Raw genomic sequence first — 72,089 nt, 5'->3', positions numbered from 1 at the left:
GGCGTGTGGTTTATATAATTGGCTAAAGTGCTCTTGGAAGATCTGGGCTATTTTCTCACTACTATTATGTGTGATGCCTCCTTCTTCTGTGATTGCTGAAATTACTCTATTCCCACCCCCACCCCCCACCCCCACCCCCACCCCCACGTTTTTAACCACTCAGGCAAGGCTCCTGTTCTGTTACCAAACCTCTGCAATTTAAATTACGATATATAAGCCCGCGAGCTGCTCTTTCATGTAGTAAAGAGTTTAGCGCTAACTGGGCCACCTGTAGCTGTTCCCGGGTCTCTCTATTCGGAGTGCAAACATATTTACGTTTGGCCCTTCTAGCTTGCACTTCCAAATTAACAATCACTGTCATCATTTTTTTATTTCTCGCGTACATGTACGCAATCGCCTCCCCTCTCAACACTGGCCTTGGCAGTGGACCAGAACAGCAGTGAGTTGTGTTCATGTACTGTGTTAAATTGCATAAATTCTTCCCATTTCGTTCACATGTATTCTCGGAATACCTTATCTGAGTGGAGATAAGACGGAAAGCGCCACCCCATTCGCCTTTGATAAACATTTGGGTGCTTCTAAGTCCAGCCACACCATGGCACGGTCTGACACTTCTTCCAGTCCTATCTCCACCGCCCTCATTCTCAAAAATAATCTCTTATCTACTAATACATAATCAATGCGAGGCAGGGTTCCATGCGCTCGAGATACATGGGTAAAATCCCGCTCTCCCGAATGTAAGATATGCCATGCTCTACTGTGTTGTTGCTGTCATGAATAATGGAAGTGCCCTTGATCTTGGCCCTCCTCTGTGTGCTTTCCTAGGTTCACAGCAATCCAGCATGGGGTCCGCTACCATATTAAAATCCCCATTATCAAGAGCTGGGGAGTGGGGTATGGGTTACAGTACTGTAAAATTTGATTGTAAAATTTTTGGTCATATGTATTAGGCCCTAGATTGCCACCAGCAAAAATTCTGAGTTCTGCAGCCACAAATGCACCAATACATATCGACCTAAGGGGTCCTTTGTATCAACTTAGATTTTACTGCTAGGCCCTTTCGCACTAAGATAGCCACTCCTCTATGTCACCCTTCTGTTGATGCAGCATGTACCTCCCCCACCCACTCTCATTTTGTGTTGTTATGTTCTGCCTCTGTTAACCGAGTTTCTTGTAAACATGCTATGTCTACCTCGTGTCCGCTTAAGTGCTGCTAATATTTTGTTCGTTTGATCGGTGTTGAGATTCCACCCACGTTCCAAGTTATAAATCGGGTTGTCTTAACTTGCACCATATCTCCTCCCTCTATCTATCCTTCCCTTTAATGATAGTGTTAGTGGGAACCCTGGCGCCCAGCTCCACCTAAATCCCCATCCTCCCTTAGGGTGTCTCCCCCCCCCTTCTCCTGGTTCTTAGCACTTCCTTTTTGCTCACTCCTGGCTCCTCCCCTCCCTATGGTACCTACCCTTCCTTCCCTCCCTTTGGCCCTCCCCCCTCCACTGGCCCTCCCCCCCCCCCTCCAAGTACCCTACTCTTCTCACCCATCTCCTCTGGATGCGAAGATGAGATCGTAATGATGTTCCCCCTCCTCCCAGCCACTCATCTCTCCCGATCAACCTCGTGCCTTACCTAGCTAGATCTTTACCAAATAAGTTACCGCTCCCCATAACCACCTTCATTCCCTCTACTAAGCCTTCTTTACTGCCTTTATCTTTGTGTTGCGCTCCTGTTGATTATTAAATGATTATGCACCATCACCATGTTCCACATCTCATGTGTCCATGGCCTCACATGGAGGTAGGTCTTTCACAAGTTCTTGCGCCTCTTTGACGATTGAAAGATCTTCCAAGTACCGTTCATCATCACCTTTAGTTGAGCTGGATAATTTAGCATGAATCTCTATCTGCCAGATTCTTACAGATTAGTCCAAAGGATCTCCGTCTCTCTTGCACTGCTGCCGAATAATCTTGAAAGATTTTCACACTGCTTCATAGTTTAATATGTCCCATTTGTGCCTCGCTCCTCTCAATATTTCTGTCTTATGAATAAAGTTATGCACTCGCGGGCGGTTTCGGTCCTCTGTTTTCCGTCCCACTCTATGTACGCGTTCCAGGCACAGCGGGTCAACACTGTCCAACAATGCGAACTCAGCTTTCAGCCACTGTTCCAGTAAGGTAGGTAGCGCATTGTCTGGAACTGATTCCGGAATTCCCACCAGTCGCAGGTTTGATCTTCGTGATCTATTTTCCAAATCGTCTATTTGCTGCGCCTGTGCTTTTATGGAGTTCTTCAGGTCTTATATTGTTGCCTGCGTAGTGGCTTCTGCATCCTCCATTGTTAAGACACGGCTCTCAAGTTCTCCTGTTTGCCGCGTCATGTCCTCCAATAGCATCTCCACATTAGCTAGTTGTTCAGAGATCTGGGCAAATTGGGGCGCCATCGTTAGCTTTACTGCCTCCATGAGTTGTGTCAGTTGGGACAGCCTAAAAAGTGGTGGGGTCACTTTCGTTGGGGTCGCTTTCGTTGGACTGGACGCCATCTTGGCCTCTCCAGCTCCACGCTGTTTTTCCATCTCTTTCTTGGCCGCTCTTCCGAGCATCACCTTCTCCCCTCTTGTCACATAGAAGTCCATACACTCAGTTGGTTCTGCTTGAATTTTCACCAAAGCTTCACGGGATTAGGTTGTGATTTTGCTGGCTGGGGGGAAGGTTCAGGAGGATAGAGAAAACACGTCCTTTCTCCTCAATCCATCACGTGATCTCCCTTCCTTGCATTTTTAGTAAGTCACCATTAATTTTATGCTTTACATTTCAGTACTCCCCCCCCCCCCCCCAATTTCTTGACAGTAAATGTAATTTGAAAAAGGAACATATGTGGCACATCTTTCATACACGCAAAGAAGCTGCGTGTAAGCTGTTATACTATTTTTTTTTGTGCTCCATCTTCTCTGCCTTGTTTCTCCCCTTCTCCTACTTGCAATAATGAAGAACCGGCTGGTCCACACCTCACGTTAAAATTTCCACAGTAAAGGTAGGGACTGCTTTTGTGCATGGGGTCGGAAATGGTAGTGCATCGCATCGCATTCACATTATAATAAAAATTAGCTCATTTGCATTCCGTTTTCGTTAGCTGCTACTGTGACAGGAAAATGGCTTGGAGAACCCTTTTGTGCATGTCCTGGTTTACTACTTGCGCGCTAAACTGGCTAGAACCAGTTTAAAAAACCATGCTGCTGGCTCGTTAAGTTTAGTGCATCTGGCCCTTAGTTCTACTTCTAGTTGCACTGGCCACTGATCTGAAACAATCTGTGTTGTCTGCTCAAAAGCCTGTTTAAAAAAAAAAAAAAAAAAAAGAACTGTTGCTCTTTTCCCTTCATGGAAAAAACTATATGACCTTGAGTGAAGGGAAAAGAGCAACAGTTTTCTTTTTCGGAGATGCGAAGGTGGTAGAACGAGAGGACATGAAATGAGATTGAAGGGGGGCAGACTCAAGAAAAATGTCAGGAAGTATTTTTTCACGGAGAGAGTAGTGGATGCTTGGAATGCCCTCCCGCGGGAGGTGGTGGAAATGAAAACGGTAACGGAATTCAAACATGCATAAAGGAATCCTGTGCAGAAGAAATGGATCCTCAGGAACTTAGTCGAGATCAGGTGGCAGAGCCGGTGGTGGGAGGTGGGGCTCGTGGTTGGGAGGCAGGTATAGTGCTGGGCAGACTTATACGGTCTGTGCCAAAGCCGGTGGCGGGAGGCGGGGCTGGTGGTTGGGAGGCAGGTATAGTGCTGGGCAGACTTATATGGTCTGTGCCAGAGCCGGTGGTTGGGAGGCGGGGCTGGTGGTTGGGAGGCGGGGATAGTGCTGGGCAGACTTATACGGTCTGTGCCCTGAAGAGCACAGGTACAAATCAAAGTAGGGTATACACAAAAAGTAGCACATATGAGTTATCTTGTTGGGCAGACTGGATGGACCGTGCAGGTCTTTTTCTGCCATCATCTACTATGTTACTATGTTACTATATGTGTCATTACTTCTACGAACCATTCCATCCGAGTCGCCAAAAAATGCACTGCTATGGATTTACAGCCTGCTTCACTGACACAGACTACTCAATAATTACTGTGGATTCTTTTGGATTCGTATTAGGTAAATGAGACCTTTATTAGAGGTTCTAAAATCTACAATGATTAAGCTATATACACACAATGATTAGCTATATAACTAAAAAGAAACAGTACCTATCTATAAACAATCATTACATCACTGGTCTCTACATCTAAGCTAAGAGCTCCTAGACCAAGAAAAGAAGCAATAAAACAATCATCACTGGTCCTTACATCATCCAGGCTCTTATCATCAGCTGGGGGGGGTCCTGTTCACAGCGAAAGCCAGGAGTTTCTTTGACCAGGAAACATGGTTCTCTGCGCAGTTTGTACGTTACTCACATATAAGCTCCCAATTTCACTGAAAGAAACTCCCCTTTTTATTAGGCTTAGAACGCATGTTCAGAGCTAAGGAAAATTACAGGATGCTCCTCGGTTTAGGTAAACAAGCCATACTGTGGGAATGTGGTCACCTGTTTCCTAGTCCAAGTGGCCAGTCTGAACTCGAAAACAGGCCCCATCTTTCCCTTCACATAACAAATTAATTAGAGCTGTGTCTTATCTTCTACATTCCACCTTATTTTTGTATTTACAAGAAAAGTTACTTTTGGTCCAAGACAGAAGATTTCAGAGTGTATTATTGATCAAAGCAGGGTTGAAAAGCAATCCTTTACATCTTCCATTACAATTGTCTATCTATTAGATTACAAGGACGGTGTCTTGTGGATAATTCCCTCTTTTCACCAAATCCGCCTACAGGAAGACCATTCTTGCATATTCTTTATTGCTGGGCCTACCATGTGGAACAGTCTTTCCCTGGACAGGGCCACTGAGAGACAAAGCTAGGCCAGGGCAAAAAATCTTTAGGGGCCCCCGCGCCTCTCCCACTACTGCTGCTGCACCCCACCCCCACCACCATTGCTGTCCCCCCATCAGCCCTGTTGCTGTTACCCTCCGGGCCCCACCACCACTGCTCTCCCCCTGACCACTGCCACCCTTCTCCCATCCCTTCCTCCTCCCTGCTGGTCTCACCTACAGTTTTCTGCAGCCATCAGCGATTTACAGTGAGAGGCCATCTCCCTGGTCTTCCTTCTGCCACATCCTGCGCTGCCCTCTGCTGCAACTTCCTGTTTTGATGCTAAACAAGAAGTTGCAAATGAGAGGGTGGGACGTGGCAGAAGGAAGGCCATAGAGAGGACTTCTCACTGTGCATCGCTGCCGGCTGCAGAATCCTATGGGTGAGACCTGCAGGGAGGAAGAGGTTTTTTACTGCGGGAACAAAACTTTTTACTATTCCTGTAGGTGGAAAAAGTTTTGTTCCTGCATCTGTGGTGATTGTCGGTGATCCTAGCGCTGGGCCCTCGTTGGAGGCCGGGCCTGAGGAATTTGGCAGTCTTGCACCTGGAACTAAGACAAATTGCTTTGTTTATTTTCCAAGCCTTTTTTAATTTTATAATGAGGTTGCAAGAGATGGACTGATTTGAGTACGATGTAAATGTACAATATATATATTTTTTAAGTTTAACAATTATGTAATTATGTTGTAATTTTATCTCTCTTGAAATTTTAGGTTTGTACCTTTGTAACCTACTTAGATTGCAGAGATAATGTGGGATAAAAGTGTGATAAATTAAATAAAATGCCATCTAGTGCAAAAGTATGGTAGAGTATGGGCAGAGCACACAAGTAGGTGTGGTGTTTATCAAATACTATAATTTTACACATGTACGTGATAAATATTGGTGCAGACACTTAGGGGTCTTTTACTAAGCTGTGGTAGCATTTTTAGTGCACGCAAATGATTAGCACATGCCAAATGCTAGAGACGATATTGTTATGGGCATCTCTAGCATTTAGTGTGTGCTAATCATTAGTGCATGCTAAAAATGATACTGCAGCTTAGTAAAAGACCCCCTTAACTAACTCTAGCAGTGGTGTAAATGTCTGTGTCTGCCACAACGCTAGTATTGTAAAAAGACAATTAGATGCCTATTTTGTCTTTATAAAATAGACCATGTACATGCCTTAAATGGTAGTTTAACGGGGTGCCTCCTTATGGCCAGACTCAGGATGTATATCAGTTTCTGGAGGGGAAAACTGCCAAGCCAAAACAGTCTCCAGCAAACCAGCAGCTCTATGTCTTTAAAAGCTTTTGCTCTGATTTGCTAGGTCTATACGGTTCATGCATTACTAAACAGATGGTTAAACCAGCACAAATTCCAAAAAGGAGACTCACTTTTCTTAACTTCTAGCTGTTTATTACAAATAAGAAAATGAATAACTTCCTGCAGCTGAGCTGACAAAGATTCAGCACTACAAAATGAGTGAAACTACTAGATTTTAGTGCGTTGTAATATCTTATCCGATATGCATTTATCAAGTGTTTTTTTTGTGGGCGGGTCCTCTTAAAGATTTGTTTAATAAATCCTTAGAGACGGGAGAGGTTCCGAGAGATTGGAGAACGGCGGAGGTGGTCCCTCTTCACAAAAGTGGTAATAGGGAAGAAGCTGGAAACTACAGGCCGGTAAGCCTCACCTCGGTTATTGGAAAAGTAATGGAAGCGATGCTGAAGGAAAGGATAGTGAATTTCCTGGAAGCCAATAAGTTGCAAGATCCGAGACAACATGGTTTTACCAGAGGGAAATTGTGCCAAACGAATCTCATTGAATTCTTTGATTGGGTAACTGGAGAATTGAATCATTGACGTGCTATAGACGTAATCTACTTAGATTTTAGCAAAGCTTTTGACACAGTTCCCCACAGGAGGCTCTTAAATAAACTAGATGGGCTGAAGATAGGTCCCGAAGTGGTGAACTGGATTAGGAACTGGTTGATGGACAGACGACAGAGGGTGGTGGTAAATGGAGTTCGCTCAGAGGAGGGAAAGGTGAGTAGTGGAGTGCCTCAGGGATCGGTGCTGGGGCCGATTCTGTTCAATATATTTGTGAGTGACATTGCCGAAGGGTTAGAAGGTAAAGTTTGCCTATTTGCGGATGATACTAAGATTTGCAACAGAGTGGACACCCGGGAGGGAGTGGAAAGCATGAAAAAGGATCTGAGGGAGCTAGAAGAATGGTCTAAGGTTTGGCAATTAAAATTCAATGCGAAGAAATGCAAAGTGATGCATTTAGGGAGTAGAAACCCACGAGAGACTTATGTGTTAGGCGGTGAGAGTCTGATAGGTACTGAGGGGGAGAGGGATCTTGGGGTGATAGTATCCGAGGATCTGAAGGCGACGAAACAGTGTGACAAGGCGGTGGCCGTAGCGAGAAGGCTGCTAGGCTGTATAGAGAGAGGTGTGATCAGCAGAAGAAAGGAAGTGTTGATGCCCCTGTACAAGTCGTTGGTGAGGCCCCACCTGGAGTATTGTGTTCAGTTTTGGAGGCCGTACCTTGCGAAGGATGTTAAAAAAATGGAAGCTGTGCAAAGAAAAGCTATGAGAATGGTATGGGATTTGCGTTCCAAGACGTATGAGCAGAAACTTGCTGACCTGAACATGTATACCCTGGAGGAAAGGAGGAACAGGGGTGATATGATACAGAAGTTCAAATACTTGAAAGTTATTAATCCGCAAACAAATCTTTTCCGGAGATGGGAAGGCGGTAGAACAAGAGGACATGAAATGAGATTGAAGGGGGGCAGACTCAGGAAATATGTCAGGAAGTATTTTTTCACAGAGAGGGTGGTGGATGCTTGGAATGCCCTCCCGCGGGAGGTGGTGGAGATGAAAACGGTAACGGAATTCAAACATGCGTGGGATATGCATAAAGGAATCCTGTGCAGTAGGAATGGATCCTCAGAAGCTTAGCCGAAATTGGGTGGCAGAGCAGGTGGGGGAAGAGGGGTTGGTGGTTGGGAGGCGAGGATAGTGGAGGGCAGACTTATATGGTCTGTGCCAGAGCCAGTGATGGGAGGCGGGACCAGTGGTAGGGAGGCGGGAAATACTGCTGGGCAGACTTGTACGGTCTGTGCCCTGAAAAAGGCAGGTACAAATCAAGGTAAGTTATACACATATGAGTTTATCTTGTTGGGAGACTGGATGGACCATGCAGGTCTTTTTCTGCCGTCATCTACTATGTTACTATCATGTTTTGTGTGTGCATTTTCTTTTTTTGCTTTTAAAGTATATTTTAATAATTTTTTTAAACCACCTAGATAGCTAATGGGCAGTGTACCAAATTAGTTTTAACTTGAACTTATGTTTTCCAGGGGGTGGAAAGGAAAGGAGATTGCAGACTGCTTGTTCATGAACTCAAGATGTAGAATTCTGCTCTGCAGGGAGCAGTGTGGAGAATACTCATAAAGCTAGACTGAGGAAAAACACAGGATTAGCGCATGGGCTGAAGTCTCAACCAGGCAGATCCTCCCAGTAACTGGAGGAAATGTGTTACATACAAGGTTTGACCTATGAGAACAGAGATTACAAGCTCTAGCAGGAAGTTACTGTTAGCTTGACTTACTTGCTACAACGTACTGATGCATAGAAATGTAAACATGTAAATAGCAAATATGATAAGTGAGGGCAGAACAGCTCATGTATTTGCTACACAGGAGACCTGGATTGAATTTCTGAGCCTAGTACACACATTCTTCTTTTAGGAGGGGGAGTGTATTCTGATGGCTAGTCTACAAAGGAATAGGATTTAAAAAAAAACAACTATGTAATTGCAAATGAAGGTCTATGGCACTGTCACCCCAACAGAGACCAATTTAGATTGAACTGGAAATCTGAACAGGCAGTAGGAAAAAAAGTAGTAAACCCTGGCATGCACTAAAGGCTTCTCCGAGCTTTTTTCCGATGATGGTAGCAGCTAACGAAAACAGAATGCAGAGGAGCAAATTATGTAGAAACCCTATTGTAATGAGATGCACTAACCTTTTCCGATTGCCTTAACGCTGGAAAATCTAACGAGAGGTCTGTATCTGTCGTTGGGGCTTCACTATATATAAAAAAAAAGACGAGCTGTGCCTATGGACATCCTTTATGGACGTCCGTCACCCCCCCCCCCCCCCACTGAGATCACCGCCGCTCCTCCCTCCCCCCTGCATTGAACTGACAGTTTCCCGCAGCCCCGGCCTCCCTGCCATCCTCTGCAATGAGTCATGCAATTCACTGTTTAGGATCAGTGTGTTCAAAGAGGCTAATTGGAGACTTTTAGGCTGCAGAACTAATCACCATAGCCCTCATGATCAAAAGCCCCGCGCTGTTCCAAACAGCGCTCTAAAATACCGCTGGGAATAGCACGGGGCTTTACCGCACCAGGTGTCCGGGAGGGGGCTGTCCTACGCTGGACCACCAGGGATCGTTCAGACAATGCTGGGGGGGACCTCCAGCCCCCCCCCCCCCGTCGCTCGCTGGGTGGAAGGGTGGGAGGGGGTTTTGCCGGCGGCCACTAGACCACCAGGGACCAATTTCGGGGGAGGGTTGGGGGGGGGGCTGGAGACCCACCGAATTTCCAGCCCTCCCTGAACCTGGGGGGGGTGGGATCGTCGGGGGGACCAGAGGTCCACCGGACCTCCAGCCCCCTGTTGGCAGCCTGGCAGGTTTGCTTTGGGGGATAGTGTTTTGGGGGGGAACGGGGGCCTGCCAGCATGCAACTGCATGCTGGACAAGGCTCACCATTCCTCCCCAATGATCGGCAAACCCTAATGCCAGCTCGGAGCTGGCGTGGGGTTTTGCCGCAGCAGCAACCCAATCTTTTGGTGCGCTGGTCGCTGATCATTGGGGATGAATGTGATGAGCCCTGTTAAGCATGCATTTGCATGTCTACTTGTGCAAAGGCCCTCGAGCGCATTGTTCACGATTCTGAGGGCTCTAATCATGGGGCTGGTTCGGGGGTAGCAAACGCCGTCGCTAGTATGGCGCTAACGCCTCTAGTGCCGGCGTTTGCTTTTGATCATGAGGGTGCATGTGAAAGGAAATGGGACTTGATATACCGCCCTTTCTGAGGTTTTTGCAACTACATTCAAAGCAGTTTACATGGTTAGTGCAGTGGACTTTGATCTGGAGAACTGAGTTTCGATTCCCACTGCAGCCTCCTGTGACTCTGCCAAGTTACTAAACCCTCCATTGCACCTGTTACCAGTGGCATAGCCAGACCTGACATTTTGGCTGGGCCCAGAGCTAATATGGTGGGCACACTTTTTTTTTTTAATTTTACCTAGGCTCTGCAGATATCATCCCCACCCAAAAACCCACCAAAATGAGAGACAATTTTTTAAAAAATTAAGCTAGCTGGACATATTAAAATGTATGTTGGAGAATTCTGGGTGGGATGGGCTCCTCATTGCCTAGGCAGTGAAACGTCTACCCCCCATCCAGAAGCCCACCAACCAGACCAGAGCCATCATTTGATTACACGAGTAATCAAACGCTGGCTGGAATGGTGGTGGGCTTCTGGGTGGGGGTGGGCTCTTCACTGCCTAGGGCAAAAAAAGGTATATTTTAATCATAAATAAATACATTTTGCCCTAGGCAGTGCAGTTCTTAGTACCCCACCCAGAAATCCCCCAACAATAAATTGTAATAGTGCCCACCAGCTAGCCTCATTAAAAAAAATAACACAATGTTAAATTATGTTTAAAAAAAATAAGTTTTTAAAATTTTATTACCTGCAGTGAACTGCTGGGGGCTCAGCTGGCAGCTGCCTGCACCTGCAGTAATTGTTACTGATTGAATTGAAGAAGAACCTTTTCTCGTTGCACTAGTTCAATGCAGTTCAACCCCTGAGGCCTGGCAGTAAGCGTGCCTGCGGGATGAGCAGAGCCGGAGCGAGAACAAGGCTGAGGCTGATAACGCTGCGCGTAGGATGGAACATCATCGCAGACGTCAGCAGCAGCACGCAGCGGCCTCCCACTCCCAGCACAGAAGGACGTCACAGGTGACAGGTCAAGAGAACTGTGACCGGCTGCTGCATTGAAATTCAGTCACAGTGACTGTGACTGCATGCCACCGAGTCAGTCCTGCTGTGCCTAGGCTCAAGCCCGAAAGCCAGTAGGTGGTGGGACGAGAGGAGTAGATCAGCTGAGCGGGCGCCGGGCGGTACGCGATACTATAGAAACGCATGCTGCAGGCAGTCAGTGTGCGCTTTTCAACCGAACCGCACTTGGGTGGGTGGGCTTGGGCCCATCCAGGCCCACCCGTAGCTACGCCCCTGCCTGGTACAAAATAAGTACCTGAATATATGTAAACCGTTTTGAATGTATTTGCAAAAACCTCAGAAAGGTGGTATATCAAGTCCCATTTCCCTTCCCTTATCTTGTACCAGGGGCAATGGAGGGTCAAGTGACTTGCCCAGAAGGGAGAGAAAGGCAAGATACTGTGACACAGGAAAGGAGAATAACATTGCAAGGGTGGGAACTCTGTGAGAACAGAACCATGACTCCTCCGGAAATAAGATAAAGATTGTTTTACTGAGGATGTGTTTATTTAACAAAAGGACTGAGGATGTATCTTTTAAGGAAATGCAATATTTTTTATGTACCTTTTGGCAATTGTAACCAACAAATGACATATCCTGAATGATGTATTCCTGAAAAATACAGTTCTTTGTACTTTGGGCTGAGAAGGGGGGGGGGGGGGGGGGGGGTTTCGCTGAAAATCTTCCTCAGTTGGCCTCAAAGCACTAAGGGATATGCGACTCTTTCCATGGCAACTACCTTTTGTCTATGTACCCTCTCTACCCTGTTTTCCTTTATTTGCTAATAATTTCCTATTTTTATGTTCTTGGGTAAGAATAAACTTTGGTAATGTGAGAAGCTTCTTTTCTTTATAGGCTGGTGGTCCTAAGAAATCAATTGGGGAATTGGTATGGGTGAGGTGTTGGGTTTTGGTTCTGAGGCCCAGAACCGACAGACCCAAAGTGGTGTTTCTGCTGCCTGGTTCTATTGGATCACAACCACACCATCAGGTGCACATGTCTAATTGGCAAAATCCAGAGATCTGCTCCCACCTAGCAACTGACCAAGGGTACGGTTCTTAGGACATATGGTCAGAAAAAAAGAAGACGGCTGTGGTAAGTACTTAGGGTTTATATTTATATTTTCTTCTGTGTTCTTTCCTCTTCTGCTTTAAGGTTTAGATAGAATTTGTTAGTTCTAATCATGCAAACTCCTCTAGAGCTGGTCTCAGAGGCAGTTCCCTCTTGCAAAGGGGAAATTTTGACTTGCCATAAGAAATGGGTTAGTGGTACTAAACATTTGAGTATTAAATAGCCTCAGTCAGGTAGTTTTGACAAAGAAACTTTAACAGCTTTAAAACTGTGAATAGAATGCACTAAAACTACGAAATGCCGTAAGGAGAGACATTTAAATATGTTGGGGATTATGGGACACTATAGCAAACAATGGTTATGATCAGGTGGTGCAGACCCCTCCACCCTACGTGGCAGTCTTCAAACAATGTATGCTAGGGGAATGGTCTGCACCACTGCCCCTGGATGATAAACACACAAATCAGGTGCAGCTACCCACGTGGCCTACTGCTGCCGGTTACACAGCACCAATCCCCTCTGCCCCAGCTGCAGACAGGTCTGAGAAGGAACTGCCAGTACAGCCTAGAGACGTGCTGGAGATGCAGCCATCTGTAGGGCAAGCAGCCCCGGCTTCCATAGTAATGAAAATAGTTCCCATCCCTATCCCTCCCCACAATATTTTCCCCATCCTCATGCATTTTGTCCCTGCCCCATCCCCACTAATTTAAACATAGAAATAAATCACATGTAGCTTGAAGAAAAATCTATTTAATCATCCAAAAAATACTGATAATATAGCTCACCTTTTCCTGAAAGAAAAAAGGAGTCCACCAACCGTTTCAGGCTTCAGCTGTGTTCTTTGGTTGTCCAGGAAATGCACTGATGTTAGGGACGTATTACTGCTGCTTCTCATTCTCATGGTAAGAAATGTGATCTTTATTGCCATTACCATGGTAATACTGTACAGATCATTCCTATCCCCGCGGTAACTTACAACCTGTCCTTTACCACGATATTACCACTTCTCCATTATTGAGTCAGTCTAATATGAATTAATTTCCTATCAGTTCAGGAACCCTCAAGAACGATCTCCCAGAATTACCATGAGCTCACTTTTCGGCTCCTTCTAGCGGTAAGGATAAAGGATCATATTTGACATACCACCTTTCCATGGTACAACCAAAGCATCAATCTATATTGAAAATCTATTTGGTCTGTCACATTACATATGAAATAGTTTTAATTATTAAAATGTCTAATTATGCATGTTCACAAAATTGCTATGAAATTATAAAATGTCAGAGGGGGCCTAGGGAACTGAAAGTTGAGTGAGAGGGGATGCAACGCTAAAGGTTCATCTAAGAACCCTGATATGTGTAGGAGTTAGGGACCTACTTCTTATGAATCAAACTAATAAGGTGGGATATGCCATCAGCTTGCTTAACCAGTTGTCAGCACCTCCAAGAAAAACTCTACTGCTCTTGACTGAGAAGGGGCAAATACCTCTCATCTTAAGGGACTGAACTTTTAAGGTTTGAAAATTATCCTTATTGACCTTGTATAGACAAAATCAAAAAAGCTGTGCACATTTTGGTTAGTCTGACTTATTGGTACAACTCTGCTGTTTGCAGGGAGGGGGGCAGTTTATTTTGTCTACTAATGTCTGTGTTTTTATTATTTTTTTATGAATTTGTTATGGTATGAGAGACTCTCTCAGATCAACAGATATGAGTGCTAAATAAAATAAACTCAGCTCTGCTTGTTAAACTGTGTTTTTTGAAGAACTAATAAGCATCATGTTTAATTGAGAAAATAAACTTCCTAGACAAATAGTTGAGTTCCTGTTCTCATGCAAAATCTACTCTTTAAATTTATTTAAATACTAGTAAAAAAAGGCCCGTTTCTGGGAGAGATGAAACGGGCGCTAGCAAGGTTTTGGGGCAGGGGGAGATGGGGTTTGTAGGCTGTGGAGGCATGAGCAGCGACGCAGCTGTCCCCGAAGCACCCTGCAAGCACGGGGAGCTAGCGTTTGTAGCCTCGCAACCCGTGTCCCCCGACCCCCCTTGAGGTACCTGCAAGGTCCGTGATGGTGTTAGATCGCATTTGTTTACTTTGCTGCAGTGTGGTCCGCCCTCATCGTCATGACATTGTGACTTGAGGGCAGGGCATACAGTTTCCAGCAGTGTGGTCTGCAGATCGCGTGGAGGTCCTTGATGGTGTTAGATGGGGTTTGTTTAGTTTCCAGCAGTGTGCTCCGCAGATCGCGTGGAGGTCCGTGATGGTGTTAGATCGCGTTTATTTAGTTTGCTGCAGTGTGGTCCTCCCTCCGCCCTCGTCGTCATGATGTTGTAACGCGAGGGTGGGGCATACGGCGCTTCAGAGTTCTGACTTCCGTTTTCGAGGCATGGGCAAACCGGATATCTCTGGCGTCTCACAGTTCCGGTTTTGAGGGGCTTTTGAGGCTTCATTTAGAACGTTGGGGTTGCGAATTATGTCCGGAAGGGGCGTGGCTGATGGCGGGTCCTGAGTGACAGTGAGTGGTGCAGAGTGAGTGTTGCTGGCAGCCAGCCTAGTCTTCAGTGCTTCAGTGTTTCCCTCCCACAGAGTGAGCCAGGTGAGAATTATTATATAGGATAAATACTTCTAATAATCCTTACAACCCTTGCCCCAGCAATAAGTGTGACATGAGGGTGTGACAGAGAATGTGGTAACAGCGGTTAGCACATCAAGGTTTAAAAAGGTTTGGACAAGTTCCTGGAGAGAAAGTCCACTGCTTGCCCTGAGATTGGTAGCATGGAATTTTGCAACTATTTGGGTTTCTGCCAGGTTCTTGTGACCTGGATTGGGCCACTGTTAAGAAACAGGATACTGGTTTAGATGAATCATTGGTTTGACCCAGTATGGCTATTTTTATGTTCTTAAACATGGCACATTCCCCAAGCACTCATTTGGTGCAATAAGAGAAAATGGAGGGGAGACCCACCTGCACTCTGCAGCGTGAGAAGGCAGTTTGCATTAGGATCTCCAGATATCGGAGTCTTTTGGGCAGGAGTCACTTTTGAGAGAATCTTTGGAGGTTGTGTTCAATGTGAGGAACAGCTGGTTAGGGATAGCAAGAGATACTAGAGATTCCACCACATTTTTGAGGCGCATCTAAAGGAACATATCATTGAAAGTTGCCTTTCTATTTCAAAAAAATGTAATCAGTAGCATCCAATACTACCACTGCACTGCCCTTGTTAGCTGTCTTAATTCTTACAGCATAGTATAGGGCTAATAAGATGATTATCTAAAAAGCTAATTAGCTAATAATTACTCTGGTTAGAGCTTGTTTCATCTGTTTGGGGTCCAAAACAACAAAGGGGTTGGGGTCCTAAAGTGGTCCAAAAACAAAGAAAAGAGTTCTTAGCAAACTTTTGCTGGCAATATGAGAGAAGAAATCACATTTGGAAATATATTACAGTTTACTGGTTATATATATATATATATATATATATATATATATCCTATATAATAAAACGCACCTCCAACATTCTGAAGCTGACTGCATGGCTGAGGCTGCTCTCTGTATCCATCTCCTGAATTGACATCACGTACTTCCGGGTTCGTCACAAGCAGAAGTGACCAACCACACGAGGTTTCTCGGCTTCAGAATGTTGGAGGTGCATTCTACTAAATAGGATTGGTCAGTTCCTTGAAGCACAGCCAGAGCTCAGCGTCCTGCACAGTAACGCTCAGACACCAGAGAGAGAGAGAGAGGGGGGCCTGACACCAGAGAGAGGGAGGGGGGGCTGACACCAGAGAGGGGGAGAAGTATCTCTGTCACACACACACTCTCTGCGTCACTCTCTCTCTCTCTCTCTCTCTCTCTCACAGTCAATGTCTTTCTCTCACTCTCACACACTATCTCTCACACACTGTATCACATTCACTCTCTATGTGTCACACAGTCACTCACACACTCTCTTGGTCTCATACACTCAGTCTCACAGAGAGTCTGTGTCTCACACACACTCTCTCTCTCACACACTGTATCTGTGTGAAACACACTCTCACACTGTGTCTCACATACGCACTTGCACACACTCTCATTCTCACACACACACTCTCTCTCTCTCACAGACACACTTGCACCCAGACTCACTCTCTCTCTCTCTCTCACACACACACACACACACTTGCACATTCACTCTCTCTCTCACACACAGTCACTCTCACATACACTCAAACATACACACTCCGAGGAAAACCTTGCTAGCGCCCGTTTCATTTGTGTCAGAAATGGGCCTTTTTTACTAGTACTATAATAAAACTCACCCTCAACATTCTGAAGACAACGTTCTGAAGTCACTCAGTCACTCACTGAAGGGTTCATGGATTCATGGTGGTGAAGCCACAACACTGACCGTGTCTCTCTGCCCTGCCCTCGCATGACGGACCAATCAGAAAAAACACCCTCAACATTCTGAAAAACAAAGGACCATCACAACACCGTTCCCAGGCAACACTAGGCAACATAAGACAGACCAATCAGAGGAAACTACGTGACAATAAGGGAGGAGCATTCCCCAGCATAATGACTCATTATCTGTGCCGCATGGAGAGCACAGAACCACCACTGGAACGAGAGAAGAATATTCCTGCTGTGGGTATGTGCAAAAATAGACCGGGGGGGGGGGGGGGAGAAATTTTTAAATGCCTAATGCCAGTACTGAAGAGTGCCAGAGGGCCTATAGCACAGACTATATTTGGGATCGCTTGACATGGAGTCAGAGGAGCCGGAAAACAATGTGCCCGTCACCATCTGGGACGTGGGCGAACAGGACAAGCTGCGGCCCAGCTGGAAGGATTACCCGCGACCCAGCCAGCAGCAAACAGCGACCAAGGAAGGGGGAGGAGTACTCCTTCCTGCCTAGGAATCGCTGGAGACTGACTGCCAAACTAACAAAACAACCGCACACCGACGCACCACCTCCATCATTCGAAAGGCATCCACTCTTTCTTCAACAGAAATGCAAACTAATAATACAAAACAAACAAAGAATACATGGTTTCTCAGGCGGCTGCAGGTAACTCCCCACCCCCTTCCTCTTCCCCTTTTGCCGAAGTGGCCAAGGATGTGCCCAACCATCCCCAGCCTCAGGCAAGCAGTCTCCCACCTCGGGGATTCCCCGAGCACCCGGAAAAAGACGGCGCTGATTCCTGCAGCACATAAATGTTCCAGCATTCCCCTGCAGCCGGCCTGAAATGGACCAAACATACCGGATCACCCCCCGACGGCCCGAGACCGTGCTCTTCTCCCTTCTGCCAACTTAAAACAACCATCCCCGTCCTCAGGCAAGCCGTCACCCACATCCCCCAACCCCCAACCCCCAAGCAAAAAACAAAACAAAACAAAAAAAGACACACATCAACAACCTGCACACACACCGCACCCTCACACACTCACACACACACACACACACACACACACACACACAAAACAACTCTGTGACACATACACACACACACACAAAAAACCACATGCTAGCGCCCGTTTCATTGGTTTCGGAAACGGGCCTTTTTTACTAGTATATATATAATGATTATTTTTAAGACATAACTATCGGTGCTAACTTAAGACCACATGCCAAAAGGTTCTGACTTACTTGGGACTTGACAATACTTTCTATCTCGCCCTGACTATAGGAAAGATAGATCACCTCACCCTGTTGGCTGCCTGGAAAAGTCCTTTGGCACCTTCTGTGTGGCAGATCTCTCCTTTCCCTTGCGGATTCCAAGCTGAAGTTTCCCAGCTGGCTCCTGAACAAGGCTATGTAGATAAGCTGCCTGATTTACTGTGTCTTCAGTCTGTTTGTTGTGGGAGGCTATCAGCAATGAAGTTGGCATGCAGACAGCTCTTCTCTGGAACTATCTTAGTTGAAGCTAAGATGATACCCAGTACTGGCTCTTACTCAGTACAGCACATATTCATAGTTCAGTTCCTCTATGAGCACTGAGGGCTTTAGCCCCTCAGTAATATTCAGACGGACTACATGTTGGCCAGTGAAATAACACCCATCAGAGAAAGGTGTCTGTCTCTTAGTCTAACATGTTAACTGCCTGTGTAGCTCTTGTGTCCAACTCCTTGAGCAGATTCCTCTCCTCTCGGTGTCCCTCATATAGTACACATTGAATCATCCATGTAACAGTTCTCTGATTAGATAAGCTGGGCAAAGACTGCTGGCATGAAGAGTATGTAATTGTCAATAGGTGGACACAGGAATGCCTGTGCAGATGATATAATGAGGCCCCTGGACTTGGTGTTGCTCCTCCTTATCAGAGATGGTACTGCTGGCACCTGAAGAGATGGTCAGCCAAGATTACCACATACCAGTGTCAGTGTAAATCACATTCCTGCAGTTTCACACCAGAAAAAGAAAATACAGATGTTCCTTGCTGCAAGAAGTCTGTAAAAGCCATGACAGTACTGTCCTAAAAAAACGGTTCCTGGTCTAGGCAGAGTTTGGTTCATAGACCTCAGTTCAGCAATGCAGACCTTATGCATACAAACAGGTATGGGCAGTATATGCCACTACAAATAGCAAGAAGATGATTCTATAGAATCCGTTGTTCTGCTAGTGATAAATTGGAAGACATATGCCTATGTTGATATTCATGTTGAGAAACTTCCTATACTACCACATTTTCAAACATTAACCACAGTGTTCCCTCTAAAGACTGAGTTGAATGTTTTTTTGGGAGCAGAAATTTTCAGTTACATTACCCTGTGAGTGCTACTCTGTTATGCAATATAGAGACCTTTTTACTAAAGGGCGTTAAGCCTTAGCGCAGTGGATACCAAACCTGGTCCTGGAGGAACCCCAGCAGTCAGGTTTTCAGAATATCCACAATGAATATTCATGAGAGATTTGCATGCACTACCTCCACCTCATGCATATCTATCTCATGAATATTCATTGTGGATATCCTGAAAACCTGACTGGCTGGTGTGCCTCCAGGATCAGGTTTGGGAATCACTGCCCTAATGCACGCTTAACGTGTGAGAAAACGCTTACCACAAAATGTGTAAAATTTTGGGGGGTAGGTTTCCCTTTTCTACCATGTGTTACTTTTTAAAAATGTTTTTGGAGGGGATGTGTCATGGGCAGGGAATAGGAGCACATCTGAAAATATATTTATTGAAATAGTCTTAATACTCATCCTATCGGCCTTCTGCCCAGTAAAGAGGCCTGGAGCAATTCTGGACCCACAATGTTATGTTTTTCTCCATCATCAAAACAGCTTTCCAAATAATCTGTAGTGTAATAGCAGGAGTCTTAAATGCTTTCCATCCACCTAAGCCACTATATAGAAGTCCATTTGTAACTATTCCTGGGGTCCAGGGCCGCCGAAAGACTGGGCCGGGCCCCCCCCCCCCGAGGTCACCGCCACCGCTCCCCACCCACCCCCTCCATCCGCCACCGGGCTGGGCCCCCTGCATTGAAATCACAGCGCCTCTCACCTCACGTTCGGTATGCTCCTTTTAGTGAAACTGACCATGCTCAATTTCACTAAAAGGAGTGTGCCCAATGTGGGGGAAGAGAGAACAGGGCAGACAATGCGGCACCGCTGCCACAGACCAGTGCTGGATGAAATCTTCAGCTGGCGGGGGTTGGGGACCCCCGTCAGCCAACCAGGGGCCCAGAGCAAATTTGGGAGTGACTAGGCCCCTGTGGCCCCATCTAGCTAGGCCACTGGTCAAAAGCAGCAGATCAAAAAGGATGAGGATAGAATAGAGACCTTTGGATTTGGCCAGGAACATTTGCTAGCTGTCACGGCTGGCCACTCCTCTGCCCGCCCATGTCATGCCCAGGTCCTGCCCACTCTCATGTCAGGCAGCTGATTTGTGATTTTACCACATATTTCTGTTTTTAGCACAGGAGTCAGCTCAGGCCCACACTAATATCTATTGCACAGTAAAACCTCATTAGCTATTTAACAGCTTCGTAAAAAGGCCTTTATGTAAGCAGTTTTTCCTTGAAGATCTACTAATTAAACTCGGCTATGAAAATAACAGTGTAATTTTCACCTGTAATTTCTGAGGAGAAATATGCAGCTGACTAAAAATTCAGTTCTATGTGTGTAATTTACGATCCTAGGAACACCTACTTTGAAAGTGGCTAAAGTGATGTGTATTGTACCATTTTCAGCCACTACTAGGCTGGGTTCATTTTTGAACCCTACAAAACTAACCAAGTAACTCCATACTTCTGAAAAAGATCCTGCCACATCAACCCAGGCCAGAGCTGGATTTAAGATTATGGTCCCCACTGGCAGGGTTCAAGGAAGTAGGGGTGGACCAATAAAAAAAAGAACTGCAGAACCCTGGAGTAAGAACTGATAAAGCATAAAGTTTATTATGAATAAAAGGTCGTAGGTCTACATAAAACAAATCCCCAAAAGACGGTGGTAATTTAGGAGGTAGACTAAACATGGTTCTGTGTTTTGGTGCTAGGCACGTATATCAGGAGTCAATGATCATTTGGATCATTTAAAACACAAATAATTATGGCTGGGGGCAGTGGCGTACCAAGGGGGGGTGCGGTCCACCCCGGGTGCCACGTGCCCGTCGGCTCCGCTGGTTCCCGGCTTTCTCCAAAGACAAGCAGGCCAATATTCTCACTGATGGGTGACGTCACGTCGGCCCGGAGGACTTTCCAGCAAAGTCCATGACAAAGTCTAAAATGTCCCCCGTCGCGCGGGCGGATGCAGTGCGCATGCGCGCGTCCACTTTCCCGCCCGCCGTGCGGGCACATTCCTCAGTTTTTTCTTCTCCGCGTCTGAGGTGACACGGAGCTCGACGATCTCGTCTTCGTGTTCCTCCTGTGCCCGGAGGTGAAGAAAGAAAAAAGCGAAGTATCCTTTTTTTTTTTTTGTTATCTTAGATTGTTTTCGTTTATTAAGTTTCCTTTATTTTAGTCTGCGATTTTATTTAAATCGCTCGGTCGGGTATTTTTTTCCCGTCTTTTTCTTTTCTTTTTCTGTGTCATTATTTTTCTAGACACAATCGCGTCTTTTGATTTGGCAGGGACAATTTTTCCCGAGATGTCAACGAAGACGCCCAGCGGCTTCAAGCCTTGTGCCCGCTGCCATCGGGCCATCTCTGGCACTGATACACACTCGTGGTGTATTCAGTGCCTTGGGCCGGACCACCGCTCGGAGAGTTGTAAATTGTGTCTCGCCATGAAGAAGCGGACACTGCTCTCTCGAGACGCCCAGAGAGAGAAGATTTTTGGGCCCGGTGCTTCGGCGTCGGCGCCGTCGACGTCGTCTAAGTCGGCGCCCTCCAAACCGGCGCCGGGCAAGTCGGTGCCGGTGAAGTCGGTGCCGTCGAGGATGATGTCTTCGAGGCCGACGTCGTCGAAGTTGACGTCGAAGGAGGCGTCGGCACCGGGAGACAGGGGACAGGCTGCCTTTAGACCCATGCACGCTGGGAGCAGTGATGCATCGAGTGGGTCTCCACCCGCCTCGGCGCCTCCTGCTGTGCAGGCCCCCCGGGACCGTCCTGCGTCGGACCCGGCCCCGAGGAGACGTGTGGATTCCACGTCCTCCTCTCCGGTGCCGAGGAGTCTCGACATGCGTCGGGCGAAGGCCAAGAAGCATCGTCGTCGATCTCCTTCGAGACACGGCACCGGGAGCTCCGGGTCATCGATGCACTCGATACCCGAGAAGCGTCGGTGCCGAGAGGATCGCTCTCCCTCTATTACTGAGGTTCCGACGCGTGGGGTCGCTGGCAGCCGAGTCCCCACTCCCCAACCTCAGCAGACTTTGCCTCTGGCACCTCAACCGACCCCGCAGCCTTTTCCGACTCCAGCTGTGGATGAGAGTATGCAGGCCATGTTCCCTTTTTTCTTGAACATGATGCAGCAGTGGCAGTCGGCATCGAGGTTGTCGGTGCCGACGGCGTCGACGGGGCCGGTGTCGATGCTTTCAGAGGCACCGGTGCCGACGGCGTCGAAGGTGTCGACATTGCCGATGCCGGATGTTCCTGCATCAGGCCTTCAGCCTGTGGTGAGGTCTGTCTCACCGGTGCCGTCTCCGGTGCCGGTGCCTTTGACCTCCCAAGTTGACTCTCCCGAGACATCGGAGCAGGAAGCTTCCCCGGAGCCTCAGGGACCATCAACTTCTCGGCACCATCATAGAGGCCATCATGCCTCTTTGTCGAGACGGGCTCAGATTCGGGCGGCTCTGTCTGAGCTTTTAGCCCCATCTGATGGTACCTCATCCGAGGATGATGAAGGAATGCATGGGGAGTTCTCTGGCGAGGATTCTCAAGGCATTCCATCTGACTCCACTCCCTCGCCACAAAGGCAGCTATCTCCTCCCGAGAGCTTGTCTTTTTCATCTTTTGTTCGGGAGATGTCTGAGGCCATCCCCTTCCCCGTGGAAATTGTGGACGAGCCCAGAGCCAAAATGCTTGAGGTTCTGGACTATCCATCTCCACCTTCATCTTCTGCCACAGTTCCTTTTCATGAGACTCTTAAGGAACTTATGCTAAGGAACTGGGAGAAGCCTTTTTCAAGTCCAACCGTCCCTAAGAAAGCTGAGTCCCAATATAGGATCCACGGGGAACCCAGTCTCATGCAGACCCAATTGCCTCATGATTCAGCGGTGGTGGATTCTGCCCTCAGAAGAGCCAAGAGTTCCAGAAATTTCTCCTCGGCGCCCCCGGGGCGAGAATATGCAACTCTGGACTCTTTTGGGAGGAAGGCGTATCAGGCTGGTCTGCTCGCTTCCAAAATCCAGTCTTACCAGCTCTTCACGAGCGTGCATTTACGGAACTCTGTGAGGCAACTTGAGAGTTTAGTAGATACACTCCCTGAGGAGAAAGCTGAACCCTTTCGCCAAGTGATCAGGCAGCAGAAGGCGTGTCGCAAGTTCCTGTCCAGGGGCATTTTTGACACTTGCGATGTGACATCTCGCTTTTCCGCTCAAGGTATAGCGATGCGCAGGCTCTCATGGCTGCGTGCCTCTAACCTGGAGGAAAGAACTCAGCGGAAAATAGCAGATATCCCATGCCGGGGGGATCACCTTTTTGGAGAGAAGGTTGAAGAGATGATTGATCATCTCTACCAGCGTGATAACGCTATGGACTCTCTCTCCCGCCGGGCGCCTTCTGCAACCACTTCCACTGCTAGGAAGTTTTTTAAGGGAAAGAGGAGTGCTCCCTTCGCTTCTAGAAATCGTAGGTACACTCCTTATTCCCGTCAGCCGGTTCAGGCTCGACCCCAGCCCGCTCGCTCTCGTCAGCAGCGGGCACCGAAGCAGCCCCCTGCAGCTCCCCAGCAAAAACCAGGGACGGGTTTTTGACTGGCTCCAGCAGAGCATAGCCGAAATCAAAGTACCTGTGCCGAACGATCTGCCGGTCGGGGGGAGGTTAAAATTTTTTCACCAAAGGTGGCCTCTCGTAACCTCCGACCAGTGGGTTCTTCAAATAGTCCGGTGCGGGTACACCCTCAATTTGATTTCCAAACCTCCAAATTGCCCACCAGGAGCTCAGTCTTTCAGCTCCTACCACAAGCAGATACTTGCAGAGGAACTCTCCGCCCTTCTCAGCGCCAATGCGGTCGAGCCCGTACCACCAGGGCAGGAAGGGCTGGGATTCTATTCCAGGTATTTCCTTGTGGAAAAGAAAACAGGGGGGATGCGTCCCATCCTAGACCTAAGGGCCCTGAACAAATATCTGGTCAAAGAAAAGTTCAGGATGCTTTCCCTGGGCACTCTTCTTCCCATGATTCAGAAAAACGATTGGCTATGCTCTCTGGACTTGAAGGATGCTTACACTCACATACCGATACTTCCAGCCCACAGGAAGTATCTTCGGTTTCGGCTGGGAACACAGCACTTTCAGTACTGTGTTTTGCCTTTTGGCTTGGCGTCTGCACCCAGGGTTTTTACAAAGTGCCTGGCCGTTGTGGCAGCGTCGCTACGCAGACTGGGAGTGCATGTGTTCCCTTATCTGGACGATTGGCTGGTGAAGAACACCTCCCCGCAAGAAACTTTGCAGTCTATGCGGATGACTATTCAGGTGCTAGAGATGCTGGGCTTTGTCATCAATTACCCCAAGTCCCATCTCGTCCCTGTGCAAAAATTGGAATTCATAGGAGCTCTGTTGTGCACACAGACAGCTTGTGCTTATCTCCCAGGACCCAGGGCAGACAGACTTCTGTCTCTGGTGTCCAAAGTGCAAGCATCTCAGCAGGTCACAGCTCGGCAGATGTTGAGATTGCTTGGCCACATGGCCTCCACAGTTCATGTGACACCCATGGCACGTCTACACATGAGATCGGCTCAATGGACCCTAGCTTCTCAGTGGTTTCAAGCCACAGGGAATCTAGAGGATGTTGTCCGGCTGTCCACCAATTTTCGAAATTCCCTCAGTTGGTGGACCATTCGATCCAATCTGGTCTTGGGACGCCCATTCCAAATTCCTCAGCCTCAAAAAGTGCTGACGACGGATGCATCCCTCCTCGGGTGGGGAGCGCATGTAGATGGGCTTCACACTCAAGGAGCTTGGTCTCTTCAGGAGAAGCATCTCCAGATCAACCTCCTGGAATTGCGAGCGATCTGGAACGCTCTGAAGGCATTCAGAGATCGGCTAGCCAACAAAATTGTTCTCATTCAGACAGACAATCAAGTGGCAATGTATTACACCAACAAGCAAGGGGGTACCGGATCCCGTCCTCTGTGCCAGGAGGCCGTGCAGATGTGGCTATGGGCCTATCAAAACGGAATGTTTCTCCAAGCCACTTATCTAGCCGGTGTAAACAATGGTCTGGCCGACAGACTGAGCAGAGTTATGCGGCCTCACGAGTGGTCCTTGAACATGACTATTGCCAAAAAGATCTTTCGAGTTTGGGGAACTCCGTCGATAGATCTTTTTGCTTCCCAGGACACTCACAAGGTTCCTCAATTCTGTTCCAGACTCCAGGCCCACGGCAGACTAGCGTCGGATGCCTTCCTCCTTTTTTGGGGGACAGGACTCCTGTACGCTTATCCTCCCATCCCTTTAGTGGGGAAGACTCTCCTGAAACTCAAGCAGGACCAGGGAACCATGATTCTGATAGCGCCTTTTTGGCCCCGTCAGATATGATTTCCTCTTCTTCTGGAACTTTCGTCAGAAGAGCCATGGAGATTGGATTGTTTTCCGACCCTCATTACTCAGAACGAGGGGGCGCTTCTACATCCCAACCTCCGGTCTCTAGCTCTCACGGCCTGGATGTTGCGAGCATAGAGGTTGCCTCCTTTGGTCTCTCTGAGGGTGTCTCCAGAGTTCTGTTTGCTTCCAGGAAAGATTCCACACATAAGTGTTACTCTTTTAAATGGAGGAGGTTTGCCGTCTGGTGTGACAGTAACGGTCTAGATCCTTTCTCTTGTCCTGCACAGACCTTGCTTGAGTACCTTCTGCATTTATCCGAGTCCGGTCTTAAGACTAACTCGGTCAAGGTTCACCTTAGCGCTATCAGTGCTTACCATTCACATGTTGATGGCTTGCCGATTTCTGGACAGCCTTTAGTCATGCGTTTCATGAGAGGTTTGTTTTTGTCAAAGCCCCCTATCAAACCTCCTCCAGTGCCATGGGATCTCAATGTCGTTCTCACCCAGCTGATGACAACTCCTTTTGAGCCACTGGATTCCTGCCATCTGAAGTACTTGACCTTGAAGGTCATTTTCTTGGTGGCTGTTACTTCAGCTCGTAGGGTCAGTGAGCTTCAAGCCCTGGTAGTTCATGCACCATTCCTTGTCTTTCATCATGACAGAGTAGTCCTCCGCACCCACCCAAAGTTTCTACCGAAGGTGGTGTCGGAGTTCCATCTGAACCAGTCAATTGTCTTGCCAACATTCTTTCCCCCTCCTCACTTGAGCCCGGGCGAAAGCAAGTTGCACACTTTGGACTGTAAAAGAGCACTGGCCTGTTACGTGGAGCGGACGCGCCCCTTCAGAAAGTCCGCCCATCTGTTTGTTTCTTTTAATCCCAACAAGAGGGGAGTTGCTGTCGGAAAACGCACCATCTCTAATTGGCTAGCAGATTGCATTTCCTTCTCTTACGCCCAAGCCGGGCTGACTTTGGACGGTCATGTCACGGCTCATAATGTTAGAGCCATGGCTGCGTCGGTGGCTCATCTAAAGTCAGCCACCATAGAAGAGATTTGCAAAGCTGCGACGTGGGCTTCGATCCACACATTCACATCACATTACTGCCTTCAGCAGCATAGCCGACGCGACAGTCGGTTTGGGCAGTCGGTGCTGCAGAGTCTGTTTGGGGTTTAGAATCCAACTCAACCCCCCTAGGCCCATGTTTATTCTGTTCCAGGCTGCACTCTCAGTTAGTTGAATTTGGTTTCAGGTCAATTTTGTTTTTTGTCCTCGCCGTTGCGGGACCCAATTGACCATTCTTTGTTGTGTTGAGTGAGCCTGGGGGCTAGGGATACCCCATCAGTGAGAATATTGGCCTGCTTGTCTTTGGAGAAAGAGTAGTTACTCACCTGTAACAGGTGTTCTCCGAAGACAGCAGGCAATATATTCTCACAACCCTCCCACCTCCCCATTGGAGTTGTATTCCTCTAATTCTTGTAATTAACTGAGGAATGTGCCCGCGCGGCGGGCGGGAAAGTGGACGCGCGCATGCGCACTGCATCCGCCCGCGCGACGGGGGACATTTTAGACTTTGTCATAGACTTTGCTGGAAAGTCCTCCGGGCCGACGTGACGTCACCCATCAGTGAGAATATATTGCCTGCTGTCTTCGGAGAACACCTGTTACAGGTGAGTAACTACTCTTTCTCTGCCCCGGAACAGGAAGAACCTTCCTGTTCCGGGGCAGAGGGAGCAGGGCCAGTGGAGCCGACAGGCGCACAGCTGCTCCCAGCAGCAAAGAAGGCACCCGGGGGGGGGGGGGGGGCGCAGCGGCGATCTGCCCCGGGTGTCAGCCGATCTAGGATCGCCACTGGCTGGGGGTTAATCTTCGAAGGGAGATGATAGGTAAAAATGCTTTCTTTGCTTTATGTTCTGAGAAACTATCATGTGAAACTATTTCCCTTCGAAGATTACCTCACCCCCAACCACAGTTATTTGTGTTTTAAACAATTCAGAAGGTTGTTGCCTCCTGTCCTGATGCAGGGAGGAAACAGGGAACTGTGTGTGAAGTCTACCTTCTGAATTGCCACTGTCTTTTGGGAATTTGTTTATGTAGACCTATGATCCTTTTTTCATAATAAACTTTATGTTTTTTATCAGGTTTTACTCCATGGTTCTACTATTCATTTTTTACTGGCCCAACCCTATTTCCTTGTCCTTTAGCATTTCTTTCATGGGAAGCTTTCTCCTTTTTTGTTTTCTTGTGCCCACTGGCAGGGGATCAGTGAGGAGGGAAGATCGAGACCCTAGTTTTTGGGCTCCTTTCCTCAGGCATGTTTATATTGCCTTATCTAGCCCTGACCCAGACCAACTGAATAGACTGATCCAGGCTTGGTTTTACCTCAGTGCATGCATGGATTTGTAGTTCAGATTTTTCCATTGCTTACCTTAAGGAAAAATCTTAACTACAAACAATGCAGGCTGTGAGGCAAAACCAGGAATGGGGTACCCTGTTCAGCTGCCTTCGGCGGGAACCTTCTCTATATGCCAAAAAATATTTTAGCTATAAACATACAGGGTTCCCTTGATGGAATTTTTTTTAAATTAATCCCAAAAGAGTAACTACAAAAGTGGAGAAACTGGATCCGCTACGAGAGGAAATGCGGGCACAAAGAAATAGCATGATCAACAGGACACTTAAAGTTAATCCCACCAACATTGCTAATTGGCATGTATTTTTGCCACTCCCTTTCCTACCTCCCAAGGAGTTGTTAGCTGAGAGTTTGCCAGCATCTGCTCTAGGCAAGGGGCAATTTTCAACAGTTATTCACCTGGGCAAACATGTTTTTTGAAAACTGCCCAGTGCCCACCCTCCCAGTAGCTAAAATGTATATGAATTGCAACTATGCACTTCCTTAGCTATGAAGCTTGCTTGACCCACTGTTGCTTGCAGTTGCAAACTCCAGTAGTTTCTTTTTTTCACACCAATAACGTCTTGTCCCTCCCTCCTCTCAAGTTTCTATCAGGCTTTTTGTAATCTTTAAATATTTCTTCTTTTCCAACACTGTCGATTTCTGGGCTGAAGACAAAATAAAATGCTGCAGCTCCTGGTCATCAGCCAAACCCCTCCTCTCCTCCCGGCTCCGGCACTTAGTCAGCCTTTTTCTCTCTACACTTGCACTAGATCGCGTGACCGTCGAAGACTTGACAGGTCGTGTGTGTGTCTTGCTGCCCATAACTTACCCCGGGGATCCCTGCTCCGGATCGCAGCCTCGTGCATCCAAAGACAGCACTGAGGAGAACTCGTACAAACGGATCCTTCTTGTGCTTCCAGATGGCGGATTATCCTACTAAAGCTGATGTCCCTTACGACAGACTGGTCCAGGCATATGAGCAGCCGAAGCCTGGCGAGGCTGCTCCACCTTATGTAACCGATATTAACACGGTACAGGTCAGCGTGCCCTTTACCCCTCAGCCCAACGACCATGTGCTGTGGTCACTTTTCAACGCCATGTTCCTAAACGTCTGCTGCCTGGGTTTCCTGGCCCTCGTGTTCTCTGTTAAGGTGAGACTTTTTTTTTTTTTTTTCTTAACCTTTCTCTTAAAATTTCCCCAGAGATCAGGAGAGCTTGTAATACCATCCCAGACGCGGAGTGTCTTATTCTACCCTCAAGCAGTGGCTAGAAAAGTTCACAAGAATCGCATTCCTAATAGCGCTTATTGGGTATAATAATTATATGTGTTATTCCAAAGTAACCACTACAAATCAACCAATAGGGTGTGGAAAAATTCACTTGAAATAAATAACACTATACTACTTTTTCCACTAAACAATGCTGAAAATGATACACAAAAAATCAGTATTTTCTTCAAATGTAGTTCAAATTTACTATGGAGGAAAAAAAGAGCCTCATAGAGCTCCTAGACAATATAGCCGTCTATTGGAGCTAAAACGGATCCGTTTTAGCTCCAATAGACGGCTATATTGTCTAGGAGCTCTGTGAGGCTCTTTTTTCCTCCATAGTAAATTTGAAAGACATTTGAAGAAAATACTGATTTTTTTTGTATCATTTTCAGCATTGTTTAGTGGAAAAAGTAGTGTAGAGTTATTATGTATTCCAAAGTAATACATGTAGTTACAACCTGAACACTTAAAAGAATTTGCAAAATGTGATGTAAATTCCTGCGCCATCATGCAGGGCTAGCCTAACGGTTTTGACTTCCCCTAGGCCACTGTTCTTCAGTGTAAGGGGTTGGCTAACGGTTGGTGACCCCTGGAGACCTTTGAGTCCCCCCCCCCCCCCCAATTCCTCTTTCTATTTACTTCTAGAGAAAAGGACTGGGATTTAATATACCACCTTTTTGTGGTTACAGGCAGAACAGTTTACATTTTATATATGATACTTATTCTGTACCTGGGGAAATGGAGGGCTAAGTAACTTTCACAGAGTGGAGCTGCAGTGGGAATTGAACCCGGTTCCCCTGGTTCTCAGGCCACTGCTAGAAAATTACATGGTTGCTGTCACCACGGACATACCGTGGTAACAGCAAAACTCTAACTAAAATTACTGCTGATGTAGGATCAAAACTTTTTACTGCCCCATGGGAACAGTGAAAGCCTTTTTCCTGTGGTTAAAAAAAAAAAAAGGCTTTTCCTCCCTGAAGGTGTCATGTTTTCCTGCAGCAGTCAGCGATTTCACATAGGCTGGCTCTGTGGCCTTCCTTCTGCTGCGGCCCGCCGTCTCTAATGGAACTTCCTGTTTTGATGCTAAACAGGAAGTTGCAGTAGAGAGGTTGCTCCTGGCATGGGAAGCGGCAGGAGGAAATCCAAAGACCCAGCCTGTTTGAGTTGTTGCCTACTGTGACGCCTAGGGAGGAGGATGGGAAGAGAGAAAAGTTAAAGAATGACACAGGGACAAAGTTTTCTCCATCCCCACCCCATCAGGTTCTGTCTTCGTCCCGGCAGTCCCACTCTCTATCCCTGCCTTTCGTCCCTGCCCCATCCTGTGTGCTCTGTCCTCATCTGCAGGAGCCTCGAACACTTTTGATTTTATATTTAAATCTTTTTATTAAAGTATAAAAAGGAACAATTTGCTGTGCAACTGTTCATAAATCACAAATAGAAAACAATAACAACAAGCAACAATAATAACTCCCCTTACACTCTACCCTTCCAACCCCAACAATAGCTGACTTCTACTACCCTAAGGAATTATAATCCACCCTGCTAAAATGACCAGGGATACAAAATTACAACCCGTTCTATAGGCCCTAGCGGGGGGAAATATGCCTATGAAGCACTGTTATGATTTTTTAATCTTTGGATGAATAAGTCATCAACAATCTCAGGATTCAGTCTAGCTGTCCTGTCTTCCACAGTCATTCCTGCAATAGAAGATGTCTTCTTAGAAGATGTGCTGGTATCAGGAATATATATGATCCCCCATGCAAACTTTGCTAGTTGTGGCCAGCATGTTTGCTTGTTTTTCCAACAAATCAAAACATTTCACTCAAACATAAATAACAGTCCAGTTCATTAACAGGCTTCAAAGTAGAAAATGAAATGGGACAAAGTTTGTCCCCATCCGCACAGGCTGTGTCCTCGTCCCATCCCTACAAGCACTATCGCCATCCCGATGTAGTTCTCTAAGAAAAGTGCTGGCTGGACCAATGGGGCAGGGGAGAGAGGAGCATGGATGGAAGGACTGGGCCCAGGGAGAGAGGAGAAATTGCTGGACATAGAGGGGAGGGAAGAGAGAGGAAGGAGATGAGATGAGGGGAAAGGAAAAGAGGAGAAAGGTGCTTTATGGGATGAGGAGGAGGAGTGAAGGAAAAGGTGCTCTGGACCCATGGGAGGAGGAGGGTGGAGGGAAAGGAAAGAGGTGCTGGCTGGACCCAAGGGTGGAAGGAAGGGGAGAAATGCTGGCTGGACCCATGGGAGCAGGATGGGTGGAGGAAAATGAATGAAGTGCTGGCAGGAGAGGTGCTGGCTGGACCCATGGGAGGTGAACGGATGGAGGGAACAGAGAGAGGTGCTGGCTGGACACTTGGGAAGAGGGGGGTACTGGAGGAAAAGGAGAGAGGTGCTGACTGGAGCCATGGGAGGAGGAGGGGTGGAGGAAAAGGAGAGAGGTTCTGGCTGGACCCATGGGAGGTGAACGGATGGAGGGAACAGAGAGAGGTGCTGGCTGGACACTTGGGGGTACTGGAGGAAAAGGAGAGAGGTGCTGACTGGAGCCATGGGAGGAAGAGGGGTGGAGGAAAAGGAGAGAGGTTCTGGCTGGACCCATGGGAGGATGAGGAAAAAGGAGAGAGGTGCTGGACCCAAGGGAGGAGGGGTGGAGGAAAAGGAGAGTAGTGCTGGCTGGATCCATGGGAGCAGGAGGGGTGGAGGAAAATGAGTGAAGTGCTGGCAGGACCCATGGGAGGAGCAGGGGTGGAGGAAAAGGAGATGTTATGATTCTGTTTAACTCTGCTAAGACATGGGAATGCCTGGAACCATTCCTGATTGGCCCATCTGGGCTGAGCTGATGTCAGTCTGATCTACTTAAGCTTACCCTTCCCTACAACCCTTGCTTTGGCGCCCTTCGTTTTTTTCTGAAGCCTTTTCTTGCACTGTTTGAGCTTTTGCTCTGTGTGTTGTGGAGTGTTTTCTCCTTCCTTGCTGTAGCCCTCTGTTGCTCTGTCTCAGTGTGCTTGCTGCTTCCAGTGTGTGTCTGATTACCCCTCTTCCCTCACCTGTGATATTTTTCTGTTTGACTGGTGCTTTGTGGTAAGCTCATTTATCATTCTGTTCCAGGTTGTTTGTTTTGTTTCCCTTGGAGTTACCCTTTGTGCTGTGTTTGTATTTTGTTGTGTCTTTGTGGCAGACTGGGGACCTTTGTTTCTTTCTGTGGGGGCTGTTTGTTTGTTCTTCCCCTTGTTTCCGTTAGCCTTTGTTGGCAGTGTTCCTGCCTTTGGCAGCTGTGTGTTCAGAGCTTGGTTAACCCTTTGACTACAGTATTTTGCCTGCCTCTGGCAGCTGAGTGTTTGGAGCAGTCTTTCCCTTGTGACTGTTTTAATTCTTTTTTGCTGTCAGTACCTTCACTATTACTGTGTACTGCCCTTTCTGAGCGGGGTGCGTCTCAGGCCCGGCTCTATTTTTTGCTGGCTTTTCCCTGTCCTGTCTGCTGGGGGTCTCTGCTCTCTGTATCCATATTTCTCAGTCCCTCATTTCCTTTGTGTGCTGTGAGGTACAGCCTGATGTGTTTCCTATAGTTACCTCTCTTAGTTCATTTTTCCCTTGTGTCCTTAGCGAGCACTTAGTGTGTTGGTGCTCTAGGCCCCACGGGGACCCCTCGTTTTTTCTTTCTCCCTTCCCTGGGTTTGAGTCGGTTTCAGTTAGGCCGTGAGGCCTGTATGACTGTATTCTGAGCAAGTGGGTTCCCGGTAGGCCGTGAGGGCCGCCTGAATGCCCTATCTTCCCCTTTCTGGTAGTGCAAGTTGGGTTGTGTGTATGTGCGTGCAAGGCTTGGTAGCTGGGGTGGCTTATAGTACCTGTTCGGTCCATCCTAGGCCTTGGCCTAAAAGCTAAATTAGGCCTCGGCCTAGGCTCAAGGGCTTACATCCAGCCTGACAGGAGAGAGGTGCTGGCTGGACCCATGGGAGGAGGAGGGTAGAGGGAAAGGAAAGAGGTGCTAGCTTGACCCATGGGAGGAGGGGAGTGGAAGGAAAGGAGCTGACCAGACCCATAAGAGGAAGAGGGGTGGAGGAAAAGGAGTGAGTTGCTGGCTGGACCCATCGGAGGAGATGGGGTGGAGAAAAAGGAGAGAGGTGCTGGCCGGACCCATAAGAGGAGGAGGGGTGGCGGAAAAGGAGTGAGTTGCTGGCTGGACCCATCGGAGGAAATGGGGTGGAGAAAAAGGAGAGAGGTGCTGGCTGGATCCATAGGAGGAGGAGGGGTAGAGGAAAATGAGAGGTGCTGGCTGGACCCATGAAAGGATGGGGGACTGGTGGAAAAAGTGCGGGCTGAACCCATGAAAGGAGGGGGGACTGGAGGAAAAGAAGAGAGGTGTTGAACCCATTGGAGGAGGAGGGGTGGAGGAAAAGGAGAGAGGTGCTGGCTGGACCCATGGGAGGAGGGGGGACTGGAGGAAAAGGAGAGAGGTGCTGGCTGAACCCATGGGAGGAGGTAGGTAGAGGGAAAGGAGAGAGGTGCTAGCTGGACCCATGGGGATATGGGGTGGAGGAGAGAGGTGCTGGCTTGACCCATGGGAGGGGGAGGAGTGGAGGAAAAGGAGAGAAGTGCTGGCTGGACCCATGGGAGGAGGAGGGGTGGAGGAAAATGAATGAGGTGCTGGCTAGACCCATGGGAGGAGGGAGGGGGCTGGAGGGAACGGAGAGAAATGCTGGACCAAGGGGACAAAGGATGAGGGAGTCCAATACTGAACCCACAACACCAATGACAGATGCCCTTGTCACACTCCCCTAACACCATCCTTGGCATGTGCCATCTTTACATTTAGCACAGTACAGGACTAAATGCATCTCTAAAAGCCCTTCTTCCCCATCATTTCATAGCTGAAAATAAAATAATAATTATTATTATCAGGGTTGTGAAGTCGGAGTTGGAAGCAGTTTTGGGTGGCATCGGCAATATATTTTTGTCCTGGTTCTAAAGTATTTACCAGTACTTTTAGCTGGTGTCAGCTAAACGCGATGTGATTGGCTGAGAGAGACCTGGAGGGGCATAATCAACAGGGACGTCCAAATAGTTTTGATTTGGACGTGCTCGCACATCCCGATCCCCGATTCTCTCTTTCTAGGGTCCAGCTGTCTCCCTCTGCTGCGCAATGCCCGGCAATTTATTGGTTGTAGATGGCTATTATACACGCAGCTTGTGTGCGTGTATGAAGCCGTCTTTGACATGTGCAGAGCAGCCAGCATAACGCTTGGCTGCTCTGTGCATGCTCAGCTGGCCGACCTGCTTCCCCTCCTTAGGAAGGAAATCACGTGCAAATGAGCTAACAGCGAGCAGCTCATTTGCATGCAATTTCCTTCATGCATGCCTGTTTTTTACTGATTCACTAAGGGATCGGTAAGGGAAGGTCTCTTTCCGTGGAGTTAGTGCTTTTGGCTGAAAGTTGTAATAAACAGGAACTGCCTATCCAGAGCAGCCCTGGAGGGAAATAAATCACACACAGAATATGTATTGCTCAGTAAAAGCACATCCAGTGTACTACTAGTCCCAGATTTCAACAAAAGGTTTCAATGCTCACATTGGCCTTCTCGTCTGGGTTGGTAGAGGCTGGAAATGATCCATAGACAGAATTCACAGCCCCCCCCCCCCCCAGAGGGGGGGGAGATTTGGTCCTTGTTTAAGGATGATACTTAGTGGTCAGATTCAAGGCCCATGTTTCTGGGCTTCCTGGCTGAAGACTGTTGCTGTAGTGACTAGACTAGGTGGCAATTAACATAGTAAATGATGGCAGATAAAGACCTAAATGGTACATCCAGTCTGCCAAATAGTCACACATCATTTATTTATTTATTTGTTACATTTGTATCCCACATTTTCCCACCTATTTGTAGGCTCAATGTGGCTTACATAGTACCGGAGAGCCCTTTGCAGGCTCCAGTGTGAACAAATACAGGGTGGTGTTGTGGTAAGATCAAGTTCTTCCTTGTCACTTGCAGCAGATAAATCCAGGAACTAGTGGGTTAAGTCTGCCTACGAGCAGGTGGAGATAGAGATAAACTAAAGGCAGTGATGCCAGACGGCCAGCTCCTTCCTCCGTTAGTATGTCTCTATCTCAGCAGGTGGTGGATGACTTTTTCTCCAGCTCCTGGGCCCAAGGCCTCTGAGGGTGCTCCTGGGCCGGTGGCCAGTTTGAGACGGGGGTGGCGGACTGGTGGTGTCCCCTTTGGCAGCATACGCAGTTGCTGGGTCCCTCCTCACCTCAAATTCCCTCTGAACAGGCTTTTGCTGTTCCTTTGCTTCCCTGTTTGTTTCTGCCTCCTCACTAAAAAAAAAAAAAAAAGAGAGAACCATAGAATTTGTTTAAAAGAGAAACAGAAGCACAGGGAAGTGTGTTTTTGCTGAGAGCAGGTTTGTGTTACTGGTGTCCGAGTCCTGTTTTCTGTTGCCTGCTTGTCTGAGCCTGCCTCGAAGTGCAGTCGGAGAGTTTTTTTCTTCGGCTCAGCTGTCAGTTCCCACGCTTTCCTGTTCCGGGGTAAGTCCTGCTGGGTTCCTGTTTGGGGGCGGGCGATGGCAGCGGAGGCGGTAAAACGCTGTTCCCGATGCGGGAAACGGCTTTTGGCAGCGGGCCTTTGGAGCGCAGGGTGCGCTGATTTGGCGGGACTCATGGAGCAGTGACACCCCCCCGCGAGCGTGCTTTCCCGCCCGGAGCCTGGCGATTCTCGCGCCATTTTGCGATCGGTCGTGGAGCCGGCTCCGGTAGCGGTTTTCGGCAAAGCTTCTTCTCCGCTGGTAGGGGAGTCGGGGGGCCGTCAGGCACTGTGGGCGGTGGGGGAGGGGTTATCCCCAGAGTTTATTTTGCTACTCCCATCAGGCATTTTTGTTGAAAAGGACCTTGCCCCCCCCCCCCCTCACGCGGCTGTGACAGCTTCGACCTTTGATCCTCTCAGGGGGTCTGGGGGTAACCAAGAGATTTTGGGTTTTTCCCCAGAGGATTTCTCCTCCCTTAAAAAGCCTAGGCTTTCTTTGGGGTCTGAGGAGGGGTCCTGCATACAGTCGCCTGCAGCGCCCTCCGTGGTGGCTCTCTCGGAGCAGATGAGGGTAGAGGACGTGGAGGATGGTGTTCTCACTGACCAACCAGAGGACTCTTCCGCCGTGAGAATTTTCCATAAGGAGGAGTTGTCCTCCTTCATCTCTCAGGCGCTGGAAGCCCTGAATATAGAGGGCCCTGAGGTTGCGGCTTCTCAGGCGGTCAACCCCAAGATGGCTAGTACCAGACGACCTAGAAAAGATTGTTAAAGATTTGGGGGATTCCAAATCTCACCGTCTCCCAGAGGATAGAGCCAAGTCTACGCCCAGGCAGCGAGCTTCGAGGTCACGGTTCAGGGAGTCACAACGGTATCGCCCAGAGCGCTCCAGGGCAGCGCTCTTCCTTTTGCAATGAGAAGTGTCCGGTTGGACCCCCCTCTTGTCAGGGGGCTCCAGCTCGATCCTCCCAATGATGGGGCGCAGGTCCACTCGGGAAGAGAGCAGATCGGTGGTCGGCTTTCTCTCTTTCTTCCAAAGTGGGCCAGAATTACTTCGGACCAGTGGGTCCTCGATGTAGTGCGAGAGGGCTACAAGTAAGAATTCTTCTCTTCTGTCACAGACTTTTTTCTGGAGTCCCGCTGTTTATCGCGGGCCGACAGCGGTTCTGCAGTGTTTGCGAGACCTGTTAAGGATAGGGGCTATCGTACCTGTTCCTCCTCTCGAAAAGCGCACAGGTCGGTACTCCATCTTCTTTGTGGTGCCAAAGAAAGGAGGGGCTTTTTGGCCTATTCTCGATCTCAGAAAAGTAAACCAGTTTTTGCGGGTTCGTCACTTCCGCATGGAGACGTTGAGGACAGTTATTGCTGCTGTTCAACCAGGCGAGTTTTTGATGGCTCTCGATTTGAGGGAAGCGTACCTACACATTCCCATTTGGCAGCCCCATCAGCGATTTCTCCGATTTGCAGTGCTCGGTCAGCACTTCCAGTTTCGGGCCCTTCCTTTCGGGATGGCCACTGCCCCACTCACTTTTTCCAAAGTAATGGTGGTGGTGGCAGCATTCCTGCGGAAGGAGAGGATTCGGGCAGTGGCGTACCAAGGTGGGGGCAGTCCGCCCCGGGTGCACGCCGCTGGCAGGGTGCCGTGGCGCGCGCCTGTTGCCTGCCCCTGTCTCCGAGTTCGCAATTCGCATGTGTTCACTGCTCCCTCTGAGTCTGCCCCGGAACAGGTTACTTCCTGTTCCGGGGCAGACTCAGAGGGAGCAGTGAACACATGCGAATTGCGAACTGGGAGACAGGGGCAGGCAACAGGCGTGCGCCACGGCACAACCCCCAGCGGCGTGCACCGGGGGGGGTGTCATTTTGCCGGGGGGTCACGCTGCACCCGGGTGTCAGCCAGCGTCGGAACGCCACTGGATTCGGGTGCATCCATATCTCGCTGCCTGGCTGATTCGGGCGACTACAGCAGAGGAGAGTCGAGTGGTCACCGACCGAGTGATTGCGGTGTTGCAATCCTTAGGTTGGGTGGTCAATCTGGACAAGAGTCATCTGGTTCCTACTCACGAGTCTGGAATATCTTGGAGTGCAGTTCGATATGAAGGAGGAAGAAGGTATTTCTCCCCGAGGGGCGAAGGATCAAATTGCTTTCTCAGGTACGGACCTTATTGAGTCGTCGCACTATGTTCAGCTCCTCGGTTCCATGACGGCGACCTTGGAGGTCATTCCATGGGCAAGGGCTCACATGCGGCCTCTTCAGAATTTCTTTTTGAGTAGATGGTTGCCGACGCTGGATTATCAACGGCGCCTTCCTTGGTCGAGCAGGGCCAGGGACAGTCTCGCGTGGTGGCTCCAGTCAGCCAATTTGCAGAACGGTGTTTCTCTGGCGTCTCCCAATTGGGTGGTAGTCGTGACAGATGCCAGCCTTGCGGGCTGAGGAGCCCATTGTCTTCATCGAGTGGCCCAGGGATTGTGGACCCCTCTTGAAGCGACTTGGCCAATAAATTGTCTGGAATTACAAGCAGTCGTGAATGCGCTGCGGAGTTTTCCGGACCTTCTGCAGGGGCAGGCGGTTCGTGTATTCTCGGACAACACCAAGACGGTGGCCTATATCAATCAGCAGGGGGGCACTCGCAGTCTTCCCTTGGCAGTGGAAGTGTCTCGTCTTCTAGTATGGGCGGAAGCGCATGTTCAGAGTCTGTCGGCAGCGCACATTGCGGGACAAGACCAATGTTCAAGCGGATTTTCTCAGCCGGACTCTTTTGGACGTAGCGCAATGGACGCTGTCGGACTCAGCTTTTCGGCTGATCTGTCAACGTTGGGGAAGACCAGTAATGGATCTTATGGCCATGGCTTGCAAGGTCAAAGTTCCCCAGTTCTTCAGCCGCAAACGGCAGCCAAGATCCGCAGGATTGGACGCTCTTCTCCAACCACGGCCGGAACAATAGCTACTGTATGTTTTTCCTCCGTGGCCTCTGATAGGGAGAGTTTTTGCTGCATAGGGCGGCATCGGGGGCCGGTCGTTCTAGTGGCCCTAGACTGGCTCCGACGGCCGTGGTATGCGAATCTCGTTCGAGCACTCTCGGAGCCACCATTGCGACTTCCGGTGACTCCCGATCTGCCGCATCAAGGGCCAGTTCAGATGGAAAATCCCTTCCGCTTTGGTCTTACAGCCTGGCTATTGAGAAGCGGCAGCTGAGGAAGAAGGGATTTTCAGGACCAGTCATTGCCACTCTTTTGGGGGCATGGAAGCAGTCTACTTCAGCAGCGTACGCGTGAGTGTGGAAAGCTTTCTCGGCTTGGTATGCTTTGCGTGCTGAATCGCCTTTTCGGATGGACATTCCAGTTATTCTGGAGTTCCTTCAGGATGGTCTTCATAAGGGATTGGCATATAATTCCCTTCAAGTGCAGGTGGCCGCGCTAGCTTGTTTTAGGGGCAAACTGGACAGTTCCTCTTTAGCAGCTCACTCTGATGTGGTCCGTTTCCTATGCGGGGCTCTTCGGCTTTGGCCTCCTCTGCGGCAGCCGTCCTGGCGTGGCATTTGAATGTGGTACTGCGAGCCCTCCATGCCCCACCATTTGAGCAGTTGAATAAAGTTTCTAAGAAGGATCTAACACTTAAGACAGTGTTTTTGGTGGCCATTGCTTCAGCTAGGAGGATTTCTGAAATTCAGGCTTTGCCTTGCAGAGATCCTTTTTTGCAGTTTTCTGAAGCAGGGGTGTCGATCCGGACGGTGCTGTCGTTTCTACCTAAAGTGGTTTCGGCTTTCCATGTCAATCAGGCGGTTTATCTTCTGTCTTTTCGAAGAGAGGATTATCCAGGGGAGTTTGCCTCGCTACGTTTCCTGGACGTGCGGAGAGCCTTGTTTTGGTACTTGCAGATCTCTAACGGGTTTCGACACTCGGATCATTTCTTTGTGCTCTTGTCAGGATTGAAAAGCGGTGAGGCGGCTTCTAAGGCTTCCATTGCTCGCTGGATTAGGGAAGCCATTGGAGCGGCGTATCTGCTACAAGGGTGGGCGTCTCCAGTGGCCCTGAAGGCGCATTCTACTCTGGCACAGGCAGCTTCTTGGGTGGAGGCGTCGGCCTTATCTCTGGAAGAGATTTGTCGGGCGGCTACTTGGGCATCCCATCATACTTTTGCGAAGCATTACAGGCTAGACATGTCTGCTCGGGAGGATGCGAGTTTTGGGGTGGGAGTGTTGGCGCGGGGCGCGTCGGCTTCCCACCCTACTTAAGGAATGCTTTGGTACATCCCACTAGTTCCTGGATTCATCTGCTGCAAGTGACAAGGAAGGTAAAATTATGTCTTACCTGATAATTTTCTTTCCTTTAACGCAGCAGATGAATCCAGGATCCCTCCCTAGTTCAGCCGACATTTTTTTCATTTTCCGGGTTCTCTTTTGCAGAGTTCAGACAGATATGGGAACACTGAAAGGATTCCGATTTCTGGATCAAGTTGCAGTTATTTCGAAGTTCTTATTTGGTTCTCTGTTTTTCCTAGTGAGGATGGTTTCTGGTTGTTATTGGTTTCATATTTTTGGCCTTGGGAAATGCTTACGAATGACATACTAACTGAGGAATGAGCTGGCCGTCTGACATCACTGCGTTTAGTTTGTTTACCTCTATCTCCACCTGCTGGTAGACGGGCTTAACCCACTAGCTCCTGGATTCATCTGCTGTGTTAAAGGAAAGAAAATTATCAGGTAAGACATAATTTTACCATGTGGCACAGCCACATTAGGGAATCGAAGAACGGTTGTGTTATGTCCATTACGTGCTTTAGTTTGATTGTGTTGCAGAGATTAGGCATTTAAGTTGGATCGGTAGGGTATGCCTTTTTTAACAGGTTGGTTTTTAGTGATTTTCGGAAGTTTAGGTGGTCGTACGTCATTTTCAAGGCTTTTGGTAATGCGTTCCACAGTTGTGTACTTATATAGGAAAAACTAGATGCGTAAGGATAGGATCTCAATGGAGGACAGAGAATAGGATCTGTACTGGGACTGGTGCTATTTTAACATATTTATAAATGATCTGGAAATTGGAACCATGAGTGAGGTGATTAAATTTGCAAATGACACAAAACCATTCAAGGTTGTTAAAACATGCGGACTGTGAAAAATTGCAGGAAGACCTTAAAAAAATTGGAAGATTGGGCATACAAATGGCAGATGTAATTTAATGTAGACAAACGCAAAGTAATTCATGATTAAACAATACATATACTACTTGAGCCTGATCTTTGTTTGCCATTTTGAGGACACAGAGTGTAGAAGTCTGCCTTGCGCTGTCCTTATGTCTCAACTACTGGAGTTGCTGTTGAAGCCCACTCCAGCCCATCCTAATCTATCTTGCTATACACAGGACACACAGTGTAGAAGTCTGCTCAGCACTGGCACTGGCCTTAGTTCCTTACAGCTGGAGTCGCAGTCTAAGCACCACTCAACACATCAACACACATACAGCTATTTCACCTTATAATGCCGTTGTATCACCGCATCTCAAAAAAAGATATAGAGGAACTAGAAAAGGTACAGAGAAGGGCAACAAAAATGGGGATGGGATGACTTCCCTATGAGGAAAAGCTAAAACGGCTAGGGCTTTTCAGCTTGGAGAAGAGACGGCTGCGGGAAGATATGACAGAGGTCTATAAAATGAGTGGAGTGGAACAGGTAGACGTGAATCAATGTTTACTCTTTCCAAAAATACTAGGATTAGGAGGCACGCAATGAAGCTACAAAGTAGTAAATTTAAAACTAATCAGAGAAACGTTTTCTTCACTCAACATATAATTAAACTCTGGGATTCGTTGCCAGAAAATGTAGTAAAAGCAGTTAGGTTAGCGGGGTTTGGATGGCTTCCTAAAGGAAAAGTTCATAGATCATTAAAATGGACTTGAGGAAAATCCACTGCTTATTTCTAGGATAAGCAGCATAAAATGTATTTGTTCTTTTTTGGGATCTTGCCAGGTACTCATGACCTGGATTGGCCACTGTTGGAAACAGGATGCTGGGCTTGATGGACCTTCAGTTTGTCCCTGTATGGCAATACTTATGTACTTATAAATTGGTTTTTGAAAGCAAAGGGAATGAGACTTAATACCGCCTTTCTGTGGTTTTTGCAACTACATTCAAAGCAGTTTACATATTATATACAGGTACTTATTTTGCAAGTCCACTGCACTAACCAGTGCTAGGCTCCTCCAATAATTGTTTGTTTGGTAGTTGTTTTAACAAAAACAATGGACAGTATCTAAATGACCAGATTTGCGGGAAAGTCTTAACATCTTGTAGCATCTTAAAAACCCACTGATCAAAAACGGGAGTAAATACCTCTCAATACCTATCTCCCGGTACTCCATCCATGTTATACACTGGCAAAACATCAGGCAATATCCTTGGTATATGTTGACTAAATGTTTGTCATATCTTCTCTACCTTTGACTGAAAAAAAAATTAGCTAAATTTTTAGCTGAAGGTTGCAAAGAACTTGGTACAGAAGATATTGAGTCTAAACATGTCAGTTAGTAGAAGCTCAAAGTAACACAAGGAAACGACTGGACCAATGATGGTGTGGTTTTCATATCACATTTTGACCTTCTGATTTCACACTGGTACAAATATTTGGGGAATCTGGTTCTGCCTTGTGATATGTGGCATGGGACCCATGTATACACCCTAGATTAGAACACCAGCTGCTTTCAAGGAGCACTGGGGCAGAGAATAGTTAATGCTTCCTAGAATTAATTTAGGAGGGCATTGAGTATTTCAGCAATTGTTCGTAATTGATGATGACAAGAAAAGAACAGATATGTTCAACCTTAATTTTAGAGAACACGCAGATGAGTCATAGGAAGTAATGTAAGTTCCCTAATCTGATAAACAAATTAGAAAGGATTCTTGCAGTCTGGCATTCATGTGTGGCTGCTCATTGCTCTGCCATTTGGCACAGTACAGGGTTTCGATCTCTGCTTGAAGGATCATTAGTCTGGCGTTTCTGTCTGTACTTTTGTTTCAGATTCATTCACAGCCTAGCAAACAAGGCTCCAAAGTACCACAGTCTCCATACTTAATCTTTGCCTGCCCCTTTCTTCCTTCTACATCCCCCAAAGTTACCTTTTATTGCAAAATTCCTAATTCCTTACAGACTAAATTACTTTGGAAGTTCCAGATATCTCGCAGGAAGAAACAGAATTATAAGGAACACATATAGTGGAGTGGAGGAGTAGCTCCTGAGAACAGGTGGAACTAGGTTCAATTCCCGGTGTAGCTTCTTATGAGAAGTTTCAAGTTTATTATAGGTTTACTATCCCTCCTTAGGGGCACTGGGCAAGTCACATTGTGAACCCACTTGGGACAGAGAAAGTACCTGTATATAATACATAAACCACTTTGGTTGTACCACAAAAAGATGGTATACCAAGAATCTGTAATAGAACATAGTGGGGTGCAAATGTATAGAAGAGATGGTCTCTACTCTGTGGAACCAACACTAAGGATAGGGCCATTTTGGTGGATCACAGATCTTTGTTCTTCTAACGCAGAAAATGGTTAGATGGACAGATATGGTCCATTGAGAGGATACTTGTAGGATCATTTGCTAGCTAAGATGAGTTGTATGCTGTCACGCTGGTGACTGTTTCCTTGTCTGTGCTCACCTCGCCCTCTGGTGGCCAGAACCGGTGGCTGCTATGGACTGTCACACGTTCCAGACTTCAGCCTAGTCCAGTCCGGATCTTCCGGGCTGCCAGACTTGCTTTTCTTGTTTGTGCCTGAACAGCACCCGTAGCTGCCTTGTGATTCCTGCAGCTGAACATCAGCTGCTGATGGGCTTTATTAATGACCTGGAAACTTCTGTGTTTGCCTTTGCATCGTCTAAGGCCCCTGGTATGTGGGTGTGCTCTGTGCACTTCTGCCTAGTTCAGTTCTAGTCTGAGTTCCTTGTCTGGTTCTAGTTTGTTTGTGTGTAGTTAGCTTTGGTTTTATTGCCTAGTTCCTAGTCTTGTTTCTGGTCTGCATTTCCTTGTCTTGTGTCTATGCTTCTTTCTTAGTGGCTGCTTGGCAGCTTTTAGTCCTGACTCTTTTGTGTGTTTCCTGTTGGTATCCAGTTCCTGCCCTGACCTGTAAGTCCTGCCGGCCGCCTGCACCCAGGGGCTCAACTCCTGGGGAACGGCGGTCAAGCGCAGGTGACGTCTAGCTGTTCCTGTTCTGCCTGTCCCAGCTTGTTTGCCTCTGCTGCAACTCCAGTCTGGGGTTCCAGTCCTGTTCTGCCTTGGCTCTGGTTTGGGGGTGGTTTTGCCTGCCACTGCCGCTCATGGCAGTGGTCCAAGGGCTCACAAACCCTGTGTTTCGTGAGAAGCGTAACATATGCAGACATGTCACACGGCGTCTGCAATTCAGTCAACAATATCTGGCTGCCATTTTCTCTTATTGTTGTTTCCCTTCACCTATAAACAATTGGCTAATTGTGGTGGGATCTATAATAGACTCTTTCAAATCTGTAATTGGAATTTTTATTAGAGAAAAAATAAAGCTTGAGAGAAACTTGTAACACAACTTGGGCATCCAACTGCCTCCCCCAGCACCCTCTTTTCCAAAACACAACATATCACACCTCATATTGGGTGGAATAACAGGTCTGCAGTGTAATTCTATATAGCATATACAAACATGTGAGAATATCTACAGGCTCTTACCAAGCCACTACTTATCATTCCACAAGGGGGCTCATATGATAAAGGTTGGGTTTGGGCTGGAATTTTGGGTTTAATTGTTTGCCTTTCCAAAGCCAAGTTCGAAATGAGGTTAAGGGAGGAATATAGAGCCTGATATTCAGCTGGTGGCAGTCAGCATTTTGCTAACTACGACCAGCTTTGTTCCCGGATATTCAGTGCTCGGCCATGTCCAGGCACGGGCATTGAATAACCAGGCATACATGGCTGGATAAAAGTTCAATATTCAACTCTTAACCAGCAAAGATGGACAAATGCAAAGTGATGCACATTGGGAAAAATAATCCAAATTATAGTTACCTGACGCTAGGGTCCACCTTAGGAGTCAGCACCCAAGAAAAAGATCTAGGTGTCTTTGTAGACAGTATGCTGAAATCTTCTGTCCAGTGTGCGGCAACGGCCAAAAAAGCAAACGAGATACTAGGAATTATTAGGAAAGGAATGGTAAATAAGATCAAGAATATTATAATGCCTCTGTATCACTCCATGGTGCAACCTCACCTTGAGTATTACGTTCATTTCTGGTTGCTCGGGATTAGAAAAGATTCAAAGAAGAATGATCAAAATGATAAAGGGGATAGAACTCCTCTCATGAGGAAAAGCTAAAGAGGTTAGGGCTCTTCAGCTTGGGAAAAAGACAGCTGAGGGGAGATATGATTGAGGTCTATACAGTACAATTGTAAGTGGTGTAGAATGGGTAAGAGTGAATCGATTTTTCACTCTTTCAAAAACTACAAAGACTAGGAGACGCTCAATGAAATTACATGGAAATACTTTAAAAACAAATAGGAGGAAATATTTTTCACTCAAAGAATATAGGAACTCGTTGCCGGAGGATGTGGTACTGACAGGTAACATATCTGGGTTTAAAAAAGGTTTGGACAAGTTCCTGAAGAAAACGTTCATAGTTTGCTATTGAGACAGACATGGGGAAGTGTTGCCCTGGGATTGGTACCATTGAATGTTGCTACTGTTTGGATTTCTGCCAGGTTCTTGTGATCTGGATTGGCCACTGCTGGAAGCAGGGTACTGGGCTAGATGGGCCATTAGTTTGACCTAGTATGGCTGTTCTTATGTTCTTAACCACGTAAAGATAGGACTGTGTTTTATGCAGTCCTAGTTATGCAGTTATCCTAGCTGCTTAAATGCTCAATTTCAGCACTTAAGCAATTAAGGGGTCCTTTTATAAAGCTGTGGTAAAAAGTGGCCTGCGGTAGTGTGGGTGAGTCTTTTGGGCACGCACTGTGCCACTTTTTACCATGGCTAAGAAAAAGGCCATTTTTTAATGGGCTGGGAAATAGGTGTGCACAAAAATTAAAACTAGCATGTGCCTATTTATAGCCTGAACCCTTACTGCCAGCATTGACTTAGCAGTAAGGGCTCATGGCAATACCCATGCAGTAACCATGTAGTGCACGCCAAAGTGGCCATGGCCGCGCTGCTGATTACTGCCGGGAACTCCCCCCCCCCCCCCCCCCCCCCATGGTAGAAAATAGAAAAATATTTTCTACCGTGGGATTCGGCACGCGCCAAACTCTGAATTGCTGCTGGGCGCACACTGCCTACATGTTGGCCCTCCTGCAGCTTTGTAAGAGGGCCCCTAAGTGCTCGCTCCACCCCCAGAATGGCCACAAAGTAGCTGATTTCAGGTTAGGCGCTAAATGGTATTTTCAGTGCACTGTCTTCAGTGCTGCTGAATGTGCCCCGTTAGCACCGGACTAGTAATTTTAAATTGGCCAGGAGCCATTTAAATCGCTTTGAGTGTTAACCCCATAGTGTTAGACACATAAGAACGTACATGAGTAGCCATACTGGATCAGACCAGTCATCTAGCCCAGTATCCTGTTTTCCAAACAGTGGCCAAGCCAGGTCACAAGTCCCTGGCAGAAACCCAAATCGTGGCAACACTCCATACTACAAATCCCAGGGCAAGCAGTTGGTGGGTGGTGCCTGAAGTTTTAGAGGTGTAGAAAGCAAAAGCTCTTAGTTTTTGGGACGCTTGAGGTAGTTCCAGGGCTGAGAGGGAACAAGTGGGGAGTTCTCAAGGAGTTCTCAAGGAGGGTGTACCTGGAGCAGTCCATGAGGGGGTTTGTGAAACTTGGAAAAGAAAGGACATAAGGTGGAAGAGTGTGTCCAGTGGGAATGAGGCTGGGGAGGTTTTACCACCAAAAGAAGGATATGGCAGAAGCTTCTGCAGCGGGTTTGAATTTAGATACTATTTACTCATCTATTCAAATCAACTTCAAGGCGAGTTAACAGTTCAGGTACATTAGAACGTAAGCCATCGGTTTGCTAAGCTACATTATGACTATAATATGTATATGCCAATAATTCAACTTAATGTACAAATTTATACCGTAGTAATCAGCTGCAAGCATGCAAATTCAGCTCTTATTCATAATGAACAGTTCATATTTAACTTTCAAATGAATAGATGCAGCTTAGTTGTGACCATTATTTGGCAGCCTGATCCCCAGTACTGTTGCTCTGCTCCCTTTTCATTGGCAGAGTCCTGGTAGAGCATGTTTTTGCTACCCTCTTCCCATTCTGGTGTTCTGCAGAACTACCTAGTTCACCTAATTGTAAAAAAGGCTGAAGCTGTCTGTACTATTGCCCACTTCAAAAAATCCTGCAGTTAGAATGATGTCTAATTCTGAATATAACAACTTATCAAACGCTCTACTTCAATCTACTCAAATTCACATAGTTATGTAAAGGTCAATTTGAGACAAGGGATCATAGTAGGATCTATCAGATCAGCGTACTTTTCCCCTAGTTTGGCTGAATGAGCCAAGCATTTGTCTATAAAGGGTAGTAACGCAATCCTCATCAATCCTTAGATATATCTCTTTATATTTTTCAAAATTTTTTTAACTTTTATGACTTTTTTTCATTTCAAGTATTTCAATTATCATTATATATACTTCATTCATATCATATTTTCAAAGTAGTACTTAGCTTTCATTAGATTCTTAATGCTGGAGAACATGTGGAGGGGCATAATCGAATGCGAACGCCTATCTCCATGGGCGTCTATGTCCGAAAACGGGTACGTGAAGAGGCGGGACAGACCATATTTTCGAAAAAATGGACGTTTTTCAGCTGGGCGTTTGTTTTTTTTTAGCGATAATGAAAACTAAAAACGCCCAGCTCAAAAACGTCCTAATCCGAGCCATTTGGTCATGGGAGGGGCCACGATTCATAGTACACTCGCCCCCCTGACATGCCAGGACACCAACTGGGCACCCTAGAGGTCAGTGCGGTGGACTTCAGACGCTCCCACATGCATAGCTCCCTTACCATGGGTGCTGAGCACCCAACCCCCCTCCCCCAAAACCCACTACCCACAAATGTACAACACTACCATAGCTCTTAGGGGTGAAGGGGGCACCTACATGTGGGTACAGTGGGTTTTGGAGACCTCCCATTTACCAGCACAAGTGTTACAGGTAGGGGGGATGGGCCTGGGTCCACCTGGCTGAAGTGCACTGCGGTACCCACTAAAAGTGCTCCAGGGACCTGCATACACACAGGCCTCTAGGACTTGTTGCTGCTATATAACATTGGCACACCAGTTGACACCTGAAGACTAATCTCTCCGAAAACGTCCTTTATTGGAATAAGCACGCTTACTCACAGTTAACTGGAGATCAGAGGTTGTGCCCCACTGGCAACGAGTCTCCCTGGTACTGAGATTAGCAGTAGGTCAGAGCTGGCAGAATGCTGTACAATCAGCCACATTCAAGGTATGAACTAAGTTCTGTAACGTGGCTAACACGTGAAAGGGATCTAAAACTGGCTTACAAAAATGGCCACTACCTCATGGACTACCGGAAACAAAACAGGGCACACTCTGACCCAGTAGGCAGGGGGAAAAGCACCATGGGAGTAGAGCCTACCAACTACCAACATCATGAACATTTGCCACAAGCTAGTGGAATCACGGAGCTCAATACCCTACACCCACCACAATGCATTGCTGATGTGACTCTGCAGTGCACATAACAGAAAAGGTGTCACACTCACCCGAGAGCCACATCAGAACCAGGGAAAGGCTGTCAGAGGATAGAACACATTCTGCTGTCATGGAGATGGGTACGGCATTTGAGGCTGGCATACAGGCTGGAAAAAAGTTTTTAAAGTGGGTTTGTTTTGGTGGGAGGGGGTTAGTGACCACTGGGGAAGTCCGTGGAGGTCATCCCTTATTCCCTCCAGTGGTCATCTGGTCAGTTGGGGCACTTTTTTGGGACCTGTTCGTGAAAAAAAAAGGGTCCAAAAAAAGTAACCCAAAATCGCAGTAAAAACGCCTTTTTTTCAATTATCAGCTAAAGACGCCCATCTCTCCTCGGCCGATAACCACGCCCCAGTTCCGCCTTCACCACGCCTCCAACACGCCCCTGTCAACTTTACCCATTTCCGCGACGGATTGCAGTTGGAAACGCCCAAAATCGGCTTTTGATTATACCGATTTGGGCGCCCACAGGAGAAAGACGCCCATCTCCCAATTTGGGTCGCAATATAGGCGTTTTTCTCTTTCCATTATAAGCTGGATGGTCTCCAGCATTAAGAATCTAATGAAAGCTAAGTACTCAACAAAACACCTACACAAGTACTCTTCCAAAGCAGCACCACTGAACATCTCCTGGAAGCAGCAAAATAAAACAACCACAAAGCCCAGGTAGATTTGGGAGCCCAGAACAAAAACCCACAAACATGACTTAAGCACTACCACCGACAAAATGTGGGTTAAACGAATGAAAATTAAAAGAAAAGACAAAACTACCAAATCTCACAAGTCTCACCAACTTCACAGAACACAAAAAACCCGCTCTCATCCCAGGGGCGTATCTGCGTGGGGCCACAGGGGCCTGGGCCCCCGCAGATTTCGCCCTGGCCCCCCTCCCCGCCATCAACCCTCCCCCGCTGCTTACCTTTGCTGGCGGGGGGCCCCAACCCCCGCCAGCCGAGGTCTGACCCGAAGTCTTCATATTTCGTCTTCCTCCGATTCCTCCGTGGCCATGCTGCAAGGAAGTAATGCTGCAGTGCTGATTCGTTGAATCCAGTTCGGAGTCTGACGTCGCAGCACGTTGTACCATCCTTATCACAATCTTCTTAAAATAACAGGCGGCTCAGCCATGTTATACCACCCCAAGGTAAAGCCTGGTCAGATCTTAATAGGTGTTTTGATTGAAAACATTTTTATATTTGACATGTATAATGTGCAAACTTGATCTCGGTGCCTTGTTGACTTTTAAATACTACTTCTAGTCCTATGTGGTGTACATCTCTGGAGTCAGATTACAGTTTATAGTCTTATGTTTTTTCTTCTAATACTATTTTGTCCTTTGCTTGTGTGTTTCTATGTACCTTTTCAAAAGGTGAAAATATGTAATGTTTTTGTATCCTTTCCTCTTTTCCAGGCCAGAGACCAGAAGGTTCTGCATGATCTGGATGTCGCCAGACACTATGCATCCACTGCTAAAATTCTGAATATAATCTGCTCAGTCCTGGGGATTATCACCACCATTGTCCTCTTAATTATTGTTTTCATATCTGCATCTCATGCTTAGAGTTTCTGATGTCTAAGATTGTGTGAATTTCTGCCCTACCATCAAAAAAAATCAATTTGCCATATGTTTAAGGAAACACTTTTATTGTTGAGAAAAGTGCATTAAAAACATAATATGATACACTCAAACAAGATGCACTGTGAGTAACAATACAAAACTGTCAGCAACATTAAAGATGAATACTGCAGAAAAATCCTCACAAATTTTATTACCTCCTCATACCTTGGTACATCACCGCAAACTTTTAAGTGCAACTTACAGAATACCAATTAGAGGATATTTTAGGTGCCATAATCTATCCCCAAAGGCCCAATCTCCTCTAAATGTGATGATAATCACTAGCATGCTTTGGCATGAAAAATGGGTGAACATGAAATACTGGGATTTTGAATTTCATAAATTCCAAAACTGCTTTTTTTTTTAACCATAGATAATATTTAGAAAAGGCAAATCTGGAGTTCCAGAACACAAAAAGCACTGTCACTTAAGATGATTGATTTATGCAGAATAAGTGACTTTGAAGATCACTTGGGAAAATATTTTCACCAGCACACATACTTCCTGTATATTACTGTCCTCATATTAGCGGTTGTTAGCTTGTCACGAAATGTCCCTCTATCATATCTCCTCACATCAAACAGCTCCCTGAATTTTGTTAGGACTTTCACTTCAGGCAACTGGTTCCCTTGGCTGTGATATCACAGGAGTGCTTTGTAAGGCTCTTTGTGGTCCTTTTACTGAGCTGCGTCAAAAAGTGTGTCTGTAGCACACACTTACATGGCTCTTTCCTGTATGCTAAGGCCACTTTTTCTGCAGCAAGAAAATGGCAAATTTTCCTGATTAATGGCCATGCACCTATGTTGCTATTAGTGTGTGGCCATTAACAAAAATTAGCATGTGTGCATTTACCGTTGCCTATGTTGTAGGCGGTAAGGGCTTGCGCGCTAATCCTGCACTAATCAGCGTGCAATAATGTAGATGCACTGATTAGCACAGAAACGCCAACTCTCAGACATGCTCCCTCAGCCAAAAAGTAAAAAAATATTTCTTAGGGCATAGGTAGCGTGCTCATATTTGGAACTTACCGCAGGACGCGTGAGTGCATCCTGTGGTAAGCCCCTTTAAGCTGCAGTATGCACACGCAAGTGCTTATTGTAGCTTACTAAAAAGACCCCTTACTCATCATGTTGGTTAGCCATCTCTGTACTAATACACAGAAACGATGCATGTACCTTGTACAGCTTCAGTGTAGTTCATTGTGCGGATAGTAGTAGATTGCAGGTAATTCAGTACAAATAACTTGCCTGTTATTTAGCTAGGCTAATAACGTAGGGTGAATATGCTTATTGTTTAACAGAAATTACACAGCATTTAAGAATTGTATAAGGGCTACTGTGTTACAGCTGTAGCAATATAACATGTATATAGACATATTCCACCGGATTATATATAGCGTGCCTACAGATCCACGCAGAAATCTGCGCAGATTCTATAACAAAACACATAACAACAAGCTAATGAGTACTGGTATCAGCACTTAACAAGCAATAATGAGCTCTAATTGCTCACTAAGCATAGTCTGTAACAATGTGCGCCAAACGTCTAACACGTGCAGGCAAAAGGGGACGTGGTTATGGGCGTTTCGTGGGCATTCAGAAATTTATGCACCCAGTTATATAATATGGCCCAGTGTGCCTAAAACTATAGCAGGATTTACGCCACATTTTCATTGGTGTAAATGGGTGCACGTAGATTTAGGCGCGGAAATATCAACCAAGCGTATTCTATAATCTGCTCCTAAATATAGGCACCGATTATAGAATACACTTAGCACTGATTTCAGCGCCAATTTTTTAGGAACAATATATAGAATCTCCCCCATTTACTTTAGTTACCAGAATAATCTGGTCTCCTGGACAAATTCTGTTTTCTAATGTTGAAGAAATTTGGGTTTGGCAGATAACATTTCCCTTGTTCATTACCATATTGTGCCTGTGCTCTGAGTAAAGAAAGCTTCAGTTCACTACTATCTGTTTCAGTCCTCACAAGCTCAAAAGCAATTTAAGGTGGGGGGGGGGGTGGTGTTGTGTGTGTGTTAAGTAAATAACATCTCCTTCAGAATCCTGCTGCTTGATTCTGTCATTTGCATCATCTTGGGATCAGAACGCAGGATCTGGCAAGAAATACAAGAAACGCTGCCAGGATGAGGAAAGACTTTTTCAGAGCATTGCTGTTCCTTGTGACCGCATTTTTTTTTGAAACCTGCAATTTAGTTGTGTGTTAGATTTTTTTCACACATGTAAACTGTCTGCATGAGTTGGTGTACACTGATATCCACACTCATCTGGATTGATTTGTTGACTCCTGAGGCAGGCACCCCCACACCAAAACTGATACTGGATAATATCAAAGCCACTTACCTTTAAACCGGCTGCCTTCCCCTGCTTTCTGAACCAGCTGTAGTTCACTCAACAGGGCCACTTATTATGGCTTCTTCAGGAGCTACCGGTTCAGCCAAATATGAATGCAAACCATTTCAGCTGCAAAAATCGAGAAATAAAAATTGAAAACCAAGTAGAATTTCTACTTCTTTAGGCTGTTAAAAATTCTGCTTACCGCTCGAAGCAAGGGCAAACAAACCTCTCGCCAGCATGTAGTCTTTTTCCAAGATGGCATCTGTATTTAAATAAAACGTCATAAACTGGCCAATCCCTAGCGGGGATTTCTTTTAAAAAAAGACCAATCACAAATCAGCTGTAGAAACTTTGTTGAAATTTGATAGTTGAACAATTCTTTCCATGTAATTTAAACCCTTTGGTTGGAAACTTTGCAGTCTGAAAATCCACTTCTGTTCTAATTGAATTAATTTTCAACCTTGACACAGTCACGAAGTGTTCGACACCATTGAGCTGTTGGCTCAATGAATTCTGGTGTTTCATTAATTAAGAGCTCATCTGTTTTTCAATCTCAATGTGCTGGACTCCATCCTGTTGAAAAAGAAAGTAATCTCAAATTTCAGGCAGACGTTTCTGCTGCAGTAGCATGTTTTTGAGTTATTTGGAAAAATGTTGGGGTCCCTTTTTTCCCCCAGACACTGTGTAGAATAACGCCTAAGTGCATTTATGGGTGTAACTGCCAATTAGTGCTTGTTAATCACTAGCTTGCTATGACAATTATTGCTGCTTGTCACCACAATTTAGTTACATGCATAAGTCTGTTAGTAGTTTATAACCAGGTGCACCCAATTGCGTGCACAACCCTGCACACCATTTACAGAATTGGGGGTATGTGCTCTGGATTGATAAGGTCCCTGCCCCAAAGAGCTTCATCTCAAGTGCTCTGTGTGCAGATGGCAGAACTTATTTAATATCCAGGTAGATGCTTCTTAGTGTACACATTCCATATATATTATATTTACAACCACTATATAAACTGATCTGTTTAAAGAGCAATGACCAATTCTGACTCAGTCAGGGACCTGTACAGCCTTTCTGCTTGTCCCCTTTAAACGATAACTCATAGTAACATAGTAAATGACAGCAGATAAAGACCTGTACGGTCCATCCAGTCTGCCCAACAAGATACTCATTTTACATGGTATGTGATACTTTATATACCCGAGTTTGATTTGTCCTTGCCATTTTCAGGGCACAGACCATAGAAGTCTGCCCGGCACTGTTCTTGTACTAAGTTCTGAAGCTAACGTCAAAACCCCTTAAAATTTATACTCCAGCCCATCCATATCTAGAGGTCTGCCCAGCCCTGGTTTTGCTACCCAATTACCGGCGTCATCATTTAATCTCCGCTAAGATTCCGTGGATCCATTCTTTCTAAACAGGATTCCTTTGTGTTTATCTCAATCCACGTGTGGTGTTTATCTTGTTGGGCGTAGGGGTGGACATTGTGTACATAAAAGTTCATTTAAAATACTTCAATATCTTTCATGTTTGGAATGTGTTCTGCATTACCACTGTTCTGTTGTATTTCTGGACTGCATTTTTGCTAAGTATTCTTAATCTAACATTACATGTACTGTTTTTCATGAGGCTAATAAACTGTCAGTTATCAGAAAAATCAAAATCTGTTGTGTGTCTAAATTTAATTTAACTTAATTTACTTACAAGCTTTTATTATATTCTGCAAAACCAGACCCTCTATCTCCAGTCATTCCCAAAGGAGATATAAAAACTATTTCCCAACCCTGCCCTGTCCGGATTTCACAATGGCTATGCGTGTGAGGGACTAGTAACCAGTGGATGCAAAATTTATCTAATGCGTAAGTGTGGTTATTCAGAAAATAATTATTTGACCTATGTTAGACCTTGGCTCTGGTGATAAACTTGCCTAGAAGAAATGGGTGTGTACCTTCCGGACCAGTGATGAAATGTATGTACTGTATGTGGGTTATCTATCTGGGGGTTGATATTCATATACAGTGGGGGAAATAAGTATTTGATCCCTTGCTGATTTTGTAAGTTTGCCCACTGACAAAGACATGAGCAGCCCATAATTGAAGGGTAGGTTATTGGTAACAGTGAGAGATAGCACATCACAAATTAAATCCGGAAAATCACATTGTGGAAAGTATATGAATTTATTTGCATTCTGCAGAGGGAAATAAGTATTTGATCCCCCACCAACCAGTAAGAGATCTGGCCCCTACAGACCAGGTAGATGCTCCAAATCAACTCGTTACCTGCATGACAGACAGCTGTCGGCAATGGTCACCTGTATGAAAGACACCTGTCCACAGACTCAGTGAATCAGTCAGACTCTAACCTCTACAAAATGGCCAAGAGCAAGGAGCTGTCTAAGGATGTCAGGGACAAGATCATACACCTGCACAAGGCTGGAATGGGCTACAAAACCATCAGTAAGACGCTGGGCGAGAAGGAGACAACTGTTGGTGCCATAGTAAGAAAATGGAAGAAGTACAAAATGACTGTCAATCGACAAAGATCTGGGGCTCCACGCAAAATCTCACCTCGTGGGGTATCCTTGATCATGAGGAAGGTTAGAAATCAGCCTACAACTACAAGGGGGGAACTTGTCAATGATCTCAAGGCAGCTGGGACCACTGTCACCACGAAAACCATTGGTAACACATTACGACATAACGGATTGCAATCCTGCAGTGCCCGCAAGGTCCCCCTGCTCCGGAAGGCACATGTGACGGCCCGTCTGAAGTTTGCCAGTGAACACCTGGATGATGCCGAGAGTGATTGGGAGAAGGTGCTGTGGTCAGATGAGACCAAAATTGAGCTCTTTGGCATGAACTCAACTCGCCGTGTTTGGAGGAAGAGAAATGCTGCCTATGACCCAAAGAACACCGTCCCCACTGTCAAGCATGGAGGTGGAAATGTTATGTTTTGGGGGTGTTTCTCTGCTAAGGGCACAGGACTACTTCACCGCATCAATGGGAGAATGGATGGGGCCATGTACCGTACAATTCTGAGTGACAACCTCCTTCCCTCCGCCAGGGCCTTAAAAATGGGTCGTGGCTGGGTCTTCCAGCACGACAATGACCCAAAACATACAGCCAAGGCAACAAAGGAGTGGCTCAGGAAGAAGCACATTAGGGTCATGGAGTGGCCTAGCCAGTCACCAGACCTTAATCCCATTGAAAACTTATGGAGGGAGCTGAAGCTGCGAGTTGCCAAGTGACAGCCCAGAACTCTTAATGATTTAGAGATGATCTGCAAAGAGGAGTGGACCAAAATTCCTCCTGACATGTGTGCAAACCTCATCATCAACTACAGAAGACGTCTGACCGCTGTGCTTGCCAACAAGGGTTTTGCCACCAAGTATTAGGTCTTGTTTGCCAGAGGGATCAAATACTTATTTCCCTCTGCAGAATGCAAATAAATTCATATACTTTCCAAAATGTGATTTTCCGGATTTAATTTGTGATGTGCTATCTCTCACTGTTACCAATAACCTACCCTTCAATTATGGGCTGCTCATGTCTTTGTCAGTGGGCAAACTTACAAAATCAGCAAGGGATCAAATACTTATTTCCCCCACTGTAGTAACAGTAAGTGAAAGCAAATAAAGACCTGAACGGTCCATCCGGTCTGTCCAACACACTCATTATCAATTCATGTTTAAATCAACAATGAATGTAATATATACTTGATCGTGTTGTTTCTAGGACATAGACCATAGAAATCCGCCCCGCTCTGTCCTTATGTTCCAACTACTGGAGATGCTGTCAAAGCCCACTCCAGCTTATCTGGGTCATTTGCAGGACCCAGACTGTAAAAGTCTGCCCAGCACTGTCCTCTGTTCCATTGAAGCCCTTTCCAGCCCACCCTTAGTTCTTCACAGCTGGAGTCGCTGTCCAAGTGTCACATTCACACACCTGCAGCCATTTAAGGTTTGTTTTTTTTTTTGCTTTTTGTTTGTTTTTAATACCATCCATTTTTTAAATAGAGATCCTCTGTGTTCATCCCACACCTTTTTGAATTCTGTCACCATTTTTGTCTCTACCTCCTCCCTCTAGGCTATACATATTCAGGTCTTCCAGTCTCTTCCCATACATCTTATGCTGTAAGCCCCATATCATTTATGTCCCTTCCTCTGGACCCCTTCTAGTCTTTTTACATCCTTGGCAAGAAACGGGCCTCCAAAATTGAACACAATACTACAGGTCACCAGTGACTTGTACAAGAGCAACACCTGCTGGTGACTCCTCTCAGTGCAGCCTAGCATCATCCTAGCTACAGCCACTGCCTTCGCACACTTTTGTTGCTTTAAGATCCTTGGACACCATCACCCCAAGGTCTCTCTCCCTGTCTGTGCACATCAACCTCTTACCTTCTAGGACATACAACTCCCTTGGATTTCTTCTCCACAAATGCATCCATCACTTTGCACTTCTTTCTATTAAATTTTAATTTCCAAACATTAGACCATTCCTTCTAACTCTTACAGATACGTTTTCATGTTTTTCATTCTCTCCAGGGTGTCAGCTCTTTTACAAATCTTGGTATTATCTGCAAAAAGGCAAACCTTGCCTTTTAACCCTTTGGCAATGTCACTCACAAATATATTGAATAGAATTGGCCCCAGTACAGATTCCTGAGGCACTCTGCTACTCACCTTTCCTTCCTCTGAGATGATTCAGCCCTCTCTTGCCTCTTTTCGCCCCATCAGTCTTCTGCTATCTGATTCCCCTCTCCTCCAAACACTACCTCTGTAACTCTCATGCCACTCCCATCATCCCCACTGACACTCTCCCAAATATTTCCCTTCATAATAGGCCCAATATTCAAAGCAAGTTTAGGAGGAGTAGCCTAGTGGTTAGAACACTGGTCTATTAACCTGGGGAGCCTAATTCAAGTCAATCCTCCATTGCTTCAGGTACAAAATTAGATTATAAGCCCTCCAGGGACAAGGAAATACTTAGTACACCTGTTCTGTGGGTATGGGACGGGAGACTACACATTTTTAGCCACAGATAATCAATAAATTCTGTACCAGACCTTGGGGGTCACCACCTCCAAAGCAATGGGGGTCCAGGTACAGGAGTGCTGTGCGAGATGCAGCCGCTGATGCTGAAGGGAAGCAGCATGGCTGGAGCTGCTGCCAGTAGGTAGTCGGTGAAGTGCAGCACAAGGTGGAAGGTTACAAAGGTACTAATTACAAAATTAAATAAAACATAAAGGGATCCTTTTACTAAGGTGTGCTAATGGATTTAGCTCACTGTAAATAAGAAGCCCATAAGAATGAAGGCCAACTTAGATTGTGAGCACTCCAGGACAGGGATATACTCAGTGTACCTGCATGTAACTCACCTTGAGCTACTACTGAAAAAGGTGTGAGCTAAATCCAAATAAATAAAATAAATAATAAATGTTTAGTTCGTTATCAAGTTTTCTATACATTCTCCATGAGCCATCTCAGTTGAGATTTTTTTTCTTTAAGAAAAGCATGCTTCCTTGTCATCAGCAGCAGATGAATCCATTAACTGATGGGTTATGTCCGCCTACCAGCAGGTGGAGATAGAGAACACTGAAAAACCATAGTGCTCTATGGACGGCTAGCTCCATCTGCCTTCAGTATTGCTCTATCTCCCAGCAGGTGTGGATATAGCTTGATCAGCTCCTGGAAAAATTCTGCCTGGGGTGGCTCCTGTGCTTTTGCCAGTTGAAGCAGGGGTGTTGTGGATGGTGGTGCCCACTTTGAAGGCATATAGGTTCGCCCTTTCCCTGCCTTACCCGTCCCCCTGCCTACCAGAGTACCTCTATTGCTGCCTGCCTCTAACTTTCCTCACAGCGTTAAGAAAAAACAAAAAACGGAATACGCATTGGTTCTGCGTGGCTATTCTAAGGCTATTTTCCATGTGCAGCTTGACTGGAGCGCGTTTGACTCGGTCTTTTGAGGTGAGAGTGGTGCCCAGCTCCTCCAGGGAGGTCCCGCAGACGCCGTTCCAATCGGGGTAAGTTTTGGTGCCAAGCCGCCATTTTACTTATATAATTCCGTCCAGTCGGACGATGGCTGCTGAAGCAGTTAAACGCTGCTCCCATTGTGGTAAATGTAGATCAGCAGCGGGGCTCTGTAAGATGTGCTTTTAGACGCTAGAGCTGGTACGAGCATGGCAAGCAATGATTCTTCCCGCTCAATGGAGCTGGCAGCGGGCGCCATTTTGGAAGCGCCGCACGCCTCGACCCTCACTGTTGCAGAGGAGTCTGAGTGCAGGGGGATGCCTCGGTTAGAGGCTACCAGAGGATCTCCTGTTCCCAGTTCTCCTGATTCGGAGACGGAGGGTCAGGGTGAGTGTTTCTCCCCGGAGTTTGTGCTTTTAATGCATAAAGCTTTCATGCTGAAAAGAGCTCTGCCGCACGTATCTGACACTGTGCTGCTACCTGCTTTCCCCCCGGGTGTTGATGGCCCGGGGCTGGCTGATTCCCCCGAGCGTTGGAAGGACGCAAAACACAGACAGGTAAATTCCCTGTTGGAGAGTGACGCACTTCCCTCCTCCCCCCTCCCTGTGGTCGGGCGGTGTGGATTCTGAGGGTTCTGGCAGGGCCTCATGGTCTGAAGAGCTAGTGGAAAGTGCCGGTTTGCCACTGGATCTGGATGATCCCAATGCGGTGAGGATTTTCCACCACGATGAGCTGCCAGCGCTCATTTCTGACGCCTTGCAGGCCCTCTCGATTGATGATCCTGTCAAGGGCGAGGCCTCCTCTGGTAATCCGAGGATGGCGAGTATTAAGAAGCCTGCTCGAGCCTTTCCTGTGCATGACTCCATCCAAGAGCTTATTTCTGCTCAATGGTCTGAACCCGAAGGGCCTTTGAAAGTGGCCAGGGCTATGGGTCATCTTTACCCTCTAACTAAGTGAGCAGCACTTGGCCCCTTTGGGGATGCCTAAAAAGGACGCCTTGGTCACGGCGGTGACTAAGAGGACCACCCTCCCCGTAGAGGGAGGGGTTGCCCTGAAAGACATACAGGACCGGTGGCTTAAATCCGCGTTGAAACGGTCATTTGAAATCTCGGGCCTCACCTTAAGGGCATCTATATGCAGTTCCTATGCTGCCCGGGCCTGCCTTTTTTGGTTACAACAGGCAGTGGAACAGCCCGCGGATGGTGCGGAGTCCCTCGCTGAGGTTGCATCGCGGATGGAGTCGGCCCTGTCATTGTGGCTGACGCCCTCTGTGATCTGGTCAGAGCTTCAGCTAAACAGATGTCTGTGGCGGTTGCGGTCCGCCGCCTTCTATGGGTTCGGCATTGGGCAGCTGACATGGCCTCTAAGCACAGGTTGGTGAAGCTTCCCTTTCGGGGCCACCTGTTATTTGGAGAGGAGCTGGAGAAGATTGTGAAAGACCTGGGGGACCCTAAACCCCAGCGCTTACCCGAGGCTAGGCCGAGGGCTTCTTCCAAGGATTCTGTGTAGCCCTCCTCTTCCAGACCTTGCTTCCATGAAGCTCGCAGGTATCGCCTGGGGCGCTCTGCTGGGGTTTCTCAATGTGCCTGTTTTCAGCAGAGGAACTCCTTTCACTCGGACAAGCGTTCCGCAGCGGCCGGTTCAAGGCCTGGAGTTTAGGGGAGGCCCCCTCAATGACGGGGCGCCGGTCCATTCCTCGATTCCTGCAGTAGGAGGACGTCTTTCCCTCTTTCTCAAGGAATGGACCAAGATTACCTCCGATCAGTGGGTCCTGGACCTGATCAGAGAAGGTTACCGATTGGAATTCAGCGCCCCGGTGAGAGACGTGTTTGTGGAGTCCCGATGCAGTACTGCCGTCAAACGGGCGGCGGTAGAGGAGACCTTACAAGTCTTGTTGCTCCTTGGAGTGGTGATCCCTGTGCCTCCCGCCGAATGCAGCTGCGGTCGCTACTCCATTTACTTTGTGGTGCCTTGAAAAGGCGTGTCTTTCCGACCGATCCTCGACTTAAGGTCAGTCAACGAGGCTCTAAGAGTGTGACATTTTCGCATGGAAACCCTGCGCTCCGTCATTGCGGCGGTACAGCCAGGAGAATTTCTCACGTCTCTGGACCTAAAAAAAGTTTACTTGCACATTCCTATTTGGCCCCCGCATCAACGGTTTCTCCGGTTTGCGGTGTTGGGAAAACATTTCCAGTTTTGGGCCTTGCCTTTTGGCCTCGCCAAAGCTCCCCGCACCTTTTCCAAGGTTTTGGTGGTAGTAGCTGCTTTTCTCAGGTGACAGGGTATCCGGGTTCACCCGTACCTCGATGACTGGATCATCAGAGCGGATTCGACGAAAGTCATCTGGCCACAGCCAGAGTGGTCTCAGTACTGCAATCTCTGGGCTGGGTCATCAATATACCCAAAAGTCACCTGACCCCCTCTCAATCTCTCGAATATTTGGGGGTCCGGTTCGACACGGCCTCGGGGTTTGTCTTTCTACCCGACCAAAGGTGGTGCAAGCTTCATTTTCAGGTCCGTCTGCTCCTGCGGATGCCTCGCCCGCGAGCTTGGGACTTTGTCCAGCTGCTGGGGTCAATGACGGCCACTTTGGAGGTAGTGCCATGGGCGAGAGCGCACTTGAGACCTCTGCAGATTGCCCTGCTTTAACGATGGTCTTCTATGTCCCAGGATTATCAACGCAGACTCACGTGGCTCCCTGCGGCCCAGCTCAGTATGGAGTGGTGGCTCTCCGACAGCATGCTGCGGCGAGGAATGCCGCTGATGCTTCCCTCTTGGTGCCTGGTGATAACCGATGCTAGCCTGGTCGGCTGGGGAGCACATTGCAAGGGAAGCTATGCCCAGGGCCTTTGGACACCCACGGAATTGGGGTGGTCCATCAATCACTTGGAACTTAGAGCGATATTCCAGGCTCTTCTGGCCTTTCACAAGACTTTGGAGGGGCTGGCTGTCAGAGTTCTGTCGGACAATACGACAGCTGTGGCCTACATAAATCGACAGGGCGGCACTCAGTGCAGAGCACTGGCCACGGAGGCCACTCAGATTTGCCACTGGGCCGAGCTACATCTGCAGCTTCTGTCAGCAGCTCACATAGCAGGTCAGAGCAACGTGCAAGCCGATTTTCTAAGCAGGCATCAAATCGACCCAGCAGAATGGGAACTGCCAGACAAAGTGTTTCTTCAGATCTGTGCCAAATGGGGAACACCCGTAGCGGATCTAATGGCATCAAGCACAAATGCCAAAGTCTCGTGCTTTTTCAGCTCGGCAGGGTTGGATGCCTTGGCTCAACCCTGGCCTCCGGGCCTCCTGTATGTGTTCCTTCCTTGGCCCTTGATAGGGCGAGTCCTCCTGCGAATTCGGCTACATCAAGGAGTGGTGATTCTCATTGCCCCGGATTGGCCCAGGCGGCCGTGGTACGTGGACCTCCAGCGGATGCTGGTGGAGGCCCCTCTTCCTTTGCCTCTGGTACTGAGCCGGTTGATGCAGGGGCCGGTGACCATGGAGGATCCCTGCCGCTTTGGTCTTACAGCATGGCTCTTGAGAGGGTGCAATTGAGAGACAAAGGCTATTCTAACAAAGTCATCTCCACTCTCTTGCAGGCGCCAGTTTGAGGTGTGGTGTGTTTCAAAGGCGATCACACCCACGAGGGCTACAGTCTCACCGATACTGGAGTTTTTGCAGGACGTTTTACAAAAAGGCTTGGCCTACAATTCCCTGCGAGTGCAAGTGGCAGCATTGGCATGCTTTCGAGGGAAGGTCTCTGGCCTTTCCGTGGCCGCTCATCCGGACGTTGCCCGATTTCTAAGAGGGGCGCTCCGTCTCCGCCCGCCAGTGCAGCTGCCGTATCCGGCTTGGAACCTGGGGCTGGTGTTGAAGGCTCTCCAGTGTTCACCCTTCGAGCCGCTGAGGCGAGCTTCAGAGAAGGATGTGACTCTAAAGACAGTCTTTTTGGTGGCCATAACCTCGGCGAGACGTGTGTCTGAGCTCCAGGCTCTGTCCTGCAATTCTCAGAGTCCTGAGTTATGGTGTGTACTGTGCCTTCCTTCCTGCCTAAGGTGGTTTCACCTAAACCAGCCCATTTGTCTGCCCTCCTTTACTAGGGAGGAGTTTCCGGAATCTTTTGGGCAATTACATCTTCTGGATGTTCGCAGGGCTCTCTTGCAGTATCTGCAAATGTCAAATGGCTTCAGGACCTCTGATCACCTTTTTGTCTTGTTGTCAGGTCCTCGAAGAGGGTCTCCGGCATCTAAGGCCACTATAGCCCGTTGGCTCAAGGAAGTAATTTTTTCTGCGTATCTGCTGTCAGGACGGTCTCCGCCTGACGCATTTAAAGCGCATTCCACGGAGCGATTTCCTCTTCGTGGGCCGAAACAGGAGCACTCTCTCTTCAGGAGATCTGTAGTGCAGCTACTTGGGCTTATACGCTCTCCTTTGTCCGGCATTACAGGCTGGATGTTGCAGCGAAGCGGGACGCGCAGTTTGGAGCGCAAGTGCTTGCTCGGGGAGTGACAGATTCCCGCCCTAACTAGGGAGTGCTTTTGTACATCCCATCAGTTAATGGATTCATCTGCTGCTGATGACAAGGAAGGGAAAATTAGGTTCTTACCTTGGTAATTTTCTTTCCTTTAGTCACAGCAGATGAATCCATGATCCCTCCCTGTCTGTTTATTTGTTCAGTTGTTTCTTGCAGACATGTTCCCTCATTGGGAGAAGTTGGAAAACAGTCTTCAGGATTTCTGTTCTGTTACAGGAGGTTGAGATCGTCCCTCCTTTGTGTGATTATTGCTCCTGTTCTGGGGCACTCGTTCGCTGTGAGGAAAGTTCATGTTATTCTACTTTGAGGATACACTCTGCTTTGGAAGTTTCGAATACTGAAGACAGATGGAGCTAGCCGTCCATAGAGCACTATGGTTTTTCAGTGTTCTCTATCTCCACCTGCTGGTAGGCGGACATAACCCATCAGTTAATGGATTCATCTGCTGTGACTAAAGGAAAGAAAATTACCAAGGTAAGAACCTAATTTTCCCATCTTCTGTTTGAATCTCAGTTTTGTTTCTAAGGACTGTTTACAGGTCTAAGAATATTTTTGAGAGGACTATCTTACCTTATTACCTTTAATTTTTCTTTTCTTTTCCATCTTTCCATGGATTTGCTACAGAAAAGTGAAAAATTGAAACAGTGGTGGGTAGGGGAATGTATTGTGTCTCCTGTGTTGGGAAAGAAAAGGGAGTTACTATCTTGTTCTGGAAAGGGGTGGTTGACAACACTCTTTTATTGGCTGCTGATGTCACGCTCTTCACCTGTGCGTCCTGCCCGCTCCTCACGGCCTCGCCTCCGTGAGAGGGTTGACCGCGCTGGTGGGGCGGGGCAGCGTTCCGGTCTTTCCCCTGTTTTCCCCACAGCAGTTCGTAGCACCGGCCATTTTGGTGGCAGCGTGCTCTCGGAGGGGCCATCCGGGTGCGGAGCCCAGGAACTCTGGCCACGCCCCCGACGTCAGATTGGTTTCTCGGCAGCCAATCTGTGTTCCCATGGCCAGCTGACTCCACTCTCCCTGCCTCTCGTCAGCTGGTGTCTGTCTCCTTGATGATGACAGCTATTTAAGAGGCAGCTCTTCTCCATGAACTTTGCTTCGGCTTCTACTCTGGTAGATTGCTGGTGACTGGGAGACTCTGTCTATTCTCTACTTGCTGCCTGACCTGATCTGAACTTTGCCTGGACCTGACTACTGCTTTGCTTGCCGCCTGCCTAGAGACTTTGCCTAGACCTGACTACTGTTTTGCTTGCTGCCTGCCTTTGAACCTTTGCCTGGAACTGGACTGTGTCTTTTGCTTGCCGCCTGCCTTGAACCTTTGCCTGGAACTGGACTGTGTCTTTTGCTTGCTACCTGCCTTGAACCTTTACCTGGAACTGGACTGTGTCTTTTGCTTGCGGCCTGCCTTTGAACCTTTGCCTGGAACTGGACTGTGTTTTTTGCTTGCCGCCTGCCTTGAACCTTTGCCTAGAACTGGACTGTGTCTTTTGCTTGCCGCCTGCCTTGAACCTTTGCCTGGAACTGGACTGTGTCTTTTGCTTGCTTCCTGTCTTGAACCTTTGCCTGGAACTGGACTGTGTCTTTTGCCTGCTGCCTATCCTGAGTTCAGCCCAGACTTCCGCCGGGGTTCCTGCCCTGCTTCCTCAGGTAAGACCAGGATTGTTCGGCCGCCGAACGCTGTTTGGCACAGGGGCTCACATCTTGTTACTACAGTGCCTGACAGCTGATCTAGGTAGCAGGTATCTGGTTTGCTGGGTGACGGTTGCGAGAAGAGAGCTGGTGCTATGCTCTTTGTATGCCCCCAACACTTTTGACAAGGGTTTTTATAGGCAAGTGTCTACACTGTTACTCACACATAATATATATCCCATGACCGTTGGGAGGGGACTTTAATTCAGTGTGCAACCCAGAGCTAGATAAATCTCATAATTGTAGGGGACAGCAGGTGAATATGATGTGGCATTTGGGTTTGGTGGATGCCTGGAGAGTTCTTCACCCTACAGCGAGATATTACACTCATTTGTCCAGGGCCCACGGAACTCAGTCACAGATAGACTATCTACTTTTCTACTCGTGTCTATTCTCGGCTATAGCCAAAATAGATATTGGTCCATAAGCGATCTCGGACCATGCATGGGTTTGGGCTGATTGGCAACCCCCTGTAACTAGATCCCTGGGCTCTAGATGGGTTTTTCCTCTTGACCTCTGTCAAGATGGGAAGTTTAGGGAGAAGTTACACCTGAGTTGGCGGGAATATCAAGGTCACAACACGGACTATGACCAACAGCCTTTAGTTTACTGGGAGGCAGCCAGGGCTGTACTCCAGGGGAAGATTATTAGCTATGCCAACCATGTTAAAAAGGCACGGGATAGAGAAATTATATGGTTGGAGCGGCAGCTGTGGGCCCAGCATCAGTGCTATGGTAGGACTCCTTCGGTGTTTCACAGACAGCATCTTCTGGAAACTCAGACAGCGTTAAAAACACTTATTCACAGAAGGATGGCTAAATCAATGAGTTATTATAAATATCAGCTTTATCGGCATAGCAACAAGAGAGGCCGGCTGCTGATACAAAACAGAAAAGGCCCCAGAAAGGTTTTACAACTTAAGTCAGAGAAGAGGTCCGTGGCCCATTTGGATGAGGAGATATGCTGGATTTTCCAGCACTACTATCAGAAATTATATGCGTCCCCACCAGATGAGGGGCTACCTGGCTCCTTGTATCTAGTTAATCAGGTTTTGCCAACATTAGAAGCAGCAGAGATAGAGAAATTGAATGCACCTATTCATCCGGATGAGGTCATAGCGGTAATCCAGCAGAGCCCATCTTTAAAGGCACCGGGGGAGGACGGTTTTCAAATGGAGTTTTATAAGATGATGGGTGAGGAGGTGGTGCCTCCCCTGGTAAATGTTTTCAATCTTATAGTAGATGCTGAGGCGGTTCCACCTGATTTAAACACAGCATGGGTAGTGTTACTCCCGAAACTGGGGAGCGACCCACAGCTGCCGGGCTCCTATAGGCTGATATCTCACCTGAATGCAGAGCTCAAGATCTTAGCCAAGATTCTGGCAAATTGTCTGGCGAGAGTCCTGCCACATTTGATTCATGATTCTCAGGTGGGTTTTGTGAAGGGCCACACAATTGGCAAGAACTTTCAGCGGATTTTATGTTAGAGGTTCCCTCTTTATTGATCAGCTTCAATGCTGAAAAAGGTCTTTGATCGGGTGAACTGGGAATTTCTTTGCTACCTTGCAGGCTTATGGGTTTGCGGGAAGATTTGTATCAGCAGTGAAGGCCTTATATTCCTCACCACTTGCTAAACTTTTAGTTAATGGGGTGGAGTCTGATTACTTTCTAATTTTAAGGGGCACTAGGCAAGGTTGCCTGCTGTCACCTCTCCTATTTATTTTAACTTTAGATCTCCTTCTTTGAGACATACCGAACTCCCCAGATGCTCAGGGGGTGACAGTGGGTCCCCATCAGTTTAAGTTAGATGCGTTCGCTGATGATATTTTGGTCCATCTCACTAACCCATGTCACTCCCTGGCATCTTAGCTGGAACTTGTCAGTGAATATGGAGACTATGCAGGATTCCATCTGAATTTAGACAAATCAGAGGCGCTTGCCTTATCAGCGTCAATTCATCACCTGTGGGGGGATAGGTTTCCTTTGAAGTGGGCGGGACCTCATTTTAAGTGTCTGAGAATTCGGCTTACTATGGACGTCTCTTCACTTTATAATATCAATGTTTCTCGCTTGTTGGGAGCCACAAATGATTGCTGGAAAGGCTGGAGAGACCTACCCTTGTCATTGCTGGGCTGTATTAGTCTTTTGCATATGATTTTCTCTTTCAGACCTTGCCAATATAATTGTTACATAAAGGGCCACAACATTCTAAATAGAATTTTTTTTCCAAATTTTGTTGGGCTTCCAAAAAAATCTAAATTGAAATTTCATCCGATGCTGGGGGGCTGGGTGCAAGGAGGATTGGGGATGAATCATTTAAAATTATATAATCAAGCTTGTCTCCTTCAGCATCTACGAGACTGGTTGTATGGGAAATCCCGATTTACACCCATGGATATGAAGCAAGCATTCTACACTCTATTCCTTTTTCTCATTATTGCATTGCACCAGCTCTTTTCTACCTGGAAAGTTAAGGTGGGGATTGTTGTTATATACAATGAGGACTATATGGCATATTTTGATGAGGGGTTTAGGTGAGGATCCTGGAATAACTGATTAGATCCCTCTGAGTCTGAGGGGGAATGTTTTTTTCAGTCAGGGCAGGAGAGTGTAATTTTTTGGCACTTGGAGAGTGGGGGTACTCGCCTAGAACATTTATTGGACACGATGAGGGATCTTCTAGATTATGAGTCTTTTCAGTGGATAGCTGGGGGGGGCCTTGGAGACCAGGTTTGCATACTATCAAATTCAACATTCCATAGCCTCACTGACAGCAGAGCCATTAAGACTGCATTTGGGGCAGAAATTACAGGTGTTTTTTGATGGGATTTCTGAGAGAGGGATTAGTGCTTCTGGAGCACGTAAGGCGCTGCTTCAGTTGATTCCCCATGCTGTGCGGGAGCAGTGGGCTTCTGATTTAGAGAGGGATTTAATGGGCTGGGATTTGCTAATTAACATTAGGTGCATACCTGCTTTGGTATGATATGCCTGGCTGCAGGAGAGCTATTACCGTATACTGCTGAGGGTGTATTGTACTCAAACACAGTTGCATCATGCAGGAAGCATAAACACACCCCTCTGTGCGAAGTGTACGTCAGAGGACAATAATTATATACATGCATTAGGAACCGGTGCTGTGCGTGCTTGAGCACCCCCAATATTGATAAAATTCCTTGTATTTGTCCAGGGAGGGGTTATTTCCACTGGGCTTAGCACCCCCCATAATTTTGAGAAGTTGGCTCCTATGTAAATGCATGCCCTTTGGAGGTGCCCCTTGGTGCACAATTTCTGGAAAGATATAGTGAAGTACGCCTTCTTGGTTCTGGGACAGGGGGATATTGGTTCCCTTGATCAGATGCTTTTAGTTAGACCAGGAGCCTTCATAGGTTTATCGGGAAGATCTGTCTAGTAGCCCGGAAAAGTATCATGCAGTATTGGACCTCCAGGGATCCTCCTAGATTTTAGCAATGTAGAAAACAAATTCACCTCCTGGCAGCTTGGGAGCCCCAAGATGCTAGGGGTTCCCCTAAACGTAGGGCATGGTATTTGTGAGTTTGGGGTCCTTATCTGTAGACATCCCGATTTGTGTCGAAAGATGGGCGCCCTTCTCTTTCAAAAATAAGCCTGATAATATACTAACCTAGCCACCAAACAACTACAATTGAACCGCATGCATAAAATAATCACAGAAAGACAGAAAAATCTATCTCAGTGTTCAAACCATTTGGTGTCTGAGAGTTAAGTTCAAAGATGACACGTTTCTTTGTTCATTATGCTTTGGTCAGTTCTTAACGCGCTGAGTGATTGCCTGGTGGTGTGCATGGGGGGGGGGGGCTCTGCTGCTGCGCATTGAATCCATTGCATGTTGTGACACATTTGACCCCTGACGCAGGCGCTGTGTGCTGAGGCACGGCCCGTGTCAGGTGATTGGTGGAGGATTGGTTTTCGGGTCATTTAATTGAAGGAACTGATTTTGAAGGCTCTCAGTGCTTTGTTGTTGTTTAAATATAGTTTATTACCATTTTCTTTGAGACTCTGGCAGCAGTACGGCAGGGGAGCAGGGGCTGTATTGAGGTGCAGTTCTTTCTTGCAAGTTTTTCGGCAAGCTTACGTTATTCATGACCTAGTTGCATCTTTCCAGATTTCTGATGTAGTTTGGACCACAGCTCTGGCACAGTTGTAACAGGCAGAGGAGAGGGACTGATCACGCAAGAGCTTCCCTTGAAAGATGCTGTTCATGGGAGATAGAGAGCCTGAACCTTTCCAGAAAGGCCCAGATTTCAAATGAGCAGTCTGGACCATTAACCCAAAGGCAGTCTGCAGATTTAATGTTTTTCAAATCTTCCATAGCAGTTTGCTCCCCCTGCTGGGACATCAGAGCCAGGAGTTAAGGCTGTGGCAGAGGGATGAAAACTATCTCCTCATTCAAGGCGCTTATGTAACATTTTTGGATTTTTCACCTCCAGTAAATAGAGTAGATCTCTACATCACTGCTTCTGTCCATGCTGGCAGGAAGTAAAATGCTGGTTTTCCATTTATGCCCACTGAGAAAAGGCAATCATGGCTGATAACGTAGTCCCCTAGCTCTGAGTTCAAATCCTTGCTCAAAGCCCACCTCTTCAAGGTCGCCTTCGGCACCTAACCACTATACCTCTATTCAGGAAATCTAGACTGCCCAACTTGACATTTCGTCCTTTAGATTGTAAGCTCCTTTGAGCAGGGACTGTCCTTCTTTGTTAAACTGTACAGCGCTGCGTAACCCTAGTAGCGCTCTAGAAATGTTAAGTAGTAGTAGTAGTAGTAATCTAGTGTCTAAATTGCCTCCCTCTGTATTAAGGGAATTAGCATAAAGGGGAAAGGGAATGGGACTTGACATGCCACCTTTCTGTGGTTAAAATCAAAGAGGTTTACATACTATATACAGGTACTTATTTTGTACCTGGGGCAATGGAGGGTTAACTTGGCAAGGAGCTGTAGTGGGAATTGAACCTAGTTCCCCAGGATCAATGTCTGCTGCACTAACCACTAGGCTACTCCTCCACTCACAGACAAATTCTAATGTGCATGACATTCTGGGAATTACAGTCTGACAGGTCATTGATCTTCTATCTTCTACCTGTAGTGGGGTGAATACAAACTTCTGTATTAATTAACCCTTTAGTGTCCAATGTTCCCATCAATCTGTTCCCATATGGCTTATTACAGGAACATTGGACACTAAAGGGTTTTAAGGGAATTAGCACAGAGCACTGGATTTATTTATAATGTCCTCTAAGGACTTTGTTTTGAGAACATTCATGCCCTTCTAAAACAAAGTCCTTACGACTGCCTATACCAGAGACCAAAATATTAAGAGTTGCACCTTCTGCTTTTAGTCCAGTCTTTCCCATTTTTCATGTCCGTAGAAGACATTATAAATGTGGCCAGTGCTCTGTTTGTGCTAATTCCCTTAATACAGAGGTTTTCATTCACCCCACAACAGGGAGAAGGTTCAAGATCAATCACCTGTCAGACTGTAATTCCCAGAATGTCATGTGCATTATAATTTGTCCGTGTAACCTGATTTATGTAGGGAAAATAATTAGAAAATTAAAATCAACAGACAAGTGACGACAGTGCCTTTGCTTAGTCATTGCTAGTCCTTCAATTACAGTTTTATGGAAGTTTTTTTCTATTCAAGATGCTGTCTCTCCCTTGGACAGGAGGCAATTTAGACATCAAATTACTGCAGTAAGAGCAATGTGTAATCTTTGAACATAACTCTCAGACACCACATGGTTTGAACAGTGCAATAAATTTTTCTAATTTTAAAGCACTTAGACTTACAAAGTTATGTAGAGGGACATTTTCAATATGATGTCTAAGTTGGACTTGAGATGTTTTGTGCAAAATGTCCCAGATCTGAATAGGAAATATAGCCATTTTCAAAACAGCAAAATGTCTTCTTTTTTTTTTTAATGGCCACATGCAAAATGTTTTTGTGCGTCATCTATTTGGTCTATTTTCAAAAAAAAGAAGTGAAAAGCACAGAAAATCAAGCCATTGGAATGTAGGAGGCGCCAGCATTCATAGTAGCTGGCCAAACAGACACCCCAGGAGAGCAATGGGGCACCCTAGGAGGCACTGCTGTGAACTGTCATATAAAAGCTCCAAGGTACATAGTTCACCGTTGCTCCTTTATCTTGTCTGCTGATCCCTCTAAAACCCACCGCCCCCAATTGTACACCACTACAATAGCCCTTATGGGTAAAGGGAGTCACCTTTATTTATTTATTGGGATTTATTAACCGCCTTTATGAAGAGATTCACCCAAGGCGTGGATACAGGAGGTCTCTAGTGAGTGTAGGAGGGCTGACACTTTCTAAAAGTGTAACAGGTAGATGGTATATGACACTGAGTCATCCTCTATACGGTGCACTGCACCCACCAATACACTACTCCAAGGACCTGATTGCTGCTCTAATAGAATTGGCTTTAACATCTGAAGCTGTAAAAGGGGCTGATATATACTGTTTTTATTCACGTCTTTGGGGGGTGGAGTGGGAAGGGGTAAGTGACCATTGGGGGAGTAAGGGGTCAGGAACCACTGGGTCATCCCTCCAGTAGTCATCTGGTCATTTAGGCACCTTTTTGTGTCTTATTCATTCTAAAAACAGGTCTAAACTAAAACAGTGAAGCTGTAGCCCTAGAGGTTTTTGTTTTGTTCCATTATGGCTGTAAAACATCCAAGTGTTAGGAATGCCCTAAGCCAGTGGTTCCCAAACCTGGTCGACCCAGTATGGGAACCACCGCCCTAAGCCCACCCTAATCCCACCCCAACACACCCCCAACATGCTGTTGATGTAAGTTTTCTCATTTTAATATTTTATTATTTATCAACACATGCCACGCAGCACACACGTTTCCCATTGATGGAATAGGAAGCTGCAATTACTGCTTTGCTGTCCCACTGAAGCTCTTTTTGGTACGTTTTCCTGACTAAATATATATTGTTTGTTAGTTCCAAGTGTAACCTGGGTGTAACCTGTTGCGTTAACTCCATCCCTGGGCCACAAAACAAAACTTCTCAATCTCCACTCACTCGCAGACCACTCTTGCCACACACATCAGATCCAGTCCACGTGCAGTCGAGCTGGGAGTGGGTAAATGGTCCAGAATAGTGATCTGGAGGTTTGGAAGACACTTTACCAGTTCTGGGTTCCACTCAGCTCTTCAGTCCAGGAACCGTGCAGTACTCCAAAGGCTTAATCACAAATTGAACTTTTATTTTAACTTCTGCAACAAGCAGATGGCAACGATTCACTTGCAACACAATTGATTGTAGCACTTTTATATAACTTATTCTCCAACTTCTGATGTTCTGTGGGGAACACCTATACCACTTACTTCACGGGTATTTGTACAGGGCTATTTCAAAATATAGACAAGTGCTCCTGTCCATGCCTATCCCTGAGAATTCAGTCCTCAGCTGTGCTCCTCACAATTTTCCCAGGTCTAGACCCCTTATGGTCTGACCTCCCTGCAGAATGATCCTTTGTATTGGCACCACTCTGATCCTGGGATGGGTTCTCCCTGGTTCCACTCTCACGCTCCTGGACTGGGTCTCCCCCCTACCCGCACCTGTAGAGCTCTCCTCAATCACAGTTGCTGCTTTGCTGAGCCACAACTCTCCTTTGCAGCCAGCAGTGGTTCTCTCTTATTTGGGATTCTACTTTACTCCTTCTGGTCAGTGGCCAGGGACCATCTGGCAACCAAAGATCATGTCCTTTCACAGGCAACTCTTTTATTAACTCCAAA

General features: G+C 47.0%; 1 protein-coding gene across 1 annotated transcript; it reads left to right on the top strand.

Moving 5' to 3' along the window:
- Positions 1–28,343: 28,343 nt before the first annotated feature.
- Positions 28,344–49,737, top strand: LOC115468984 (dispanin subfamily A member 2b-like). Its single transcript, XM_030201198.1, has 2 exons — positions 28,344–28,753; positions 49,537–49,737. The coding sequence occupies exons 1-2, from the start codon at positions 28,523–28,525 to the stop codon at positions 49,684–49,686; spliced, it is 381 nt and encodes a 126-aa protein (XP_030057058.1). The 5' UTR covers positions 28,344–28,522; the 3' UTR covers positions 49,687–49,737.
- The last annotated feature ends 22,352 nt before the right edge of the window (positions 49,738–72,089 follow it).

Source organism: Microcaecilia unicolor, chromosome 4, assembly GCF_901765095.1.
Source record: "Microcaecilia unicolor chromosome 4, aMicUni1.1, whole genome shotgun sequence".
Classification (NCBI taxonomy): domain Eukaryota; kingdom Metazoa; phylum Chordata; class Amphibia; order Gymnophiona; family Siphonopidae; genus Microcaecilia; species Microcaecilia unicolor.
The sequence above is the reverse complement of the archived record's forward strand: the minus strand, read 5'-3'. Positions and strand labels throughout refer to the sequence as shown.

Coding starts and splice junctions, on each gene's coding strand:
- LOC115468984 (XM_030201198.1), top strand. CDS start 28,523: ATGGCGGATTATCCTACTAAAGCTGATGTCCCTTACGACAGACTGGTC. Junction 28,754..49,536: donor CCCTCGTGTTCTCTGTTAAG/GTGAGACTTTTT, acceptor CCTCTTTTCCAG/GCCAGAGACCAGAAGGTTCT.